General features: G+C 44.1%; 1 protein-coding gene across 1 annotated transcript; it reads right to left on the bottom strand.

Annotated features, from left to right (window-relative positions):
• Positions 1–16,212: 16,212 nt before the first annotated feature.
• On the bottom strand, positions 16,213–59,195 carry ZC4H2 (zinc finger C4H2-type containing). The gene is made up of 5 exons (XM_088478222.1): positions 58,966–59,195; positions 46,573–46,744; positions 27,425–27,597; positions 24,955–25,117; positions 16,213–16,811 (listed from the first exon to the last, which is right to left on the bottom strand). The coding sequence occupies exons 1-5, from the start codon at positions 59,163–59,165 to the stop codon at positions 16,698–16,700; spliced, it is 822 nt and encodes a 273-aa protein (XP_088334348.1). The 5' UTR covers positions 59,166–59,195; the 3' UTR covers positions 16,213–16,697.
• Between the last annotated feature and the right edge of the window lie 12,894 nt (positions 59,196–72,089).

The following is a 72,089-nucleotide window of genomic DNA, read 5'->3' as shown; positions in this document are numbered from 1 at the left end:
CGGCCAGCCTGTGTCTCCCATAGACTTCTATGGTGAGAAATCCCCATTGAAGTCTATGGTGGGAACCGCTACATCGTAGCCACAAGATTAATTGAGGTTAATCTTGTGGTTACATCAATGATACAATGTCGCGACATTGTATCATTGATGTAACCACAAGATATCAGTCTAGGCCTGGGGTGCCCTGGAGAGGGGTACCCCTTTATTGGGATCCCCGGCCTGGACTGACTAGCGGTCAGGGATAATGCTTTGGCCGGGGAAACCAGTGAAAGGTTTTCCCTGGCTGTGGCATTATCCCCCCGCTAGAAAGAGTTCGGTGCTGGTTCTGGAATTTTCAGGGGACCGCTACTCGTTTTGTCCCCTGATTTTCCAGAACCAGGACCAGCTCAACAAAGCCCTGTGCTGGTTCTTAATATACAGGAGACCCCTACGCATTTTGGCATCTGTAATTTTAGAACCAGAACAGGCTTTATAAAGCCCGGGGCTGGTTATGCTTTTGGGGAGGGGGTGCACATTTTTTTTTTTGTATTTTTTTACACACACACAGAAGCCATCACGGATCTCACTGATCTGTGATGGCTTCTCTAAAACTCGCACCTTTTAATACTACTCGCATTAAAAGGTGTAGGTTTACATAGGCCTAAACTCGCAAATGCAGTAGCCTCGAGCTGTAAACTCCGCAGGCTATTGAATTTGCGAGTTTCAGTACAAACTCGCACTTTTGAAAAGTGCGAGTTTGTACTGTTACTACTGTACTGTTACTGTTACATGAGAGAGAGAGAGAGAGAGAGAGAGAGAGAAAAAGAAAAACATGTTTGTTGCCCAGGGGTCCCCACAGACCTTAATCCGGCCCTGGTGGAGAGCACTATGAGGATTCCATTTGATCTAAGTTATCCAAAATAAGGGTGTCTGAGGCGGCTACAAGCTGGGATATCCGAAATGACTGCAGTTGCAGAGTATGAGTTTTACCTACAAATTAGGTCTCTAAGTGGTTCTGGAGAATTTTAGATATTGTGGAGTTTATGTATGAAGCAGTGAAAAGAGTGGAGAAGTGTGCCAGTGGAGAAGTTGCCCATGGCAACCAATCAGCTTTGAGGTTGCATTTACCAAGTACATTTTATAAGATGATAGGTAGAAGCTGATTGGTTGGCATGGGTAACTTCTCCACCCCTTTCACTGCTTCTCATACATCCGTTGTTTTTATTACGCATTTTTCATATTATTGGTTTTCTTTTTATTTTCACTTAGATTTATTATATGTATTGTCAATAGATTTGTGTATATTTTAAAGCAGGGATGGCCAACCCACGGTTCTTTTGTTTTTGAGACAGAGCTCACAGCTTGGCAGACCCCCACTGGCTAAAGAAGCCTATGATTGCTTCAGAGACAAGCGTTCCCAGTGATGCAGTGCGCGGGTGATGTTATGATGTCACCCGCGATGTGAGGAGCTTGCGTGCCTGTTGGATCTACAGCAGGAACCCTGACAGCGTGGACCCAATGGGCTTGGGCACAACTACAGCGGGCACTGCATATGGGGTACAACTACAGGGGGCACAACTACGGGGGGCCCTGCATAAGGTCATGCTCCTACAAATTTCATACCAAAGGTGTGCGCACATAACTGGGGCGTGGCTTTCTGACAGCTAAGCCATGCCCCATTTTTCCAGTGAGCAGCTGCTTGTTCAACCTCCTGGATGCCTACTTGGACTGAAGAGGACATGATCAACGCATAGGAGAGGCGAGTATAGATTTTTTTTTTTTTAGGTACCCGTGGATGCTACATGGAGTAGGGAACGTGATTGGCTACAGGGATACTAGGAGAGTATGTGTGATAGTGAGTGTGAATGTGTGCCTGTATGTTTAAATAAAATTGTACTCTCACGGTGTGTGTGTTTTCTTTTTTTTATATTTCTTTTGCAGTAGAACTACAGGTACCAGCAGGCCCGTAATGCCCGCATGCTGGTACTTGTGGTTCTGCAAGTCCAGCATGGGGGGGGAGGTTTGCTGGTACCTATAGTTATACTACAAAAGACAATATTTACACTTCTAACTTTTACACCACATTTACACTATCAAACCGTCACCACCTGGCCAAGGGGAGCCGGTGATAGTCTCGGGCTATCAGTCCAGGCCTGGGGTGCCCTGGAGAGGGAGACACCTTTATTGGGCTGACTAGCAGTCAGGGATAATGCTTTAGCCAGGGAACCTGGTGAAAGGGTTTTCCTGGCTGTGGCATTACCCCCCTGCTAGAAAGAGTCTGGTGCTGGTTATGGAAATTACAGGGGACCCCTATGCATTTTGGCCCCTGTATGTTTAGAACCAGGACAGGCTTCAAATAGCCCGGTGCTGGTCCTTAAAATACAGGGGGCCCCTACGCATTTTGGCCCCTGTATTTTAAAAACCAGCTCAGAGCCCAGGCTGGTTATGTTTCTGGGGAGAGGATGCACGTCTTTTTTTTTTTTTCAGAAAAATGCATGGATCTCACGGATATGTGCATGTTTCTGTGTTTCTCTGACCTGCTCAGGATAAACTCGCTATCCTGAAGCTGATCTATTGTTTTTGCAATTTCTCAGGCAGTAATATGTGCGAGTGAAGCACTTGCACTCTATTACTTACTTACATCTGGATGCGAGATGCTTTTTTGCAGTTACAGTAAAGCCTGAAGAATGCGAGTTTTACTAAAGTCACATCCTATTACATTTTCGAGTGAGTAAAAAAATGGCAGTTTAGCTCTAAACTCTTATTTTTACTTATTGATAGATAGATAGATTTTCACATACATACACACACAGCTGAATTAAGGGGGGGGGGAGGGCAGGGACAAGTGCCCCCCACCCCCCCCCCCACCCTCTTCCCTTCTCTGGGTCTCCAGAATATGAATACTTATAGCTGTGGTGCAGTAGAGCACAGCCAACTGTAGAAATTGAAAAGGACAAAGAGGGTGGAGCCCAAGCAGGAGGGGTGGGGCTACACTGCACTCTACAGTCAGTTAGGATGGACATCGGAAGCTTGGCAACAAGGAGGGGACAGCCTGGTCTGCTCTGCAGGGGGCTAGTGGAGGGAGGGTGTCTCGGCAAAGTGGCCGGTAGATATGATTATGCAATCACGTCATCGTGACCCTACCCGGCCCCACTACACAATGCCACAATTACTGCCATTGTGAAATAGGGGGCAAAGTATTCCACAAATCCGCGATTCAGTTTGTCATTTCTCTCTGGAAGAGGATGGGTAGGACGGGCTAGCTGGCTGAAAGAGACTCGCCCACTCTTAGCACCCGTGCGTGCCACCTGATATTCGGGACTCTGCCGGACATACTGAGAGAGTAGGCAAGTATGATGTATATATGTGTATATTTGTGTGACTGCATACAATATATGTATGTGTATATCACACATGCCTACCCTCCTGGAAGTCGCAGGAGACTCCCAATTTTTCTCGTAACCCCCCACACCCCCGATAGGGTAGGCCTTTCCCCTGTATTCTGTCCACTTCCTAGTGAAGTGGGCAGTATAAGGAGAATTGCGTGACCCAATGATGTAGTTCTATGAGAATTGCTGCATTTGGCCCCACCCCTTATTTAAATATGCGTTGTTCACGGCAAATTGCCACAAGGGGGCGGGGCTTAATGGCGTGACCCGTACGCGCCCAACACCTCCTACCTGCTTCTCCTCCCTGGGCTTCTCCTGGAGAGGAACACTCTCTGGTACAGCCCTGTTTTAAGGATACTATCCCACCTGTGGGCTCGAGGAAAGGTAGGGAGAGAACTCTCACATGCTGTACACGAGAATATGGGGGCAGTCCAGCAGCTGGGGAAGCAATGTGCACACCCGCAGCATGAAATGAAATGGGGGCATGATGTGTGACCATACCCCCTTTTTTCATGTTTGCACACAATGCTTATGCACAATGACCTAATTGCAGTATTCTTTAGGGCACCCCAAAGCCTTAATCCAGCTCTGTTCATAAAAATATACATAGGTACAGTATGTACAGAAATAGTACAGTACTGTTTCAATAACTCACATGCCTGCATCCTCTCACTGTTCTGTTCTATGTTATTCAATAAACAGTTAATGAATATAAATATGTTCTATAAATACCTTTTTACCATCACTTTTGCAATCCAGGAACTAATTTAACTGTGTGTTGAAAAATGCATGAAATAAAAAAAAAATGTATCAGAAAAATCTGGTAGTAGTGATAAATAATGTATGATCTCCACCTATAGCTAAACATGTGAACTGCATGCAAATCTAATCTTCGTCAGATGGAAGTTTTTCACTTGGACTGATGCAGAGGTGACAGCAAAATGAGTAGAATTAACAACTTTAAATGTTACAATAGCGCATTTCCACCCATATACAGAGTTCGAGGTGTGTTCTGATCGACAACAGTAGCTGGTTTTGCCAGGCACGTCATAGACGCTTGCATCCCATTTGTGCCCATGTTTAAAACCATTTTGTTTATGTAAAGCAAACACATTTCCTATTATCAATTAAACTACAACAACTGCCTGTCTCATGTACACAAAAAAACACTCACAAAAGCACAATCAATGCACAAGCAGCAATAAAAACTCCAATCAATATCAGCGCAGCATTTGCAAACAGGCAATCGAAAGCAGTAGCAAATGTTGGCAACCAGCATCATTATAATCTGCTATGTGCACCTGCACCACCCACAGATAATATGGCTTTCCCAGGTGTGCATCATTATAATCTGCTATGTGCACCTGCACCACCCACAGATAATATGGCTTTCCCAGGTGTGCATCATTATAATCTGCTATGTGCACCTGCACCACCCACAGATAATATGGCTTTCCCAGGTGTGCATCATTATAATCTGCTATGTGCACCTGCACCACCCACAGATAATATGGCTTTCCCAGGTGTGCATCATTATAATCTGCTATGTGCACCTGCACCTCCCACAGATAATATGGCTTTCCCAGGTGTGCATCATTATAATCTGCTATGTGCACCTGCACCACCCACAGATAATATGGCTTTCCCAGGTGTGCATCATTATAATCTGCTATGTGCACCTGCACCACCCACAGATAATATGGCTTTCCCAGGTGTGCATCATTATAATCTGCTATGTGCACCTGCACCTCCCACAGATAATATGGCTTTCCCAGGTGTGCATCATTATAATCTGCTATGTGCACCTGCACCACCCACAGATAATATGGCTTCCCCAGGTGTGCATCATTATAATCTGCTATGTGCACCTGCACCACCCACAGATAATATGGCTTTCCCAGGTGTGCATCATTATAATCTGCTATGTGCACCTGCACCACCCACAGATAATATGGCTTTCCCAGGTGTGCATCATTATAATCTGCTATGTGCACCTGCACCTCCCACAGATAATATGGCTTTCCCAGGTGTGCATCATTATAATCTGCTATGTGCACCTGCACCACCCACAGATAATATGGCTTTCCCAGGTGTGCATCATTATAATCTGCTATGTGCACCTGCACCACCCACAGATAATATGGCTTTCCCAGGTGTGCATCATTATAATCTGCTATGTGCACCTGCACCTCCCACAGATAATATGGCTTTCCCAGGTGTGCATCATTATAATCTGCTATGTGCACCTGCACCACCCACAGATAATATGGCTTTCCCAGGTGTGCATCATTATAATCTGCTATGTGCACCTGCACCACCCACAGATAATATGGCTTTCCCAGGTGTGCATCATTATAATCTGCTATGTGCACCTGCACCACCCACAGATAATATGGCTTTCCCAGGTGTGCATCATTATAATCTGCTATGTGCACCTGCACCACCCACAGATAATATGGCTTTCCCAGGTGTGCATCATTATAATCTGCTATGTGCACCTGCACCACCCACAGATAATATGGCTTTCCCAGGTGTGCATCATTATAATCTGCTATGTGCACCTGCACCACCCACAGATAATATGGCTTTCCCAGGTGTGCATCATTATAATCTGCTATGTGCACCTGCACCACCCACAGATAATATGGCTTTCCCAGGTGTGCATCATTATAATCTGCTATGTGCACCTGCACCACCCACAGATAATATGGCTTTCCCAGGTGTGCATCATTATAATCTGCTATGTGCACCTGCACCACCCACAGATAATATGGCTTTCTCAGGTGTGCATCATTATAATCTGCTATGTGCACCTGCACCACCCACAGATAATATGGCTTTCCCAGGTGTGCATCATTATAATCTGCTATGTGCACCTGCACCACCCACAGATAATATGGCTTTCCCAGGTGTGCATCATTATAATCTGCTATGTGCACCTGCACCTCCCACAGATAATATGGCTTTCCCAGGTGTGCATCATTATAATCTGCTATGTGCACCTGCACCACCCACAGATAATATGGCTTTCCCAGGTGTGCATCATTATAATCTGCTATGTGCACCTGCACCACCCACAGATAATATGGCTTTCCCAGGTGTGCATCATTATAATCTGCTATGTGCACCTGCACCACCCACAGATAATATGGCTTTCCCAGGTGTGCATCATTATAATCTGCTATGTGCACCTGCACCACCCACAGATAATATGGCTTTCCCAGGTGTGCATCATTATAATCTGCTATGTGCACCTGCACCACCCACAGATAATATGGCTTTCCCAGGTGTGCATCATTATAATCTGCTATGTGCACCTGCACCACCCACAGATAATATGGCTTTCCCAGGTGTGCATCATTTTCCTGGTCTGAATATGCTTGTAATTACACAAACACACCCCTACTGTACTAGGCCAATGATAGAACACCAATTATGAGTCACAATCAGAAGTAGTAGACTACTAGGAATCCTGGCACTGTTAGTATATATAAAAATGTATATATGTACCTGCTGCAGATAATTAATAGGGTCCAAAGATCAATATGATCTCAAAAACACTTAGCAATACAGAAATTACTGCGCTGGTACCAAAGTAAAGGTAAAGGTTGTGCTCTCTATTACAGACAAGGAGGCTTATTTAACATACAGGTTTATTAGCATACACATGAAAAAAATATAATAATACACATATAAAACAGAAATAAAAATAATGAATAAAAATCTGTTATAAGATTATAGCCCACAATACATATAACAATATCATCAATGGTTGCTAAACCAATCAATGAACCTGCAACCTAGTAATCATACCACAAATAGCATATATAGCAGCAATAATCTCATGTATATAAATACTGATATAAATCAAAATCTTGTGAGAGATGTGCAAAAAGAATTCTAACAGGTTACTAAGACAATGTATCACTTTGAATAGCTAGCATTTTGCAATCTGCAACAGTATATTTAGTGTAACTAGATGAGTATCCTATAGCAGTTATCAGCTATTCAAGTTCCATCAAGCAGATCCAGTGTGACGGTCAAGGTAAAGCAGCAAATTAAGAATATTCTGTGTCACTGGCGTCCCAGTGCACACAAATATATAACCGTCCAGTACAACTGATATTCAATTAATGTCCCTTATAGGTGATTAAATAATTTTTAATAGTCACCCATCAGCTGGTCAATAGCGTGGTCACACTGCGGAGGGTCCCGATAAGCAAAGGCTCCCATGCCTTTGGGTGCTTTGTAGCCGGGTGTGCTAGCGGCGGTGAATTGCAGCTCGACACCGTAGCGTGGTCATGCTGACGGGGGATCCCGGTGTCCGGAGTCTCGTACCTGCAGGTATTGGGTAGCCGGGCGTGATAGCGGGTATAAAGCTGTGTCTCAACACTGCCGCAATTTAGTATCAAACAACGGGTGGTGTACACAGTCTCCTCCCAAACAAGGAAAAAAAGAGAAACCAGATGCACCATACAACCATTAATAATTATGCATAATATGCGAGGTTTTTGGTATAAATTTGGCCAAAGTTATGGGCTTACCCACCGTCAAGGTAACCTCATCGGGTAAGTCCCTAACACTGTGTGTTAGGGACCCATAGTGTTAGGGACTTACCTGATAAGGTTACCTTAACGATGGTGGGTAAGCTCATAACTTTGGCCAAATTTATGCCAAAAACCTCGCATATTATGCATTAATATTAATGGTTGTATAGTGCATCTGGTTTCTCCTTTTCTATGTTGTAATAAGTCTCAGCTAGGTAGCACATCCCATTAGAAAGAGCTAGGGTGTGCAGTCCAGGCACCATTTCCTCCTCCCAAACAAAAAAGCTGCAAACCGGAATCTGCGTGAAGTGGAGGAATCAATCGATGTCTTACGCGTTATGTCCCGCAGAATGCCAGGACTTTTTCAAGACTAGGGATACCGGCATTGCTGCCTCCTTTTATTCCTCCATTTTCAAATTGCGTAATTGTTTAATCCTTAGTACCTGCATTCAATTGGTGTAATGTGTTTGATTTCTGTCTAGGAACTTCGTATAATAGATTTCAGTTTCAGCACATTTCTCTATCATAGAAATCAATCTGAACTAATTATAAATGCATATATACAGTCTAAAGTGACTATTCACTTTAGACTGTATACATGCATTTATAATTAGTTCAGATTGATCAAAAGTGATATACATAGGTCTTTTTGCAAGAAGATCTTTATGATCGAGTAATGTTCCAGTTGCCCAGAGACCCCCACCTTCCAACTCAAATCAGAACAATAATAGCAGTAGTATATAATATGATTTTAAAAGAGTTATGGCCACAGCATACAGTATAAGGGCCAGTGGCAGCAGCTTCTCCTGCTAAGTCTGTTGTGTGTGTGGATCTGAGCGCTCAGTCAGCACTCTGTACCAGAGACCAGTTGTCACCTGGGGCAAGACCATAATTTGGCATCCCCCCAAAAAAATACAACATAGAGGACGAAAAGGATGTGTGGTTTTGTGACACATTAATGCCCCTTATAACACATTATGTCACAGTAATGTCCCTCACAACACATTATGCCACCCAGTAATGTTCCTTATAACACATTATGCCACCCAGTAATGTTCCTTATAACACATTATGCCATAGTAATGTCCCTTATACATTTATGTCACAGTAATGCACCACATACATTATGCCACAGTAATGTCCCTTACACATTATGCCACAGTAATGCCCCATATACATTATGCCACAGTAAGGCCCATATACATTATGCCACAGTAAGGCCCCATATACATTATTCCACAGTAAGGCCCCCTTTACATTATGCCACAGTAAGGCCCCTTATACATTATGCCACAGTAAGGTCCCTTACACATTATGCCACAGTAATGCCCCATATTCATTATGCCACAGTAAGGCCCCATATACATTATGCCACAGTAAGGCCCCTTATACATTATGCCACAGTAAGGTCCCTTGCACATTATGCCACAGTAGTGCCCCATATACATTATGCCACAGTAATGCCCCTTACACATTATGCCACAGTAAGGCTTCTTTTACATTATGCCACAGTAAGGCTTCTTTTACATTAAGCCACAGTAGTGCCCCATCTCCCTTCTCTTACCTGCCAGGACCGTGCGATGGGTGAGCTCGGGCTGGCGAGAAACGGGGTTGCCACAAGCTGGGGAACTGTCAGTACTGCTGTCATTGTAATGTGGCGCCGCTCGCGAACCAATTGGAGCTCACAGACCGGCAGCCTCTGCTGATTGGCTGCCAGTCCACAAGCACTGATTGGCTTGCACTGGCTCCACATTAGACTGACGGTGTCTCTGTGGCATTCAAAGCTGGGATGCGGCTCCAAACCCACAAGAGCAGCAACCTAGCCTCCGGGCAGCCTCTCCCTGGCACCACCTCAAGTGCGGCTCCCGGGTCACGTGCCCCCTTAGCCCCCCCTCCCCAGTTGCAGCCCTGTCTATTGCAATGATGGGCAACAGGCGGCCCTGAGGCCTCATGTAGTTGTCACTTTCTCATTCCTGCTTTGTTGTCATATTTGTTTTTTGTAGCTTGTAAATATTATGTAAAAGGTCTGCTGATATAGTTGTCTTTTCATTGATTAAATGTACTAAATGTAACTTACTACTGAGATTAAGATAATTGGCCTGATCCAGAGTTGGTAATAAAGGCCACCCACACACGGTACAAATTTTAAACAATATGGAAGTTTCCGACCGATTAGAACAACATATCGTTTAAAAATGTGCCTCGTGTGGTGACGCTAACAATGCGATGTGCGGCCCCAATGCTTCTAGATAGAGAAACAGTGGTTGTCCATTCTATGACCCATTGTAGAAAAGAGAGATGGTCTCACAAAAAAAGGTTGTGAGATCTACGAGTGGAGCAGGGCCGGCTTTAGTGTCGGAGCACCGCGCCGCCTCTGTTTACAGCGACCAAAAATTACCTAATCACTATAGACCACACCCCCTAAGTGGCATTATTTGGAGGCGTGTCCACATGGCACGCCTCCAAATAATGTTAGGCTGGGGGTAAGCCCAGCACTTCGTCACCAGCTGGGCTTCCCTTAGCCCTCTCCGGGCACTAAATGGATGCCACGTGCATGCGCGCAGCATCCATTCAGCTACTCTGGGGTCCGGCACCGCCACACAGCTGCAACAGTGGGGAGCCCCAACCTCCTGATTTGACCACCCCGGCCCATGGGCCAAATTGGGATGTTGGGGAGGGGTACATCCTCTTTTGGGGTGGTGCCCCTGTTTGACCGCACTGGTCGAACACCCCAAGAGCCGGCCCTAGAGTGGAGTATTTATGTACAGTTTTAGAGTAACAATTCAAGCTCAAAACTTAAAATTATCCTAACTGATAACCACACTTGAAAAAAGGAGTACAACATTTTAATGTCATTTTAATATTATTTTCTTACTTCTTTTATAATATGAATGAAAGAAGATACTTTACTGTGTAACTGTGCACTGGTGTCAAGTGTCTGTAGTTTGTAATTGTGAAAGATGCCTTTCTCACTCTCCACTTTCACACACCAGTGGGAGACAAGTAAAAATAAAAAATATAATTAGTATTAATTAATTAGACAAATTGGTGTCATTTGATAAACTGAAATGACTGTGGGTTTCGGACAGGAGGGTTTTATTATACTGGTGGCTAAAAGTTACCTAATTCACTAAAGTACATGAAAAGCAATCTCAAACTTTCCCCACTGATACCTGCCCCCACCAATTTAAGTCCCCACTGATTCCTATCCCTACTGATACATGATCCCACTGATTCTTGTCCCCGCTGATTCTTGTCCCCACCAATTCCTGTCCCTACTGATACCTCATGCCACTGATTCCTGTCTCCACGGATACCTCATCCCACTTATTCCTGTCCCTACCAATACCTGTCACAACTGATTCCTTTCTCTACCGATTCCTGTCCCCACTGATACCTGATTCCACTGAATCCTGTCCCTACTGACACCTGGTCCCACTGATACATGATACCACTGATTAAAAAACACATGCTTGTATGTTAGTGTGCTGTCATTGAGCAAAACACACCTGGAACAGGCATTGTAAAATATTTTTGTTTTGCTACCCACCAATTAACCATCCCTCTGGCATGTCTCCTCCTTGGAACCTCATCCTACAGGCACGGCCGGCTCCAGGGGTTGGAGCACCCTGTGCCGGTACCTTAAAGGGCGCCCTTACATCTCGCACAGCCAAAAATGGGGGTGTGGCCTAATTACCATAGGCCACGCCCCATGTGTCATAATTTGGGGGACATGCCCGCATGGCACCCCTCTAAATAACGTCAGGCTGGGGGAAGCCTCAATAGCTGGGCTTCCCCCAGCCATCTCCCATCACTGAATGGATGCCGCGCACATGCGCGCAGCATCCATTCAGACTCTGGCACTGTTTTTTAACTCATGGGCTGGCTCCTGGCACTGACAGGCAGGCTCTATGTGGTGGGGTGCGGCACACCGGCACACACACAGCCTGCCCTGCCAGTGCCAGCAGCCAGCCTTGGTGATGCATTCACTTACCGTCTCTCCTTCGCACGGCCGCCCTCATCGCCTCGTCCACGACCGCCCAGTGCTGCTCAGCTTCAGGGTTGCTGATGGTGCTGAGTGAGCCCGACTCGTGACTCGTCATCCGGTTACTTGTCGTCTGGTCCAGTGGCTGGCTGGCTGGCCGCCCGTCCATGCTAGCTGTGAGCCCGGCATGACAGTGACAGCCAGGGCCGGGCCAGCCAGGAAAAATGCCGGGAGAAAATCGGCGCGCCCTCTGTAGGTGGCGCCCTCGTGCGGCCACTCAGGTGGAACATGCCTGGAGCCGGCCCTGCCCACAGGGAGGATATAGGCATCATGGCAAGACCCTGGGTAAACTGACAATACGCAGGTTAGCATCGCAGACCACCTGGACATTCAGGGAATGGTAGCCATGTCTATTTAAATAGACATACCCCCTCTAGTGCAGTGCTCATATCCCAATGTGGGTGCAATCTATGGTTCCCAGCACATTAGGGAAGGCTGAGAACCTATAGAAAGCTGCGTTCAAGTCCTGCCACTCTGACTCACAACTTGGTAATGAGATATTTGTACGCCACAGTTTCTTGATGGCACGTAACACTTGAGTTAAATGCCTTAAGAAAGTGGCTTGCGTAATCCAAAGCACCTCACAGGCTGAAATGAGCCTGTGACATAAAAGTGCAGGGCACACAATTTATGCAGCCCAGGCCCTGCATAGTTGCTACCAGCCAAAGGCTCCAAATCATCTTACTCATCTGTTCATATAAGTTATAGAGGTTTGTGCAGTTCAGCCTAAAAAGCCCAACAACCTCTTGACCTGAAAGGGAGTCCAGGTCCACCCTCACACGGTACATACGTGGAACACGGTACCGAATAGGGACCTGGTGCTGGTTCCGCCCCCTCCTCCAAACATGCCAAACCACCCACAGACCGCTCCAAACCTGACTGCACAAGCTCCATTGCAAACACCCCTCACAGGTGTCATTGATGAAGGTGATTATATATATATATATATATATGGTTGTAATTGGTGATTATGGGTTTCTCCTGTGTGATTTGGGTCAATTTCAGTATTTCTGACACTAAAATCACCTGTCTGAACCTGGTCTATTGTTCTGGTGATTTTTGGTAAGGTTTTGTGTGCGATGTGTAAAATGGGAAAACAACTGGATGCGATTTTAACCTTGCGATATTTAGTAGAGGCTGAAAACATGTGATTTGGACTGTACCCGCACACTATTACATTTGCGAGTTGTGCAAGACGTGAAATTTTGCCGTAAAAATCGCATGTTTTGCAAAATCATGAGCGATTACATCTGGCCCAAGGAGTTTCTTGGAGGACCCGATGTGTACAGTGTTTTAAAGATGAGTAAATTGTGAATGCTGATATTGTTTCTGCAGAATAACAGCTTAAACTGAGAAATGACTGCCAGGATTTTATAGTGGCTCTCACAACCCTCATTAAAATGAAGGATGGAGTGGGCTAAGGACAATCACATACTCGTGTGCCTGTTATGTATACTGTTTTCAGGCTTGTCATTTCTATGTAATTAATTATTTTATGCACTATAGAATCTCTAACACCATATAAACATACTACAGTATTATGATGAGATGCCCCACTCCTGCCCCATTGTACTTGTCCTACCCTACGTATGGTGTTGTAATAATGTTTCGCATTTATGCTATGTATATTTTCACACAGCAGCTGCATACAGGATGACAGCTGCAATAGCATACATCTCTATATCAGGCCCTAAGGGGTATATTAACTAAAGTGACCATTTTTAGAAGTGGAGATGTTGCCCATAGCAACCAATAAGATTCTAGCTATTATCTTCTAGAAGCTGCTAGTTAAATGTTAAGTAGAATCTGATTGGTTGCTATGGGCAACATCTCCATTTCTAAAACCTCTCACTTTAGTAAATATACCCCTAAGTCTCAGTCCAATAAAAGTGTAAGTTCTCCACTATACTGTATAAACCCTAATAATCAATGTGCTTCAGAGATCTCCATTATCCCGTCTAACAAAGCAAAAACCATAATTAGCCACAAGTACATGCTTTCCCCCTAAATCTGCCTGTAGTCCTGAGATCTTCTACATTTGAGCTCATCATCGACTCATCACGGAATCTAAAGGTAGACTTTCTGGTCTCCATAATTCAGCCAGTCAAGTCCAAGATACGGTGGAATTAACATCTGTAAATTAGTTTATACCTACCTGTAGCTATTTTTACATTCAAGCAGGATAACTCCACAAACACATTTTACATCATTGTAATAACAAAACAAAAAAATGAGCCAACTTGGGGATCCCTGTAGCAGCATAATAACCCCTCCTTATTAATTGAGATAATATCAACGTGGCTAAGTGGCAAGGAATTAACTAGACCTCTCTGTGCAGGTTTATTTTTTTGCAACATAGTAAGGAACTAATTCACATTATGCTACATTGTGTCCCTAGTTTATATGCCACATTGTAGTGCCCCCAGTTCACATTATTCTACAGTACCCCTAGTTTACGTTATGCCACACAGTGTCCAATTCATATTATGACCATTATAATGTCTCCAGTTCACAGTATGCCAGATTGCAGTGCCCCCAGTTCATAGCAGGCCCCATTGTAGTGCCCCTAATTTACGTTATGCCACAGTGCCCCCAGTTCACATTATGCAACAGTGCCCAGTTCAGAGTATGCCAGATTGCAGTGTCCCCAGTTCATAGCAGACCCCGTTGTATTGCCCCTAATTTACATTATGCCACAGTGCCCCAGTTCACTTTGGTGGTCCTCAGGTCTCAATCTCAGCTGCTTTCTTCTTCCCCCTGTGCACTGCATGCTGAATCTGCTGCACGCAATACACTGCGAGGCAGTGGGCGGGTAGAAAGGGACAGTCTACAAACTACTTGTCATGATTTAGTGCAGTGGTTCTGAAACTTGGTCCTTAGGACCCCACACAGGTCATGTTTTCCATGTCACCCAGCAGGTACACAGGTGTATTTATTACTCACTGACACATTTTAAAAGATCCACAGGTGGAGTTAATTATTTCAGTTGTGATTCTGTGAGGAGACCTGGAAAACATGCACTGTTTGGAGTCCTGAGGACCATGTTTGAGAACCTGTGATTTAGCGTATTCAATAAACTAGTATTGTGGCGAGTAGGTCGTAGATTGTCCCTTTCTGCAATCACTAGCTGTTCAGCACTTATGCTGATGGAAGCAGGGTTCCTAAGCCACCACCACATACCAATTGCACCTACTATAGTTATGTATCTGGCAAGAGGGTCTGTTTTTCATACCATTCTCATATTAAGCATTGGGAGTGGAGATAATACATTCCCATGCCGCTTTGGATGTCACCAGTAAAAGAAAACTACAGGAAGTATCTGCTAACAATAGAATATTACTGCTCCGCACTTGCACCCTGCCCTGATTGGCATCTGTCCATAACCTCTCTCCTTTGTAGTGCATTATGAAATGAATACTTTGCTGCTTTTCCTGCATCTGGAAATATTCTCAGTCCTGTAACTCTTGTTTTTCAACTATCATCTCAGCAAATACCAAATTAATTGAGCACCCGCAATACTTGTGCTGTAACCGCCTCTTACCCTGTCTACGCAAGACATTTTACAGTCAATTGGGGTGGTGGTGGTGGGTGTTACAAGAGGACCCCCAGTCATTTTAAAAAGTTGGTTTCAATGTTCAGTCTAACTTATAATATCCTAGTAATAAAATAGGAAATACAATATATGTTCTCTAAAATAAAACAGGTTGGCACGAATGCTTTCAGAATTCATGTGCTAGTAGATTCAGATGACGGAATCTGAATTAAATACTGACGGCTGAATAGCTGTCAGATCTCATACCAACGACGGAAGCCCGAAGGGAGGATATCCTGACAGCGGCCGGTAAGTACTCTAACCCTCCCTTCGGGGTGTCTAACCCTAAGTTCCTTCCCCGGTAGTGCGTAAACCTAACCCCCCCCCTTCCCGCACCCTAAACCTAACCCTCCCGGGGGGTTGCCTAACCCTAACCTCCCCCTGGGGGTGTCTTAACCTAACCCCCCCCACGCGCGTCTACAAGCTAACTAGTCCCGGCTTGCCTCGTTCTGGATTTCGGCATGGGGCTAAAGATAGTATTCCGATGGCCGGCATTCCGGGTGGCGGCACTTTAACCGCATTCCATCCTTACTCAACCCACTAAAGCTAATACAGGGCTGATCTGATATTTAATATTACAGAGCCTCTTACAGCAGTCACTGAGTCTTGTGTGGTTAGGCTTCTTAGATACACGAACAGACAATACATTTTCTATGAATGTTTTCCATTTTATTTAATCGATTATTTGCTTACAAGAGGCATGTAATTGAGGTTTTCAAATTATTATTTAGAGAGGTCTTCCAATCTTCAGTAATTGCACATCGCTATTATCATCATCATCATCTTCGGATAGCAATCTTTGTTCAAAGGGCAGGATGTGAACATAGCACCAAGACTTAAATATTTTCTCTTTTCCTTATTTTTGTAACAAAAAAATGACAACAAACACTGGGAATGTATGATTGTAGCAGAATTGCAGCAATAAACAGCTATGCTATTTGGCTATGTTTTACAGCTCACTTTTATGCTACAACTGCGCCACGGTAATGAAACAGGCCCCATTGTGCTTACAACACGTTAAATAGAAAAACACCACAAGATCAGTTCAAGATTGCACGGGATTCAGGGCGAGCATGGTTACATTGTTACTAGAGAGGATGTCAGGGAAAAGGGGTCTTTCAGGTTTATAAAGGGATTGGACTGTTCTATTCATCTTGTTTCCGTTTTGGCTTCTTTGGATTTCGAGATCGACTCTTTGCTTTGCAGAGCGGGCAGATGGGTGCATTGCGGTGGATCTGCTGGTGACAAGACAAGCAGGCCTAGGAAAGAAAAAACATGTTTGTGACTTTTTTTTTTACAGCAAAGTTTAATAAGTATCAAAAATATAGGCCCCCATTTACTAACGAGTTTTATCACCAAAACGAGTGATAAATTTCACTGTGTATGATAAATGGTGCTCCAGCCAATCAGCGCCCAACTGTAATTTTTCAGTTGACAGTTGGGAGCTGATTGGCTGGAGCACCATTTATCATACAAAGTGAAATTTATCACTTGTTTTGGTGATAAAACTCGTTAGTAAATGAGTCCCATAGTATGATTGAGTAATACAAATTATTATAAATTTACAATCCAGGGATGCCCAACGGTAGACATGTCCAGTCAGGTGTTAAGGACCCTGAATCAAACTTGTTTTACCATTAAACTATGGGCCTCATTTACAAACGATTTTTGTCACTAAAACGAGTGATAAATTTCACTGCGTATGATAAATGGTGCTCCAGCCAATCCTCCCAACTGTCAGAATAATGATAGTTGGGAGCGGATTGGCTGGAGCATCATTTATCATACACAGTGAAATGTAGCACTCGTTTTGGTGATAAAACTCGTTAGTAAATGGGGGCCTATAAATGTTATCTCTCAGGTACAATTCTATCAAGTTTACACAAGAACTGAAGCGTTATCAAAAAGAAAAGAAAAAAATATATATACTGTATATCTATATCTAATATATATATATATCTATATATATATATATATATATATATATATATTTTATTTTTTTTCCTTATGTTTTTTATATACAGCCATGGCTAAAAGTTTTGACAATTGGTTTTCACAAAGTTTGCTGCTTCAGTGTTTTTAGACCTTTTTGTCAGATGTTACTAATTACTGAAGTAAAATTACAAGCATTTCATAAGTGTCAAAGGCTTTTACTAACAATTACTTTAAGTTTATGCAAAGAGTCAATACTTGTAGTGTTGACCCTTCTTTTTCAAGACCTCTGCAATTCGCCCTGACATGCTGTGAATCAACTTCTGGGCCACATACTGACTGATGGCCGCCCATTCTTGCCTAATCAATGCTTGCAGTTTTTCAGAATTTGTGGGTCTTTGTTTGTCCATCCGCCTCTTGAGGATTGACCACAAGTTCTCAATGGGATTAAGGTCTGGGGAGTTTCCTGGCCATGCACTCAAAATTTTGATGTTTTGTTCCCCGAGCCACTTGGTAAACAGTAAAGCATCCTGAGACCGTTCATGTGTGGGGTTGCTTCTCAGCCAAGGGAGTTTTGTTCCCCCAAGCCACTTATCACTTTTGCCTTATGGCAAGGTGCTCCATCATGCAGGAAAAGGCATTGTTCATCACCAAACTGTTCTTGGATGGTTGGGAGAAGTTGCTCTTCGAGGATGTTTTCGTACCATTCTTTATTCATGGCTGTGTTGTGGTAAAATTGTGAGTGATCCCACTCCCTTGGCTGAGAAGCAACCCCACACATGAACGGTCTCAGGATGCTTTATAAAATAAGTATTGAACACATCAACATTTTCTCAGTAAATAGATTTGTAATCGGGCTATTGTAATGAAATTTTCACCAAAATGTCAGCAACAGCCCATGCAAAGAAATCAAACCATAGATGTCCATAAATTAATGTTATGTGTAATAATGTGAAATGACACAGGTAAAAAGTATGGAACACATGAAGAAAAGGAAGTGCAAAAAGGCATGGAAAGCCAAGACACCAGCTGAAATTAATCAGTAATTAGAAAGCAATTCTGCCCCTTGTCAGTGCAAATTAATATAAGCTGGTGCAGTACCAACTGATGGCCTATATAAAGGTGTCTCAAAACCAAGGTGTTACACAAGAAATATCTCATGATGGGTAAAAGCAAAGAGCTCTCCCAAGACCTTTGCAACATTATTGTTGCAAACATACTGATGGTATTGGTTACAGAAGGATTTCTAAACTTCAGAATGTTCCAGTGAGCACTGTTGGGGCCATAATCCGGAAGTGGAAAGAACATAATTTCACCATAAACCGGTCACAACCAGGTGCTCCTCGCAAGATTTCTGACAGTGAAAAGAATTATCAGAAGAGTTTTCCAAGAGCCAAGGACCACTTGTGGAGAGCTTCAGAATGACCTGGAATTAGCAGGTACAATTGTTTCAAAGAAAACAATAAGTAATGCACTCAACCGCCATGGCCTGTATGCACGCTCACCACCCAAGACTCCATTGCTGAAGAAAAAGCATGTTGAAGCTTGTTTAAAGTTTACTGCACAACATTTGGACAAGCCTGTGAGATACTGGGAGAATATAGTCTGGTCAGATGAAACCAAAATGTAACTCTTTGGATGCCATAATAAACACCATGTTTGGAGGAGAAATGGCACTGCACATCACCCCAAAAACACAATACCAACAGTGAAGTTTGTAGGTGGGAACATCATGGTGTGAGGCTGTTTTTCAGCATATGGTACTGGAATACTGTATTTGATTGAAGGAAGGATGAATGGAAAAATGTACAGATAAAATCTGCTGCCATCTACCAGGATGCTGAAGATGAAACGAGGGTGGACATTTCAACAAAACAATGATCCCAAACACACAGCCAATGACACTCTCAATTGGTTTCAGAAAAAGAAAATAAAGCTGCTAGAATGGCCCAGCCAATCACCTGACTTGAATCCAATCGAAAATCTATGGAAATAACTAAAAAGATTAGAGTTCATAGAAGAGGCCCACGGAACCTTCAAGATTTGAAGACTGTTTTGTAGAAGAATGTGTCAAAATCACACCTATGCAATGCATGTGACTAGTTTCTCCATACAGGAGGCATCTTGAAGCTGTCATTACCAACAAAGGCTTTTGTACGAAGTATTAAATAAATTTCAGTAAGCGTGTTCAATACTTTTTCCCAGTGTCATTTCACATTATTACACATAACTTAATTTATGGATATCCATGGTTTTATTTATTTGCATGTGTGGATTGCACGAGTTGTTGCTGACAATAGCCCCATTACAAATATAATTTACTGAGAAAAATGTTGATGTGTGCAATACTTAATCTTACCCGCTGTGTGTGTATATATGTATATATACACATACATATATATATATATGGAGGGAGGGAGGGAGGGAGGGAGGGGGAGGGGGGGAGAGAGAGAGAGAGAGAGAGAGAGAGAGAGAGTGAGAGTGTGTGTGAGAGTGTCAAAAGTTTGGACACACCTTCTCATTGAATGGTTTTTGTTTATTTAAATTATCTTAAACATAGTAGATTAATACCAAAGACATCAAAACTGTGCAAGAACACATATGGAATTATGTTGTAAACACAAAAGTGTTAAACAAATCAAAACATGTTTTATATTTTAAATTCCTCAAAGTAGCCCCCTTATGCTTGGATGACAGCTTTGCACACTCTTGGCATTCTCTCAATCAGCTTCATGAGGTAGTCTCCTGGAATGGTTTTGAATTAACAGGTGTGCCTTGTCAAGAGTCAGTCTGTGGAATTACTTGCCTTCTTAATGTGTTTGAGACCATTAGTTGTGTTGTGCAGATGTAGGGTTAGTACACAGTGGACACCACTATTTGACTACTGTTGTAATCCATATTATGGCACCAACCACTGAAATCAGTAAAGAGAAACGATAGTCCAGCATTACTTTAAGACATAAAGGTCAGTCGATATAGAAAATTTCAAGAACTTTGAATGTATCCTCAAGTGCAGTTGCAAAAACCATCAAACGCTATAATGAAACTGGCTCTCGTGATGGAAGATCAAGAGTTACCTCTGCTGTAGAGGATAAGTTCATTAGAGTTACCAGCCTCAGAAACCGCTACTTAACAGCACCTCAGATTAGAGACCACATAAAGTCTTCACAGAGTTCAAGTAGCAGACAAATCTCAAAGAGAATTGTTTGGGCCAAGAAACACAAGGAATGGACATTAGACCAGTGAAAATCTGTACTTTGGTCTGATGAGTTCAAATTTGAGATATTTGGTTCCAACCGCCGTGTATTTGTGAACGCATGGTTTCTGCATGTGTGATTCCCACTGTGAAGCAAGAAGGAGGAGGTGTGATGGTGTGGGGGGTGGTTTGCTGGTGACACTGTTGGTGATTTCTAAAAAATTTAAGGCACACTTACCCAGCATGGCTACCTGAGCATTCTGCAGCACCATGCCATCCCATCTGGTTTGCGCTTACTGGGACTATCATTTGTTTTTCAACAAGACAATAACCCCAAACACACCTCCAGGCTATGTGAGGGCTACTTGACCAAGAAGGCAAGTGATGGAGTGCTACGTCAGATGACCTGGCCTCCACAATCACCCGACCTAAACCCAATTGAGCTGGTTTGGGATGAATTGGACCGCAGAGTGAAGGCAGCCAACAAGTGCTCAGCACCTCTGGGAACCCCTTAAGACTGTTGGAAAACCATTCCAGAAGACTACCTCATGAAGCTGATTGAGAGAATGCCAAGAGTGTGCAAAGCTGTCATCCAAGCAAAAGGGGGCTACTTTGAGAAATCTAAAATATAAAAAACATATTTTGATTTGCTTAACACTTTTTTGTTTACAACATAATTCCATATTTGTTCTGTGATAGTTTTAATGTCTTCAGTGTTAATCTACTATGTTGAAAATAATTTAAATAAACAAATCCATTGAATGAGAAGGTGTGTCCAAACTTTTGACTGGTACTATATATATATATATATATATATATATATATATATATATAGAGAGAGAGAGAGAGTGAGAGAGAGAGAGAGAGAGTGAGAGAGAGAGAGAGTGAGAGAGAGAGTGAGAGAGAGAGTGAGAGAGAGAGTGAGAGAGAGAGTGAGAGAGAGTGTGAGAGAGAGAGTGAGAGAGAGAGAGTGAGAGAGAGAGTGAGAGAGAGAGTGTGAGAGAGAGAGAGAGAGAGAGAGAGTGAGAGAGAGAGTGAGAGAGAGAGTGAGAGAGAGAGTGTGTGTGAGAGAGAGAGAGAGAGAGAGAGAGAGAGAGAGAGAGAGAGAGAGAGAGAGAGAGAGAGAGAGAGAGAGAGAGATTTAATTTGAGGGTAATTACATCCAAATCAGGTGAACGGTGTAGGAATTACAACGGTTTCTATATGTGCCTCCCACTTTTTAAGGGGCCAAAAGTGATGGGAAAAACTAAACAATCCTAAATGTAACTTTCACTTTTTAATACTTTGTTGCAAATCCTTTGCAGGCAATTACAGCCTGAAGTCTGGAATGCATAGACATCACCAGACGCTGGGTTTTATCCCTGATGATGCTCTGCCAGGCCTCTACTGCAAATGTCTTCAGTTCCTGCTTATTCTTGGGGCATTTTCCCTTCAGTTTTGTCTTCATCAAGTGAAATGCATGCACAATCGGGTTCAGGTCAGGGGATTGACTTGGCCATTGCATAACATTCCACATTTTAGCCTTAAAAAACTCTTTGGTTGCTTTTGCAGTATGCTTCGGGTCATTGTCCATCAGCACTGTGAAGCACCATCCAATGAGTTCTGAAGCATTTGACTGAATATGAGAATATATAATTGCCCAAAACACTTCAGAATTCATTCTGCTGCTTTTGTCAGCAGTCACATCATCAATAAATACAAGGGAACCAGTTCCATTGGCAGCCATACATGCCCACGCCATGACACTACCACCACCATGCTTCACTGATGTTTTGGATCATGAGCAGTTCCTTTCCTTCTCCATACTCTTCTCTTTCCATCACTCTGGTACAAGTTGATCTTTGTCTCATCTGTCCATAGTATGTTGTTCCAGAACTGTAATGGCTTTTTTAGATGTTGTTTGGCAAACTCTAATCTGGTCTTCCTGTTTTTGTGGCTCACCAATGGTTTACATCTTGTGGTGAACCCTCTATATTCACTCTTGTGAAGTCTTCTCTTTATTGTTGACTTTGACACATATACACCTACCTGGTGGAGAGTGTTCTTGATTTGGCCAACTGTTGTGAAGGGGTTTTTCTTCACCAGGGAAAAAAATCTTTTGTCATCCACCACAGTTGTTTTCTGTGGTCTTCCGGGTCTTTTGGTGTTGCTGAGCTCTCCGATGCGTTCTTTCTAAGAGTGTTCCAAACAGTTGATTTGGCCACACCTAATGTTTTTGCTATCTCTCTGATGGGTTTGTTTTGATTTTTCAGCCTAATGATGGCTTGCTTCACTGATAGTGACAGCTCTTTGGATCTCATATTGAGAGTCGACAGCAACTGATTCCAAATGCAAATATCACACCTAGAATCAACTCCAGACCTTTTACCTGCTTAATTGATAATGAAATAACGAGGGAATAGCCCACACCTGTCCATGAAATAGCTTTTGAGTTGATAGTCCCATTACTTTTGGCCCCTTAAAAAGTGGGAGGCACATATAGAAACAGTTGTAATTCCTACACCGTTCACCTGATTTGGATGTAATTACCCTCAAATTAAATCTGAAAGTCTGCAGTTAAAGCATATCTTGTTTGTTTCATTTCAAACATTGTGGTGGTGAATAGAGGCCTAAATATGAAAATTCTGTCAATGTCCCAATATTTATGCACCTGACTGTGTGTATGTGTATGTGTATATATATATCTCCTATACCACACACAATACAGGATGGAGTAAGGGCAAAAATACAGCGTAGGTCCAAATAGGTCACCATGAATAGAAACGACATCAGCACATCACAAGGATACATGCTGAAGTTGTTTCTATTCATGGTGACCTATTTGGACATACGCTGTATTTTTGTCTTGGATTGCTGTACCTTGATAATTGTCTCTGTGTAGACCGAAACGTCGGTAACCTTTTTCTATCAAGCAACCCTGTATAATGAGCCATTGGCTGAATTAAATAAGTTGACCATCTCATATGTGGTGAGTGCCCTTACTCCATCCTTTATTGTGTGTGGTATAGGACTTTATGCATGTTCTGGTCTTGGACCTTAAAAGGAGCAGCCCTGATTCTTCACCTTCTAAGTTAATTGCAGATGTGAGTGCAGAACTATACAATATATTTTTTTTTTTTAATTGAAAATACACAAAAAGCTAATAAGAAAATACACATGTGCTTTCAATGTGTGGAAAAGGAGCCAAATTAACTCAATGGAATTCTCACTGCATGAAAACCGCCGGCCAACCAGTGGGTCATCAACTCCAGATTGAACAAATAAAAAAGTTTTTAAACATATGAAAATCTTACTCTTTTTTTTCCCCATATCTTTTTTTAGTATAATAACAATACAAGCTTAAGAAGAAAAAAACGAAAACACTTTGAAATAAATCAATTCACTTATTTTGGTAAAAAGAACCTTTAGTGAAATTTGCAACTTTTTACATTCTTTGCTTCTATCCAGATCTACCACCTTCCCTAATAAAATAACCAAACACAATATAAAATATGCGCAGTCTGAATTAAAAACAATTTTAAAAATATGCAAGTGTGATATTCACAAACATTTCCTTAAATATTTTTTTGCTTTTGTTCATTGTACTGTTGAGATCATAAAGGACCTGAGATGGTATAATTTTATTAATTTATTTTTCCATGATCAGAGAGGGTGGCCTACTCTCCTGCACTCTCCAAAATCGTAGGAATCGATATCTAGTCACTACAATCCCTCCATGGTTTGAAGATATGGTAAAATTAACAGCTGCATCCCACTGGATTCCTGTGGCTATACTTTCAAATGTGAGAGACAAGTGAGGAGGACGGGTCTTCCCTATTCTCTGTCAGGCTTTCCTCTGTGTTCCTAAGCTGGCTGGAAAATAATTCTGTATCTGGGTCATCTAGTTTCCAGACAATTTTTGGTGCACTAAACAAGGAAAGTTATCACTAAAATAAAATGTAAGGGCAGATCTTCATTAAGCCTTGTCAGGTCACTTAGCAATACACACTCCCAAATTAGTAATAATGGCAACAGTAAGGACAATTTTCTGAATGATGGTATTGCAAGCAGCATGAGGGTGATATGTATCAAACTTTCTAAAGAGGACAAGTGGATAAGTTGCTATCATTTATCATGTACATTCTGTGAAAAGAAAAACAAGCTTATTGGTTGCTATGGGTAACTTCCCCATCTGTCCTCTTTTGAAGGCTTGATACATCTCCCCCAGAATTTGGCATAGTGCAGATCAATGATGTGGCCGAATACACTAATTTATTACAATGCCAAAATGTTACCTTCATGGGAGGAGGTTGCTGCCGGAATGTGGCTGTCTGTCTGGTATCCTGCTTTCTGGCTACTTGTAGCTGTTGTGCTGCTGCTGCCGCTGCCGCCAGGGATTCTGGTATAGGTGGCTCCTGAGGTTCTGTTTGCCACTCCGCTTTCTGTTTTTCAAAGTAGCTGGAACAAAAGAAAATAATAAATGACCATGCAGTAATTAAATCTTTGCTAAACGCAAACTATGAAGAAGAAATTAATTATTGCCAGCCAGTGATGTGCGGCTGATGTATATGTGGAAATGAAAATCTGGTGAGTTGTTTCTGGGTATAGATATTCTGTGCAGTTGTCCACACTGTCCCAAAGGGATCTTAAAGAAGACCATGCTTTCCTAATCTCACCATTTGGTTAGGATGGTTACTACAATGTTATTCCATGAGGTCTATTAAGCCTCCGCATGTTGAATGAAGTCTACTAAAATAAGATTTCAAGTTTAATGATTTTTAATGACAAAACAGAGCTGTCCTGGAAAACTGGGCCACAGCGGAGACTTACATTTTATGCCCTGGATGTGGAACAACGTCTAGAGGACATGGCATGCAACCCAGTGTTACAGCAAAGTGACTTTCTGCCTTTACTTGACAAATAAGTGCTTCCATCTCACATTTTCAGTTTTTGGGAGTATATACATGATTGCTGTCACTTTATATTCCTGACTGACTAATATCCCATGAATCCTCCTCATAATAATCTACTGCTGTGAACTGCAGAGCACTCACCAATATTGACGTATGCTGGATTCAGTCACAGGGACCTTTGTGGAAAAAGGGTCAATCACCACAGAGAAAGAAGTGACCCCCACAATGCATTGCAGCACGTAATCTCATGCCCCCATGTGCTGGTGTGAAAGATTGCTTACAGGTTGTGTTATGATTCCTCTGTAAGGGACCGTTTTGTTTACCGTATATACTCTAGGGGTGAGCGATTATACTCGAGTATAAGCTGAGTTTTTCAGCACATTTTTTGTGCTGAAAAAGCACCCCCTCGGCTTATACTCGAGTCATGCCCGCATGGTAAGCAGCTGAGTAGCATACCATGCGGGCTGCGGTGCAGACTGTGTCTCTGTGACACAGCTGCACCGCGTGTGTAGCGCTGACCGGACGGAGTTCGGTCAGCACTACACACTGCCAGACACACAGCCACCGGAGCCGGCAGCTGTGTGTTTGTTGTAATGAGCAGCCGATGAGAGTCTGTCAGACTCTCATCGGCGGCTGCTGCTGCTCCCACTGCAGGAGCCATCTTCCGGCTCCCGCAGTGGGTAATGGGAGAGACGTCATTACGACGTCTCTCCCATAATGCAAAGCGGCCGGAGGAGCTGATAGCAGCGGTGGGACCAGGAGCGGGGTTTCAGGTAAGTTTTTATTTTTTTATTTTATTAGAACTACTGGGGGCACTACCAGGGGGGGATTACTTTTGGGGGCACTACCATGGGGAATTACTTCTGGGTGCACTACCAGGGGGAATTACTACTGGGAGCACTACCAGGGGGAAATACTTCTGGGGGCACTACCAGGGGGAAATACTTCTGGGGGCACTACCAGGGGGGATTAATACTGGGGGCACTACCAGCTGCTGCATTTCCCACCCTAGGCATATACTCGAGTCAATAAGTTTTCCCAGTTTTTGGGGGGAAAATTAGTTACCTCGGCTTATATTCGGGTCGACTTATAGGTTTTTTTTTATATAGATTATTTTCATTTTCAAAAGGCTGCTAAGGATAGACATTATTTACACAGAGGGTCCTATGTAAGCCAAGCCATCTGTTCTATGGCATGATTCTCATTTCAAGCACCCAACAAAATATTTTCTTTCAGCCATCTTATATTTAAAATTCATTGGTCTGTTTGTTTGTTGTGTGACGAAAACTTCACAGACTGGTAACATTGGTTCCCATAAGACATACAAGTGGACTGAGGTCCTGGTCAGACCTCCCGTTGGTGTACACTGGGCAAAACTTTGACCCAGGGAGCCTGTTCTGGGTCTTCCCCTGGATGGGTTTGGATGAAAACTTCACAGTGGGGTGGCAATTGGTATGGGATGCCTACTGGAGTTGGGGATCCGGTCACAACCTCACGGCAGAGTGCGCCGGGCAGAACGTTCCTCATGGGTGTGTTGGAAGTGCTGCTAAGATGCTAATTATTTTTAAAATGTTGACAGTTACATCCAACTCATTGATAACTTAATAACTTGAAGATTTAAACCCAGGCAACGCCGGGTACTTCAGCTAGTTGTTTCTAAATGGTGGAAACATTGTGATACATGGCTACCCAAGACATCTGAACACTGCAAAGCTAACGTGGAATGAGTGCTGCAGCTGGATAGGTGCACTATTCCTCACCATTTAGAAAGCCGTAAAAAAAAAAAAGGAGCCTGAAACAACAGAGGCATTAACATAAATACATGGTATTCATCAAAATATATCTAACTTACTCCAGGGATAGTTTTTCCTCCTCTTCACACAAGTCTGGCAGCCTCTGCAGTCCTAGGGTCATTCTCAAGGCATCGACATGCTCTTTCAGAGGCTTGTACTCCTCGTGCAGCCGACGTGTAGATTCCAGCAGTTTGTTCAAGTCATTCTCTGACTGTTTGATAGTGTTTTCCATCTGCAGAAGAGAAATAGTAAGGAATATTGCTGCGAGGTATACACCTTAGTAATGCACTAAGAAGTCTCAAACCACTATTATTTATTTGTATTCTTTACCTATATACAGAGCTTTAACTGGATGTAATTCTATGCGGAGTAGAAAATAAATCAAATATCTAGCCAAAGGGGACATTTTAAGACGAGCCAGCTATCAGTATGACCTGTCCAACTTCTGCCAACCATTATCTTATGTAGGTTGCCTATACACAGATATCTACTGTATGGTGACATTATGCTCAGAAAAGAGACCTGTATACCTCTACATGACCAAGGAGACACAAAGGGTCAGATCACCCATATCACAAATCCATAAATGCTAAATTATTGCATGAAAAAATAAAGCAGGAGAAAAAAGGGTGCAAAAATAAATATTTGAGAGTTACCGCCTGTAGTTTGTGTATGTTAATATATTAGTTCTCCACATAAGAGGTTTAAAGGACTGTTTACTAGATTCTATTACATTAAGTTAAATAAAAATACATATAATGGAAAGTTAAGGTTGCTAAATTTAATACGTGACTTTTCCCATCACTGTCTTTGCAGAAGTGGTATAATAAACAGAGCACTAGGGGTGAGTGAAAACTATATAGAGGAGGAGGAGATTCATTCATTGGTGTTTTATTATCAGTTTTATTAGGCAATCTATGAAAAACTGACAGCTTATATGAAAACAATTTATTACTCCATCTTCGACGTGGGCATATTTGTCAGGGTGGCTGGAAACAGCTTCTGAGAGACTATTTATAAGCTGGTCTTGGGCATCATGCTTGTGGAACAGGGTCAGAGCTGTGTCACGTAAATCACACACATAAATAATTTTTTTCTTTTTTAATATTTATGACGTGCAAGCACAGTAAATTTACAAGCCACTGTTTTCATCCATAGCTCCTGCTTTTATACATTACTAGCTGTTGCCCGTGGCTTCGCCCACAATGAAATAGCTTCTGACATTTTTTATTTGAGGTGTTCTAGTTGTATTGCTTTGCATAGGCGCCCTTTTGGAGGAGTGGGCCACATGACCAATAGCGCTATACAGACTGGTGGCAGCAAGGTCTTCACCCACCACTCACACCAGGGTTGCCGATATTCTGGCTGCCCATTTCCGGGAGAAAGCAGCCAGATCTACATTGCAGGGGGCGTGGCCGGAATAGGGGGCATGGCCGGAGATATATGTGGGAAGAGATCATCAGCATTGTGAAGCAGGGGGATGGGCCAAAATGACGCGATTCAGCATGAATTACGTCATCGGCTACCCCCGCTGAGGGGATTTCTCTTAAAACCGCGAGGGGGGGGGGGCAGAGGGGTCAGCAGCCAGGAGTCTTGCCTGCATTTCCAGGGGGGCTGGGAGCGGCACCGGATTTTTGGGAGGCTCCCGGCCGATACGGAGGGTAAGCAAGTATTGCTCACACCAATGTCACTCTAGACCAAAGCATCTCTCCCCCCATGCCTTACCGGCGGTGTGCATGGTGCCACACCCATAGTTGCCGACTTTCTGGCTGCTCCTTCCGGGAGGGAGCAGCCAGATCGGCAGGGCAGCGGGGGGGCGTGGCCGAAAAAGGGGGCGTGTCCGGACGGGTGCCTGCCGTTTGTAGGCATCACGGGGGCGGGGTAACGCGATCGCGTCATTTTGGCCCCGCCACACAATGCCGATAATACAGGCATTGTGAGGCAGGGGGCGGGGTCAAAATGACGTGAATCGCGTCACTGGCTGTCCTCAAAGCGGGGGTTAAGAGTAAGTTGCGGGGGATGTCGGGGGGATCGCCGGCTGCCGGGAGGCTTGCCTGCCTTTCCGGGGGGGCGGGAGCTGCACCCGATTATCGGGAGGCTCCCGCCCAAATCGGGAGGGTAGGTTACCCTGGCCACACCTATCTCTTGCATTGTTCATGTCAATACATTTTGACTTTGTTATTGCTCAGATTTAACAAAGTGCAGGTTATTTCTAGGAGATTCCACTACAAAATGATCCGAATTTTCATGAAAACTACTTCAGTCATTTTTGCATCAACTTGGAAGAAACAGACAGACATTTTTGTAATATTAGTATATAGATGAAATTTGAGCATACTTGGTCAAGAAGGTATTTTGCCAGAAATGGTAATTCATATTCCTTTAAAAGTTCCACATGTGAATCTCCTATCTGCTTTCCCGGCGCTATTCAACATCACATTTAATTGAATTCCCCCAAATATTAGCAACAGCTGTTTTTCTCTTTTACACCAAGGGACTTATGAAGACTCCATGAATGCAGAGTATGTAAGTCCCTCTTACTTCATAATCCGCTATCCCGAATATCAGTCTTTATTCAGGGGCTGATTCTGCACTGGACGCAGAGGAGATTCAGTTGCAAATGACCAATGTTTTATCTAGTGCACATGCGAAGTCACAGTGTGGGGTTAGCTGCAGCCGGATTGTCAGGCTGCAGGCATGTAGGGGCGGTTACGCCTCCGTTTTTTGAGGTGTGCCGAAGCCAGAGACTGTCTTCTGATGCAGATTATCTGGCCTCGCACCTTAGTTGCAGTAAGTCCAGGGAACCTTAGGGTTGCGCTGATGTCTGATTGTTGTCGCGAAGGTCACAATGTTGATCCGATGCTGCGCAGGCAGCGGATTAGAGAGACCGGATGTGGGCGTCTCATTAAACATGATGCCGCCTTCAGCATTACCATAACTTCTCTACTCTGCTGCGGCAAAGACTAAGTACTGAACCGAACTGCGTCCACCTGTAAATCAGGCCCACAGTGGAATAAAATGTCACTTAGACGCCTATGTACTTTTTGCTGTAAGGTTGCACTGTGCAGCACAGCATCAGCCAGTTAATGAAATATCATCCTTTCTGTTCTGTCAGTAACAGCTGGAAATAAGAAACTTCACAGGCCATAGGACTCACCGAAAACAGATTTCCGCAGGCGCAAGGCGATGAGAGTGGCAGTCTCAGTTTTAAAGAAATTGGCTACATAATTAGCATAAAACGCAGCTGCGGTTGAGGCAAAAGACACAGCTGCCACTCAATGCGTTTTTGTCAGAGGAGGAAATCCACAGCTGCGGGAAAATTCTATCACACCAGGAACAGATATGGACAGTTGTTCTATATGTCAAAATAGAACTTATAGAAAATCCTATATTACTGGCGTTACACTCCTAATAGACTGCGCAACAGATTTCCATCAGCCCCTGTCATTGTTGGCATAACTGTGGTGGAGAATGTACAATATAACACACCATATGGTCTTGTCAAGTCCAAGCCCAACTTTGGATGCCAATTTTGTCAGTTATTATTATCATCCTTTATTTATATGGCGCCACAAAGGGTCTGCAGCACCTTACAAAGTATATATAAGCAGAAACTGTAAGAACAAAACCATTTTGGTTTACATCCTTTGTGACTTACAGTACAGAACACTGCAGAACATGGACGTGGTATAAACATTGCTGCATCAGCAGTCATAACACGCAAATAAACAGACATTTCATCTTTAAATCCTTGGCACATACTTTTAAGACTGAGGGGGTGTAAATCTACATTTGTGGGATCCTTAGCAAGATTTTGGAAATGTCCCCTATGTACAACCAAAGAGTTAAAACAAACACATATACTGTACATATGGGGCTCCATCCAGCTCTATGGACAGTAGCAGCCCCACCCTCTGCCACTATGGTAGTTATGCCTTTGGGTCTGATTCAGAACGGATTGCGATCGCAGCTGCGTAATCGCACACAATGAAGCTGCGAAAATATGCTAATGCCTGCCATAGCTCAGCCAGCATAGAGATGCCCACTGCTGCTTTCTCACATTTGTAATACCTCGCAGTCCTGCGTATTCATCGGTAACATCGAAGCACATCGGCCAGTCACACAAAATTATAGCAGGTCCGACTCATCGTAGAAATTCACGTCGCACGCAGTGAGTACTCAAGCTATGTATGCAACTGCAGTGGCTAAAATTTGCACGCGTATGCAACTGCGTTCAAATGGACAGATATGTCTGCGCTTCTGCAACCACTCCACAGTCACCACCCCCAAATGCTCACGGCCTGTCACTCACTCTGCGATGGATTCCTATCTGCATGCGTAGGTCGCAGTGCGACTGCAGCGCGCATTCAGTGTTGAACAATCGGCCGATCTGCGTATGTAGTTGCAATTGTGTACGCTGCTGAATCAGGCCATTTGAACACAATTTTGTGTGGTCCATAGCGCATTATTTAGATTTAAAAATAACAGCAGCAAAAATTTCAATCATGCTGTGTGGGCCTTCTTCTAACTCAGGTGTTAAAAAAGAGGAGTTATGGTAAAACCTACCTTTGTTAACTGTCTTTCTTCGAAGTCCATAGGGTCCACCGGGAGACAATGGGGTGTAGGTGGGACCGGACACTAACAGCAAAGCTTTTCAATTCCAGGATGCTCCGGTCCTTCCCCCTATACCCTGCCCACTGTCTGAGGGCAACTCAGTTTTGTTAACAAGCCCAAGGCAGGAGAGGAGAGAAGAAAAACTAGCACACTGAAGAATCACACTCTCACACAGAGAAGGAAACAAGTAACCAAGAGAAGAAACCCATAGAAGCTAGGAGCATCAGGTCGGGTGCCCTGTGGACCCTATGGACTTCGAAGAAAGAGAGAGAGTTAACAAAAGGTAAGTTTTACCATAACTCTCCTTTTCTTCTTCAGGGTCCAGAGGGCTCCACAGGGAGACAATGGGGATGTCCCAAAGCAGTTGTTCAAGGGCGGGAATGCTCCTGAGCTGATAGGAGAACCCTACACCCGAAGAAAGCATCCTGAAAGGCAAATGTATCAAAGGCATAAAACCTAAGAAAGGCGTGGACAGACGACCAGGTGGCTGCCCTGCATAGCTGTTCAGCTGAGGCGCCACACTGGGCTGCCCGCTAGGGACCCACAGAGCGAGTAAAATGAGCAGATACTGTAGCTGGCACAGGAAGGCCAGACTGCGTATAAGCCTGTGAGATAGTCATACGAATTCAACTGGCCAGAGTCTGTTTGTTAGCTGGCCATCCCTTCTTGTGGAATCCATATAGGACAAAGAGGGAGTCAGATTTCCTGATGGAAGAAGTACGGCCCATGTAGATGTTTAGAGCATGGACCACATCCAAAGAGGCCTCAACTGATGAGAGGTCTGGTGATTGAAAGGCCGGAACCACAATTTCCTCATTTAGGTGGAACTGAGACACCTCCTTGGGAAGGAAGACTGGGCGTGTTCTTAGAACCGCCATGTCCCAATGAAAGACTAAAAATGGGGAGTGACATGAAAGCACCCCTAAATCAGATACCCTATAGCCAGAAGTAATAGAATATTCGCCGTAAGCAATTTGATATCCACTGATTCCAGGGGTTCGAATGGAGGTCCTTTAAGTGCTTGGAGCACCACTGCCACATTCCATGGAGCCACAGGAGGTACACGGTATCCACCTTGCAGGAAGGTATGAACATCTGGAAGAGGAGCCAGTCTGCAATGGAACCAGATGGATAAAGCAGAGATCTGCACTTTCAGAGATGCTAGGTGGAGGCCTAGATCCAATCCAGCCTGAAGAAAGGCAAAAATTCTAGACACCTTAAAAACTTGGGGGGGTGGTCATAGTTTCTTGGAGCACACCATTGGAAATATGTATGCCATATTTTGTGATAAATCCTGTCTGAGGCCGGTTTACGTGCTCTGAGCAAGGTCTGGAGCACAGAGCTGAAAAATCCCTTAGCCATTAGGAGGGATGTCTCAAGAGCCAAGCCCTTAAAGACAATCGGGCCAGGTCCAGATGTAGACATGGACCCTGAGACAACAGGTCTACCCGTAGAGGAAGTTGAAGAGAAATGTCTGAAGATCGGAGTACCAATGACGTCTGGGCCAAGCCAGAGCCATTAACAGAACTGTGCCCCTTCCTGCTTGAACTTCCAAAGAACTTGAGGAAGCAGGGCTATCGGGGGAAAGAGGTATGTCAAGTGGAAGGCCCATTTCACTGACAATGTGTCCACGAAGGCTGCGTCGGATTCCCTTGTCCTGGTTCCATAATTTGGAAGTTTGCTATTGTGTCTTGAGGCCATGAGATCTACATCCGGCAGATCCCATTTGTCCACCAGGAGCTAAAAGACTTCTGGATGTAGAGACCACTCCCCTGCATGCACATCGTGATGGCTGAGGAAATCTGCTTGGTAATTGAGAAATCCCGGGATGAATAATGCGGAGATGGCTGGGAGACAGCGTTCGGTCCAGAGAATGTGGGACACTTCTGCCAATCCTGTCTGACTTCGAGTGCCTCCTTGGTGATTGAGGTTGGAGGCTGCCGGGGCGTTGTCGGACTGTACTTGTACTGGCTTGCCCTGAAGAATATCCTGAGCCAGAGTGAGAGCTCTGTAGATGGCTCAAAGTTCCAAGACATTGATTGGTAACTTTGCCTCAACTGGGGTCCAGCAGCCCTGGAAGAAGTGCTGGCCGGTTACTGCGCCCCACCCTCGGAGGCTTACGTCCACGGAGAGGAGAGCCCAAGCCGGGATCCAAAAGGGGCGGGTCTAAATTGAATGTCTGTAGCCACCAGGCTAGGGGCAGGCAAAACTCCAGGGGGAGGCCAATCGTCAGGGATCAAAGTAGATGGGGTAGGCCGTTCCACCTGAAGAGGATCAGGTGTGGAAGGGGCCTGGAGTGAAACTGAGCGAACTCCACCATGTCGAAGGTGGACACCATTGATCCCAATGTCTGCATTGCAGCGTGAACTGACACTCGGCGACTGCGGAGCAGTCTGCACACTTGGTGTTGCATTAAGAAGATCTTGTCTATTGTTAGAAAGATTCTCTGAACCTGAGCATCTAAAAGGGCTCCTAAAATGTACCATTTTTGAGACAGTGTCAGAGAAGAATTTTTTCAGTTGATCAGCCACCCAATGTGTTTGTAGGAAGGCAATGGTCACCTGCAGATGGCAGTGATCAAGCTCTGGGAAGCTGGCCAACAGCAAGAGGACGTCTAATTACGAGAGCAGCCTGATCCCTTGACAACAAAGGGAGGCCGCCATAACTGCCATGATTTTGGTAAAGACCAGAGGGGCCATTGAAAGGACAAACGGTAGGGCCTGAAATTGGTAATGCTGCTGTAGGATAGCAAACCGGAGATATTGTTCATGAGAAGGCGCTATAGGTACATGTAGGCAAGCGTCCTGAATGTCCAGAGACACCATAAACTCCCCAGGCTCCATAGCCAGGATAAAAGAGCGGAGGGTTTCCATACAAAACCTGCACACCCTGATAAACTTGTTCAGAGATTTGAGATTGAGGATAGGCCGGTGAGACCAGTTGGGCTTTTGAACCAGGAAAAGGGTAGAATAATAGCCCTTGCCTCGTTGTGAGGAGGGAACCGGAATTATTACTGCTGAATTCAGTAAGGACTAAATGGCTTTTTGGAGCAGCAGGGCCTTGCTTGGGTCCGATGGAGGCCTTGTGCAAAAGAACTGCTGGGGGGGGGGTGTCACCTTAGGAAGTAGAGAACAAATCCGTGGGAGACCACTTCTATTATCCAGGCATCTGATGTGGTCTGATGCCAAAACTGGGTGAATTGAAGAAGTCGGCCTCCCACCCAGACTTGGCAGGTGGATGTCTAGTAACCCAGGCTTGTTTGGACTTAGGCTTGGAGGCCTTGGCTGATGCCTGCTGCAGTGGAAAGGACTTTTCCTTGAGGGCGAAAGGACCGAAAGGATAACGTCCGAGGCTTTGTATTAAATGTAAAGGGCAGGAACGCAGTCTTGGAAGCTGCCAAAGTAGTCACAATTTTATCTAATTCTGGACCAAATAGGATATATCCAGAATAAGGAAGGGACTCCAGAGCCCTGTTTGAACCAGAGTCTGCATTCCAGGAACGGAGCCAAACAATACGGCGAGGCACTACCGAAGTGGCAGATATCCTCGATGCCAGGAGAGTCGTATCCATAGCTGCTTCTCCCAAGTAGGAGGCTGCATCTTTAATATGAGATATGTAGGATAGTTGTTCCCTTGTAGTATCAGGGGGGAATGTCTCTCAATGGCTTTTGCCACCCAGGCCGTAGCCCTAGCAGGACGAGTAATAGCTCCAGTAAGGGGATCAGTATGAATGACTGGCGGACCTATGTCCGGTGGTTCAAATCCTGATGCTGGAAGACCGGCAGCAGCGAAGCTCCCGATAGGTAAGTGCACTAACTATACCTGACCCTCTCCCCCCCCAGTGCCTAACCCCTCCCGTAAGTGCCTAAACCTAACCCCCTTGTCCCCGCAGCCTAAACCTACCCCCCCTGTCCCCGCAGCCTAAACCTAACCCTCCCGGGGGGTGCCTAACCCTAACCTCCCCCCGGGGTGCCTAACCCTAACCCCCCCTTCCCCTAGCCTAGCCCTAACCCTCCCGGAGGGGTGCCTAACCCTAAGTCCCTCCCCAGGAGCCCCTAACCCCCCCCTGGCTGTCCGCACCCGCCACACCTTTGTGCGGTATGCCGGGCGTCGGGCTCCCGGCGTAGGGATAATGATAGGCATTGGGATTTTGACGCCTATCATTAGTCCCCTGTCGGGTTTGCACAGTTGGGAAGCCGGTGGTCAGCATTTCGACCGTCGGCTTCCTGACTGTATACCCCAGTAAGAGCATATGGATTTGTGACAAGCTTCTATACGCCTATCTGTAGTCTCCGTCAAGGAGGTTGTCGTATGGATGGGTAAGGTGGCATTCTTCACCAGACATGTTACCTGAAAATCTACTGCTGGGGGAACTTCCCATTTAGTGCAATCAGTAGCTGAAAGAGGGTAAAAGGAACTTAAACATTTTGAAATTTAAAACCTTTTACCGGGCATATTCCATGCTTCACTCATGTGATCAGATAGCTAATCAGAGTGAGGGAACAGTGGTAAAACTACCTTGTGTTGTCATTTAAAAAGTGGTTGTTTCTTCTTAGGAGCAGGTTCTTCCTATTTTTAAAATAGATTTTACAGCTCTCACACAAGCAGGTATATTTAATTTAGAGGGTGGCTCCTCGTCTCCTGAGACGGAGTCAGAGGGGCCTATTCATGATGCTAATTATCGGTAGCATCATGGATAATTAACATCCTAACTCACTGCGGCTGCCGGAGTAATTCATCATTGCTCCAGCGGGGTGACAGCTGATGTGAAATCCGCTGTCCCCGCGACTGGCTTCATTGCTCCTTTTCAGCTGTCGGGCGGTGGAGCGCTAAACCCCACAGATGACACGAGAGACAGTGTCTGGGGTAAGTGTGTGAATTCTACAGGCATTGCGCCTCAATATTATACGGCTCCCTGCAATGTTAACAATACAATTTCTTTAGCAAACTATATTACATTTGCACAGTGAAAGATCCATTTGCAGACTTCTATCTGGGAGTAAAAAGGACTGCCTTTTTTATATGGACCACCTATACGGACACTGGGCCTGATTCAGAGCCAGACGCTCTTTCAGAGCGCTCGCTCTGAATCAGTACCCTCCCACTCTTTTTTAGAGCGGCCTCCTGGCCGCTTGCATAGCTATAGCGAGCGGCCAAAAAGATGGTCGCGATGGTCAAGACCATCGCGACCATCGGGCTTACGACAAGACCCTTGTGGTAGGGACTCGTTGCCGCAAGCCCTGGAGTGCTTACGGCTCTATCAGAAAGCACTCCCACTGACATCACTTGTGATGATCACTTGTGATGTCAGTGGGGCCGGCCCCAGACGGTAGGCGTTCCCATGGGAACGCCTCCGTCTGGCCAGCCACGCCCCCAGCACGTCCACCAAAGTGGGCGTGCTGTCACTCAACATCGACAGCACGCCCCCTTTGTAGCGAGACCCATAGCGACGGCTTAGCTGTCGCTATGCGGGTCTCGCGCATGCGCACGATGGAGCCGGATCCCTCGTGCGCAAAGCGCATTTGGCCAACATCGACCCGCTTGCGAGCGGGTCTGAATTAGGCCCACAGTTCCAAGGTCAATAATAAATCCTTGCACTTTTCCAGTGCACAGGAAGAGAATACCTTGTATTGACATAAAGAGCTAGAAAGTTTTACTTTAAGCACTGAAATTGATATTTTATTACAATTTTTATTTGATCTGTTTATTAAATATATCTTATAGTATCATTTGTGTTTTCTTCACAAACTAGCGCTCCAACATATTTTTTCTGGTAGGATATAGAACTGTATAACCTGGCCTGTGGGAGATGTATACAGGGAGACTGGACCCAGCATTCCCAGAGACCTGTGCAGAAAATGGCTGTCGCGCGTCTCTGAGGGGGCGGAGTGTGAGGGAAGAGCAGCTCGGGAAGCAGCTAGACCGCAGTGGAATGGCGCCCTGAAGTGGGGGGAGGGGATGCAGGGAGAGCACCTTATCCCCCGTGCTGACATTAACCACTGGGTCCCCTGGCCTCTAAATATGCCTCTGCGCCAGTATATTAATGTCCCGGTGGACTAGTGGAGTCATAGGCACACCAGTGTCCACATCAGTGCCTCCGGTCCGTCTCCTGGGACCAGAGGCTAAACTGCGTAAAGATGCAGGCCCACCGCAAGCGGGGGTCCGTCTTACCTGTTCCCTGGATTCCGGGCTGCAGTCTGGGGAGCTTGCTAGCTAGTCCCCTCAAGAGTCCCGCCAGGAGTACCTAGCAGGGACTTGGCGTCACGGCACCGTAGAGGGGTGATGGAACAGCAGCGCAGACGTCCAAGGGACTGTCTTGTACTGCTGCTCAGTTTTAAAATACTAGAAATAAAAAATAAATCATAAAAAGAAGCTTGGGCTGCTTAAAGCAGCCCCACTGTTAATAATGGTGAACCAGCTCCTGCCATCCACCAACGAAATGGAGTTGCCCTCGGGCTGTGGGCGGGGTATAGGGGGAAGGACTGGAGCATCCTGGGATTGAAATGCTCTGCTGTTGGTGTCCGGTCCTCCAAGGTCCCACCTAAACCCCATTGTCTCCCTGTGGAGCCCTATGGACCCAGAAGAAGAAAGTTCAGTAAAAAGTGCTGAACTATAACAAAAACGCACAGCCGACATAACTGATAAGGTGGCACAATAAACTTTGGCCACCCTAGATGATTAATTGAGGAAAATGTAGCGTGCAATTTGATATAATGCAAATATAATGGCCAGCAAATTGGAGTGTTATCGTCAGGTTGTGCAGGATCGGGGATGAGGAAGGGTGCTGACACTGAACGATATATCGTTAAGTGTGGGCTCAATGTCCACTGCACAATATAATGAATGATAACGATATCATTATCGTTCATTATATCGTGTAGTGGATGCGCGGCATTACTCTGCAAGTGCGCAATATAATTGGTTCCTCGATCGGTAATAAGTTTATATTACCCCAATTAACACTTGACTGGCGTGTTCGCATGGGATGCGACTGAAACCAGCTGTGCTTCAGCTGACACGATCGCATCCCATGCAACCGCACCACCCCGCTGTGTCCCCTGGCTTTTATAGAGGAGATCCGTTCTACACTCCCCGGACCACCAGGCAGTGATGCAGCGATCCGTGACCTCCGGCATCACTGCTGGAATCGTGCCCCAGTATGCCATGAAAATGTATGCTCAGGGGACAAAAGTGCGTGGAAGGCAACTTTGTTATCCCCCTACCACTATTTGGCTGATCTCTGCAAGTGCAGAGATCATCATCAGCATCAGGGGGGACTGATCATCATCAATCTCTTTACTACTAAGGGAGTTTTGAGGAGGTAACGTTACTAGGGAGTTTTGAGGAGGTACTTTTAGAAGGATCTATGACACCGGGGGGGGTGTCTATTACAATGGGGGGGTGGGAGGCATTGGGACATGTGTGTGCAAGACACCTCCTGGGCATATGTTTTTTCAAGAAAATATTTAAAATGTATTTTTAAAAATAAATACTTTCTAAACTTATAGAAAATATAAATTCTGGCAGGTTTTGGGGAAAAAAGATCATCAGTTAAGTGGAATTAAAATATTACTACCAATACTAATTTAATAATTAAGCCGCATAAATATATTATTTGGACCCCTTAATTAAATGTAATTTAGTGACAATTAAATACATAGGTTTACCCACTTTGTTGATAAGAACTGGATTCTTCCCAGGCACTGCAGGAGTTAAAATTTTAAAAGATAATGATGAGCTTGATCACACCATCATGCTGGGCCTTATGAAGTCTCAACCCTTGCTGGATGCCCGGGCACTCACAGACACAGGGGTACTCTTGTGTATGTATACTATACATTTACTTACACACACATACACCATACATGCCGACATTCAGTTCCCTCCTTCCGGGAGGGAGCTGAATGACTGTGCACAGCAGGGGGCGTGGCCGGGTAATGACGTGGTTTTAGGGGCGGAGTTGGGGTGGAGCAACGCAATCGAATCATCGTGGCTCCGCCCCCTCTTCACAATGCCAAAAATATTGGCATTGTGAAGCAGGGGGCAGAGCCACGATGACACGATTCTGCGCGAATCGCGTCATCGAGCCCCCCGCTGCGGGGGTTTCTTGTAGTAGTTGGGGGGGGGGGTCAGGCTGCAGCCGGGAGGCTTGCCTGCCTTTCCGGGGGGTCGGGAGCGGCACCAGATATTCGAGAGGCTCCCAACCAAATCGAGAGGGTAGGCAAGCCTAACACACACACACACACACATATATATATATATATATATATATATATATATATACACACACACACATATACAGTAGTGTGCAAAAGTATTAGGCAGGTGTGAAAAAAATGCTGCAAAGTAAGAATGCTTTCAAAAATAGAAGTGTTAGTTTATTTTTAGCAATTAACAAAATACAATTAAGTAAATGAACAGAAGAGAAATCTAAATCAAATCAATATTTGGTGTGACCGCCCTTTACCTTCAAAACAGCATCAATTCTTCTTGGTACACTTGCACACAGTTTTTGAAGGAACTCGGCAGGGAGGTTGCTCCAAACACATCTTGGAGAACCACAGATCTTCTGTAGATGTAGGTTTGCTCAAATCCTTCTGTTTCTTCATGTGATCCCAGACAGACTCTATGTTGAGATCAGGGCTCTGTGGGGGCCATATCATCACTTCCAGGACTCCTTGTTCTTCTTTACTTGAAGATAGTTCTTAATGACATTGACTGTATATTTAGGGTCATTGTGCTGATGCAGAATAAATTTGGAGCCAATCAGACACATCCCTGATGGTATTACATGATGGATAAGTACCTGCCTGTATTTCTCAGCATTGAGGACACCATTAATCCTGACCAAATCGCCAAACTCCATTTGCTGAAATGCAGCCCCAAACTTGCAAGGAACCTCCACCATGCTTCACTGTTGCCTGCAGACACTCATTATTGTACCGTTCTCCAGCCCTTTGGCGAACAAACTGCCTTACGTTACAGCCAAATATTAAAAATGTTGACTCATCAGTCCAGAGCACCTGCTGCCATTTTTCTGCACCCTAGTTCCTATATTTTCGTGCATAGTCGAGTCGCTTGGCCTTGTTTCCACGTTGAAGGTATGGCTTTTTGGCTACAATTCTTCCATGAAGACGTCTGGCCAGACTTCTCCGAACAGTAGATTGGTATACCTGGGGGGGATCGGTATGAATGATCGGCGGACCTATGTCCGGCGGTTCAAATCCAGACGCCGCAAGACTGGCACCAGTGAAGATCCAGACTGCTCTAAAGGTAAGTATTTACTAACATAAACCGCCCCCCCCCAACCCTCCTTTAGGGGTGCCCAACCCTAACCTCCCTCCCCGCTGCCTAAACCTAACCCTCCCGGGCGGGGTGCCTAACCCTAACCCCCCCTTCCCCTAGCCTAACCCTCCCAGGGGGATGCCTAACCCTACGCCCCCCCCAGGAGCCCCTAACCTAACCCTCCCCCCCGCAGCTGTCCTTCGGTAAGTATGCCGGGCGTCGGGCTCCCGGCGTAGGTAAAATGACAGGCGTTGGGGCTTTGACGCCTGTCATTAGACCCCTGCTGGATTAGACAGTCGGGAAGCCAGCGGTCGGCATTACGACTGTCGGTTTCCTGACTGCATCCCATACCTGGGTCCCACTGGATTCTTTCATCTGATGCACTGTTTCCTTGGCCGACCACTGCGTCTAAGGTCCTCAAGGTTGCTTGTTTCACTGTACTTCTTCAAAAGAGCTTCAACAGCACATCTTGAAACCCCAGTCTGCTTTGAAATCTTTGCCTGAGACTTTGCTGATGATATATAACTACGTTGTGTCTTGTTGCTGTGCCATCCACAACCTCACCTTTGTAGCAGAGTTTGGCTGTTCCTCACCCTGTTTTAAGCTTCCTGCACAGCTGTTTCTGTTTCAGTTAATGACTGTTTCAACCTACATATGAAAATTATTATCATTATCACCTGTTTGGTATGATTAATCATACACCCGACTATAATCCTACAAAACCCCTGACTTTGTGCAAGTGTACCTAGAAAAATTTATGCTATTTTGAAGGCAAAGGGTGGTCACACCAAATATTGATTTGACATGAGAATGTCATAATGCCAACATGCCTGCAATGTCAACATATGCCACGTTGACATTGATTACATTTTGACCTAATTAGAATGTCAACAAACCACCCCTGGTGGTCTAGTGGTGACTTACCTGGTTTGGTGGTCAGCCGTTAAGAACTTCCAGCGGATCCAGCGGCGAGTATATCTAACCCCTAACCCCACCTCCAATAGCCTGACCCTCCGCTGCCGTTCCGTGCAGAATGTCAGCGTTTCACCTGTCAACATTCTGCACGTTGCAACATTTTTAATGTTGACATTTTGACTAGATCCCACATATACACACACACACAGCACAGCCCAAAAATCAGTCTGAACGTCCGCTCTGCACTCAGCCTAAGTGCAAATATAGAGGAAGGAGCAGGACTCGGAATGGTCTGTAGATGCATATGGAGCTTGCGCTGTGATTAAAAAAAAAAAATTGCAAGATTCACCGCCCAGCTTTGCCCATAATGTACTGATTATTTGTCTACGTCACTGCACTGTTCTTCTGGAGAGTATGGCATCTTTCTAAGCAACTTTTTCTTTAAATAGAATGTCAACATGTTGCATATAATTGCAATTTATACATATTCTCCCTTACAATCTAATTTTACAATTCCACTTTTTGCTTTATGATGATACAGTATGTGTGAATACTTATCCAGGCTTTATTACTATAGATTCTGTGAAAACGTTCTAAGGGCCTGATACAGCGATCACAAATGCAACTACGTACGCAGATTGAGCGATTGTTAGCCATTGCGCATGCATATAAGCCGCACTGTGCGTGGACTGTGATTGCACTGCGATTGCGCACGCATAGAGGAAGCCATCGCAGAGTGACCGTGTGAGCGGTTGGGAGTGGTGACGGGCGAGTTGTAGGAAAAGCGCAGACATGCCTGTCCGTTTGTACGCAGTTGCCTGGGCGTGCATAAATGATCCACTGCGATGGCATACGCAGCTTGAGAGCCCATTGCGTGTGCAGAGACTTGCAGTCTCTGCGGCAGGTCGGACCTGGTGTAAATGTTGCGTGAGTGGTCAATGTGCGTCGATGGTACCGATGGTTACGCAGAGGAGCGAGGTTGGACTGATATGAGAAGGCAGCAGTGGGCGTCTTTACGCCAGCTGTGCTTTGGCAGGCATTAGCATATTTTCGCAGCTGCATTGTGTTCAAAATCGCAGCTGCAATTGTTGCTGAATTAGGCCCTAAGTGCAGCACTTGTTTGGTTATGAAAGTAATTATCAGCTGTGACTGGCTACAGAAATCTCTTCTCTCTTCAGAAGATTGAATCAACATGTTAAATTACCAGCTGGCTATTGATCCAGGTCCTCATTACCATTGCTGGTATCAAAAGTATTTAAGCCTTTCCCCTGTGACTATATCTTCTAAGCTTATTTTATTGTTATTTTATCAGGCTGATCCTTCCCCTATGGTGACACTTATTATGATTAATAGGTCACAAGGTACAGTTCTCATTTACAAACAAAGCCTTTTAGTATAATGCATCTTTTAGCTCATTTTTAAATGGCGTAGGGCATGGCACTTTTAAAAGATAAGAATAAGTTTGTAGAATTATCTGTCATAACTATATCTTGTAATTTCTTTTACAACTTACAGATAACATTTTCTGGTTATGACCTATGATGGTTGGTGTTACATTTGCTATGTGTTGGCAGAGAATTATGATTAGACCTAAAAAATGTGTTAATAGACTATTAGAAACACATCATAAGTCTTTTTTTTCTCCAAACTATAGACAGATACTGAATTAATATTTTTGAACCAGATGGCCAAAGGAAAAAAAAAAAAAGATATATAAAAAAACATGAGGACACAAGATATGACTGCGGAATTAAAATCCCTGATCCAAGTGCTTTCAACACATAGTTTATTCCCCCCTGATGAAGTCATAAAGCCTATTACAGCCAGACAAAATGCGTAGGAAATTCTTACAGCATGAAATACCACTCTTATGGATCATTTTCATAGGACTTTCTGGTCTGGATACAAATGTCATGAAAGCACTTGAATAGCTAATTTTAAGTGAACTACAGATGTGCCCTCATACACTTAGCCATGCAGCGTGACATGCCTGGTGCGAGCGAGCTGCGCCAAGCAGTGCAGTGTCGCGTTTACTTAAGTGTGCGTCTAACTGGGCCCATACATCAACAATCACTTGGGGCAATTCTGCATTTCTCAGATGAAGGTGTAAAAAAAAAAAGAAAAAGATATCGGCAATGCATGGAGGTTACAGATTGCCGATTCCGACCAAAAAGTGATTGAAATCTGTAAATCAGGCTGTACAACATGTTGCATTACACAGACAAATCTGGGCTGGTAGTGTATGGTGCTGTAGATTGGTAGTGTATGGTACCGATCAGTCGTTTTACAGACTGTCACTAGTAAAACGATGAGCCTTTCACGATTGGCAGAACCGTTCTTTGGTAGAAATGATCTGAAAATCACTGAAATGTATGGGCGCATATTGGTGGATTGGAGAATCGTTAAATTGGGAGAAAAATTGCAAAATCTGTGAATTTGTTTTGTGAGTGCTGATGTATGGGCCCCATTAGTCGCAACGCAATGCGACACATCTGCTTCACGAAACGGCACTGATTAATTTGATATACGGCACTTGTATATCTGTGTGCAACCAAGTCTGAATCTGTACAATGGAACCTGGCGTGAAGCTGTGGACGCTGCATTGTGTAGCACTCCGTATACAGAGTCACACACAGATATACAAGTGTCACATATTAAAATAATCAGGGCAGTCTCGGTTTTGATGCACAATAGTGAAAATAAAGACGCAAGATAGACGCTCGACACAAGCAGAGTTGCATGGGACCCGGCACCTGAAGGGCTGTTTGGCGCGACTGCTGCAATAGTGTATGAGGACATATCTATATCTCATAAGATAATGTTAATATGTTAATATACAGGAAGGATACATATTCTTCTTAGTAATTGCCCCCTAGCATAAGGGATTGCACCTCAGATAAACAATGAAAATACCCAAAGAAATATAAAGATGAGCCTAATTTTTTATATATTTGGAACAATGCTAATTTTTTGATTTGAAACAATATTCATGTTAATTTATCTTATAAATTATGGAGCAAGAGGCATCATTGTCTGTCTGTGATGTCATAGGGCCGTATTCAATTAGAAGCAAAAAACTGAGATCCACGAAAAAGTATCGCCGATTGCGTCTTTTCGCCTGTCGGAAACTTATCTCTGTATTCAATTCCATCCGTTTTCGCGTATGAGGAAAGTCAATGTAATAGGCGAAAAAGATTCGCCTCTGCATAGGTGGAGAAAAGAAGTGCAACATTTTTGTTTTGGGGAGCAAAGGTGGGGAAACCACTCAGAACCCTTGGGACAACCCCCCAAAGGATAAGTGTGTCAAAATATTCCTGAAAAAAAACTAAAGAACATCCCAAAAAAATATTTTGAATTTGGGGGTGAAAAAGCACAAAATGGGGGGACAAATTCAAAAACTACTGAAATAAGGTTCTGAGGGTGCTCTAAGAAGGGGTCAAGTGTTTTTGGGGTTGCAGGTGTTTTTATGGAGGTGGAATTTCACTTTTAATAAAACTTCACTTTAGAGACATTAAAAGATGCTATCACCCATTTTCAGGTACCCCAAATTTGCCAGGAATACTTTTTTTCACCAAAAAATACTGCTTTATGCCATTCTTCACCACTTCTGCAAAGACGCTAATTAGAGGCTATTGTACCAACTTAAGAACCCCAAACAGTTTTATTAGATATATTCGGGCACTACTACATTGATCCCCAATGTTTCTGCATCTTTTTGGGGTGTTCAGGCTGATTCCCCCGATTCTGACACCATTTTCCGTCTGTTTTGACATCGCGTGTCGCTGTTTTCGCCTCTTTTGGAATTAAGGCGAATAGCGGGGACACGCACGATAATTTTCCGGTGCCAAAATACGCGACGCACAGTAGATGAAAAACCGGCACGCGAAACTTATTGAATACCGCCCCTAGTCCTTGTTAATCGATTCAATGCAGCTTCATGAATAATGGTCCAGTCCACAGAATGTCTCTTCTGGATGTATGCAGGTCTTATAGTCAGGCTTGCCTACCCTCCCGATTTGGCCGGGAGCCTCCCGATCTTCGGGTGCCGCTCCCGGCCCCCCGGAAAGGCAGGCAAGCCTCCCGGAAGCCTCCGACCCTCCCGTCCTCCCCCCTGAAAAGATTATATATCCCAACAGCGGGGGAGCCGGTGACGCGATTCGCGCTGAATCGCGTCATCGCGGCCCCGCCCCCTGCTTCACACTGCCGAAAATAACGACATTGTGAAGAGGGGCGGAGCCACGATGACGCGATCGTGAGGCTCCGCCCACGGCTCCACCCCCAATTGGCTGGCCCGCCCCCAATGACCGCCCCCGCCCCCCCACTGTTAGCCGACAATCAGCTCCCTCCCGGAAGACTGGAGCCGATTGTCGGCAAGTATGCTTATAGTACATACCACATTAATGTCAGCATGGATAAGTCTCAGCTCTTCCACATGGGCCATCTTCTCCTGAAGCAAAAGGTCCATTTCTTGTTTGTACTCCTTCAGGTGTCGTTCCTCAGACTCCAAGGAATCAAATTCTGCTTTCAGACGAGCCTTTATCTTCTCCATCTGAAGAGTCTTGTTCCTGGAGGAACCAAAATGGCCATAGTTATTACATAATACCACAGATCTTACAAAAAAAACAAACCAATAAATTGTACGCCAGCTTGAGATCAGGGCTTCTATGCTCCATATTCAGCAACTAAGCACATGAAATATATTTTCCTCCCTAACTGAGCCTGAATTCAGTCAGTATAAGTTGTACATTTGAACATATAAAACCAGACTCCCATTACTGCTGATGTAATATCCTCTTATTAATTTAGATGTTTCAAGCTGTCACTTAATATTTTTCTTAGTCAATTGATGGGAGAAATTCAGTACTACAGCTGCTAGAGAGCTCACAGTGAGCTATAACATCTAATTTGTCAGCTAAGCATTCTGGGAAACATTTCAGAACCAAAATGTAAATTATTATCCTGACAAATTCTCCAAAATGTTTGCATCATCATCAGCATATATTGATATCCTTCCTTAGAAAGGGCAGGAGCAGCTAAGCAGTAAAAGTTTAAGTAGGAAAAATTGAGTAACTAAATATATTTACAGCTGTCCAAACACACAGTTCCATCCTTGACCACACACACATTGTGCATACAAACTTAGTATTTGACAAATACTTTTGTGCTACCATGAATCCGGTGCCATTTTGCAAGGAACAGTATGTAATTCAGTAGACAATCTCTGAATACATGCCATCTGCAGCAAACACATTTAGGGCCATATTCAATTTGAAACGAAAAGTCAGTTATTGGTGATAATTTATCGCCGATGACATCATTTTCGCCATTTTCACTTATCCCCATATTCAATTTCAAAGACTTTTCGCAGGTGCGAAATGTCTTTGGAAAAAAACGGGGATAAGTTTTCACCACTGTTTAGGTGGCGAACAAAAGTGCAGAATTGGGGTTTAGGGGTGTAGAAAAAAAAAATTAGTCTGCACCCTATGAAATGTCAACTTAAAGTAAATTGTGTAAAAAAAAAAACTAGCAAAATCGATCCCGTGGTGGTTCCCAAGTATGCGGCAGGTGTTTTCTAGAATGCGGCAGGTGGATTTTTGAAGAATTTTTAAAAATCACTTTAGGGACTTAACAATATGCCTGCACCCATTTTCATGTACCCCAAATTTTACGGAACTAGTTATTCCCCCCCCCCAAAAAAAAAAACCTAAGTGCTATTCTTTAACACTTCTTTACAGGCGCATTTATGCACCTGCTGCGGCTATTTAAAAACTCCAATTACCTTCAGCAGGCCAGATCAGGGGGTACCCATAGTGATCCCTCATGTCAGACCATCTTTCGGGGGGTGACAGGCTGATTTCCCCTAAAGTGACAGGACTTAACGATACTTACCTTTCCGCCGGGTCCCGTTTTCACCAGATTTTAATTGAATAAGAGGTTAAGCGGGCACGCGCCCGATACTTTATCCCTGCAAAAACGGCGATGATGGCGAAAAGTCCGACCTCTGACTTTTCGCCTCAAATATGATATCGCCCTATGAGACAAAACTTGTGTTTGAAATAAGTTAGCTTTCAGAAGTCAATAATCTAGAAAAAAAAAGCTTTTAACATTTTCCCAAGGGGCAGGAAAGATATTCAGGCCTACAGTTATTTTTAATGAGTTTATTCTCATTGGGTTAATAGTCAATGTCACCAAAATAATATTTTAGGAAGCATACATTTTCTCACCCAGAGTAACATGACAATTGCAAAGTGATGTTTAAAATCGAAGATGGCAGCCTGTTGTGTTGTGAAGGTTTTGTTTATAAAAAAAAAATAATAATAATAATAATTTTGGAAGATAAATGAATAATTATGCAAATAAGTATTCGGCACTTTTGTAGATATCCCTCGCATTTAATGTATAAGACGGAATGGAAAAAATATATATTTTCTCCAATTCTACAATTTATTTTGCTCTTAGAATATTGCAAGACAAGTAAAATGAATTATTACCTCCACCAAAACTATTGCTGGCCTATAAAGTTACATAATATTTCAAAATAAGTATTTATTCCGCTATATATAGTTCTACAATATAAATTTTAATAAAAGTGTATTATGGTGCATACACATGGTCAGATTTTTCCTTCAGAATGAACGATAACGATAACGATGTAAAAATCGTTCAGTCGTTCATATCTGAAGGAAAATCTGACATACCTGAACGATGGACAATCAACGATGCGCGTTCCCGTTTGTCAGATAACGATATCTGACATCTGATGTGTTTGCAGTCAGACTTGGACGATTCCATTCATTTTAATGCAGTCAAAAATCGTTCAAAACTTTGGTAAAATCGTTCAAATCGTTCATCTGACAAGTCTGACAAATCTGACCGTGTGTATGCTCCATTAGTCAGATTTTGACCAAATTCAATTTGTGTACACATTAGACTTCTCTTTATAATGAGAGAAAGCGTGTCTGTCTGTCCTTTATGCACGGCCAGAGTCTTGGACCTAGCTCCACCAAATTTTCGCAGGGTGGTGTAGTTTGACCAGGAATGTTTTTGCCAAGGTATGAACTTCGTCAGGGCCACACACTGTCTACAACCCCTAAAAATCGCTACACTCTTAAGGCGCGTATCCACTACACAATTAAAATGAGCGATTGAATGATTATGACATTATTATCGTTCAATCGTTCATTAATCGTGCAGCAATTGTGTAGTACAGTGGTTCTCAAACTCGGTCCTCAGGACCCCACACAGGTCACATTTTCCAGGTCACCTAGCAGGTGCACAGGTGTATTCATTACTCACTGACACTTTTTAAGAGATCCACAGGTGGAGCTAATATTTCACTTGTGATTCTGTGAGGAGACCTGGAGAACATGCACTGTTTGGGGTCCTGAGGACCGAGTTTGAGAACCTGTGGTGTAGTAAAATGCCTGCAACAACCAGCTTCCGCTGGTCTCTGAAGGTACCTATTGTCGTCGTCCCTACATGCTGGTCAATTTTTCCAATATCATTGGTATATCGTCCATATATCGTACAGTCGATACACGTTGATCGATCAACGATCAAATGATAAGCCACTCCCCTGACACTCCCAAACCTCCATTTGTGATCATCCCTGCCGAAGCAGGACCACGCAGATCTTCATTTTCCAAAAAGGTAAGTGCAAAACCACTGTCCATATGAAGTCCAAAAGCCGAAGTTATGGTACTATGAACTGCTCCCCTTTGTTCTTGGGAAAGAACCAAAAGAGACGGTCGCAGTGCTCGCTGGAGCCAGAGGTGGTAGAGGACCTCGTTCCGGATTTGGAGAGTCAGGAACAGGTAAGCAATTAACAATTCTAAACATTAGTTTCGTTCTACTTTCAAAATTTCTCAACTGACTCCCACTTTTGACAGTTTTAAAATTTTTATTGTCTTCAAAGCCACTGTATGGTATTTTTTTATTTTACATAATAATATATATTTTTTCATCTTTCCAAGGTGGAAGATCTGGACGTGGATCCTGACCCTTAATCCCGAGAGCCCACAGAGGTAGTAGAGTCTGAAATTGAGAGGCTGTCCGCGCAAGCACCCGCCAAGAAGCGGAGGGCAGTTTCCAAGACTCCAGCCTCTGGACCATCAACGAGAGACACACTTTTTAAACATGCTGAGGAGGTTTTACAGAAGCCCCAGAGTGCAAATCAAGTTTTTGGCATGAATAAGGGCCACAAAATGGACAGCATGGCTCCAAACCAGCTACTTCATTTCAAACGCATAATATATAACTTTATAATACTTGCTCATCAAGGAAAATTGGATGAGCATAGTACTGTCGGGTCATATACTATAGCGCAACCCACCCCATTGTCCTCTAGCAATCCCCCCGTCCCACCTCATAGACCGGCATATCTCCCTATGCCAATTCTTCCTCTGTCACATTCCCTCACCTATCAAGCGATGGGCAGCCCACAAACACCATCTCCCTTTCCCAGCACATCCAGGAGTGATGTGCACTCAGCATGGATGAGTGCACAAACCACCCTACAGGCTGAAGGAGACTTTTATCATTTGTGATTTTTTTATTGTTCATTGTTTTCGTGTTTTATAAATATGTCACGCCTTTTTCTTTGTTTTTTTTTTCTGAAGAATGACCTTGAGTATGTACATAGTACCATGACTTTGGCAAATGGACTTCATTTGCACTTGTTTACTGGACATTGTGACTTATGTATACTTCTTGTGCTCTTACCATGAACACTGTTTCAAGATTCTGTTTCTTTGCCTTTACCTTGATTATGTTAGCATCACTGTAAATGGTCTCAACTGTATATTACAATTTATTTCAGTGCCTGATTCTTTGTATTTACTCAGGAGGCACTCATTGGTCTGGTATTAATCAATGAAGTCACATTAATATTATCATTTTTTTTTCCAAAGTTACATATCTTGTGTTGTGTTTTTCTTGGCATTATTTATTATATTTTTAAATGGTAGTGCTTTGAAGTTTTATAAGGGAAGGGGGTTGTGCTACTGTTTTACTTGATCCAGGGTCTAGATAGTTTTAGATGGTTATTAATTCTATATATAAAAAAAAAATCTTTTATCAATAGTAGACTTTTATCATCATAACTCCTGAGGTTCATTTTGTGTCATAAACAGTAAGTACACATCATGTGGAGTTTGGAGAGGGCTAGTGTGCAGACACTGGGCCTGATTCAGAGATGGACGAAATTGCACAGCCCCACACAAGCCGCTGTACAATTCTGTCTATTTGAAATGCAAATGCAAAAGGAGGTGTCACACATCTTGCTGCATCTGCGTGATCCCTGTGCTGCTATCAAGGTCGCAGCCATGGGCTCAACATTGAAACAATCGCGACCATCGCTCACGATAGTTGCTGATGTTCCATGGGCGAGGCTGCGGGAGCTGCACCCACGCAGACTCTAGCCTCTTCCCTGCCGGCAAACCACTGCCAGGTGCCGTATTTTATGTGTAGTGTCATTACATTTTTAAGGTTAACAAATAACATAACTTGTTAGATCCATATACTATTTTTTAAATTAAAAAAAAATTTTTTGCAAGATAAATGCAAGAATTTTTATTCAGGCTCCACCGTCAGAGGCCCGTCCATTTTTGTCGGCATCTAAATATATAAACTTATAGCTCGCATTTACTATAGCCGTCATGACTATACTAAAATAGCCCTTGTAGTTAACATGTTTCCCGTCGACTGCCCCTCCACAATTCGGGAAATTCCATTTCACCTCAAAATTCTTCAGCAACAGTTTACCATTCTTCAATGGAATATGGAAACTACAAAAAAAAATAAAAAATACACAAGATGGGCATTTTAGTTGATGATAATATACCATATAGTAGCATTAATATACATTTTTGGGGAATATACTATTTGAGAACATATTAAGATTTATAATAACTTTATATTTACTGTGCGGTTTACATTTGGGTCAAGCATAAGATATCATAAAGTCAGTTCAGAAAATATTCTTAAGGGGCGTACAGTGGGGTACAGCAGCGTCTATCATAAGGAGAGTTAGCATATAACAAGGGGTGTACAGTGGGGTGCAGCAGCATCTATCATAAAGACAGCTAACAAAATATACCTAAGGTGCATACGGTGGGGTGCAGCAGCGTATATTATTGACAGTGTATGCAAAATTTGTAATTACTGTACCTTAAAATACTGAGACTTCAGGACAGTAAATATGGCTCGGCATGTCTCTGGAATGATGTGTCCCAAAGTTTGAGACGAAATGAGGCTGCCAAACTTCAAATCAGCTTGTTATCTTCCAGTTGCAAGGTACCACAGGGTTGCGATGAGTCTCTCCTCAGGGGGTATGGACCTCCGCATCTTGGTATCCTGTCTCTGAATGTAGGGAGTCACCAGACTCAGCAACTCCCAAAAGGTGACATCATCCATCCGTAGAAAATTACGAAAGTTATCAGGGTTGTTCTCTCAGATTTCAGCAAGCAGTGGCATGTGCGAGAGAGAATCCCTCTGCAGCAGCCACTGCTTGGTCCAGCACAAGTGAACCCTTCTCCTCTTCACGGACCCCTCCCATCAGCCAACAGAACAACTCCAGCATATGCTGTCATCACACAATAGCGATAAGGATAAGGATCCATGATGAGCAAAAATAAGCGCAGTTTGTTTAAAGACAAGCCAAAAACAAACCAGAGCAAATTAGCAATGCAATAGCGTTCAGCAGGTATAATTCAAACCAAACTAGCCACAGAGCATAAATGCAATGAATAAAATGTCAACCACCTATATATTCCCTCATGAAAGCCCCACCCACCCATCAAGAAACATCAGCCCAGTATACACCCCTCAAGAAAAATCTGTCACTCAATTTGAAGTACACAATATCGATTAACGTTTACAAATCGTACAGGGTAAACGATCATATGTACAGGTAAATTTCAAGGGAAAATCATTTGACGATATGGTACTGGGAGCATATCGTGTAGTGGATATACACCTTTACATTACACACGTTCTGAGGCTGGCCCCAGTGGAAATTGGCAGTCTATCAAAAACCTGTGTGAAAGCTACAAAAGTATCCTTTTAACCTCAAGTGCCAAACTTTATGAATCATGCAAGTTCATATTAAATCCAGAGTTAGTCCTTTTTAAAGTGACCATATATATTAGTCAGCCTTCTGTGTTTGCAAGCAATGGCGTAACTAGAACTTTGGAGGCCACATAGCAAGATCTTAAAAGGGCCTCCCCAGAGTAAAAAAATATATATACATTTGTCCCCACACAGAGCCCATTTAGGCTATGACACACAGTAGTACCCCTTATACATTATACCACACAGTAATGCCCTTTACAGATTATGCCACATAGTAGTAGTGCCCCATATAACACATTATTCCACACAATAGTAGCACCCTTGCCCATTATGCCACACAGTAATGCCCCTTACACATTATGCCCCCCCAACTCACCTCCCAGTCTCCCTCTAGCAGCCTCTCGCCTCCTCCTGTGTGCCATCAGCAGCCAGCAGGTGTGGATTTGGGTCAGGCCACCAGCTAATTACAGCTGGCGCACCGGCAGACATGGACAGACAGTGCTGATGCAATTTGAAACTGGCGCCGATTGCGAGCCAATTGAAGCTCACAGACCGACAGTCAATCAGGAGCCGCCACTGCTGATTGCCTCGTGACCAGCGGCGCTGTCTCTCCATATCTGCCTGCCGGTGTGCCAGCTATAATCAGCTGGCGGGCTGGCAAAAAATCAACACAGCGGCCCTGACTGGACCAGCCAATCTTGTGTGCTCACTGGATGCAGGGGGAGCGGCGGGCCGCAGAGGCAGCTCGGGCGCCATACCAGCCGCACCCCTTGCACCCACGGTAGTTACGCCACTGTTTTCATGCATGCCAGCAAACAGTGGGGTCGTTTTCAGGATCAATGGAATGGGGGACAATCTAAACAAATAATGGCTGCAGGTGTACTTCTAGGTCCAGTCTTCCATCCGGGCAATGTCGGGTATCCCAGCTAGTTCACAATATTGCTGTACATGCTGTCACTTCAACGAAGTCCTTTATATTGTGAATACTTCTAGAGAAGAAACTAAGCGGTCTGTGGGCCTGATTCAGAGCTGAACGCTCTGACCAGAGCGCTCGCTTTGAATCAGGGCCCTCCTACCTTTTTTTGGAGCGTCCTCATGGACGCTCGCATAGCTGTGGGTTATCACCCACAGCTATAGCGAGCGTCCATGATGATGGTCGCGTTGGTCTTGACCATCGGGCTTGCGACGGAGACCCTACGGTAGGGTCTCGCTGCCACAAGCCCTGGAGTGATTTTGGCTCTATCAGAGCCAAAATCACTCCCACTGACATCACTAGTGATGTCAGTGGGGCTGGCTTGAGACGGTAGGCGTTCCCATGGGAACGGCTCCGTCTGGCAGGCACGCCCACCAAAGGGGGCGTGCTGTCAATCAACATCGACAGCATGCCCCCTTTGGTGCGAGACCCGGAGCGATGGAGAGCCCGTCGCTCGCCGGGTCTCGCGCATGCGCAGTGGGGGAACATTGACCCGCTTGCGAGCGTACTGCCGCTCGCGAGCGGGTCTGAATGACCCCCTATGTTCTAATAATAATGGCACAGTCACAATTATTATGTACCCATATTGCAGGGGATAATTTCATTTTTAATAAAATATCTCCGCTATGGACCAAGTGGAACTCACAGGGACAGAGTTGCGGTAACCGCTGTCCCTGCGAGTTATATCCCCGGCAAATTAAATCTTTCACGTTTGTGAAAGACGTCTCCTGTGGAAGCTAGCACTGTACATATGCACAGCGTCAGCTTCCGGAGCCGGATGAAGGTTGTGAGAGAGAGATCGAAAGATCTCTCTCCTTCTCTTGGAGCCTCCATAGGCTTAAAGCAGTTTAAACCATCTGAAGATTGTGTAAACTACCGAGGCCAAACTCCGAAAAGCTTAGTTTTTTGGAGTTTGGTACATAGGGGGTCAGATCGTAGTCCTCAATGATAATAATGGGGACTGCAATCTGCAGTGCTAATTAGCACTTTGCATGAGATTTATGTGACATCTCCTGCATTGTGCCATTAATACCATACATAAAATTATGCAGAAACTGCAGTTTCTGCATACATTTTTGTAAAAAAAACAGTTTAATACATAGGCCATAGGTTTCCAAACGCGGTCCTCAAGGCTCCCAACAGTTCAGGTTTTAGAGATATCCATAGGTGAGCACAGGTGACTTAATTAGTGCCTCAGTCAATAAGATTTAACCACCAGTGCTCAACCATGGATATCTCTAAAACCTGAATTGTTGGGGAGCCTTGATGACCATCTTTGGGAATCTCTGACATAGGCCCCTAAATAAGATAAGATAAGATAAGATAACGAAAACTAAATTACAAATGTGTAGATGTTTGCTGTAGGATGTGTCTGGGGCTGCCTCATGTCCTCTTGTTGTGCTATGTTGCTTTAAACAGCTGTGTATTATCAGACTCTATATCATGTAATTTGCACTATAATATTAATTACATTGCATTGAATATGTTACATGTACAGCATGTCTTGGTAGTCTACAAAATACATCAAGTTTAATTAAATTATTTAAATCAAATGCATGTTGCCAATTCAGGTTGTTGCAGAAATCACAACAGAAACTGTTGTCTAAAACACAGCTACACACTAATGGGAAGTTAGTTAAAAGCAAAAGATATCCAGTAAATTGTTACCATTTGCCAATTACACTCTAGTCTGAAAAGATTTTATCAGGGAGAGATTTTTTGGTTTAAAAATAATGCACCTAAAGACATCTCTAGTGCACATTTTCCCTGTAATTTCAGTCTGTAGAACCAGCTGACACAGGACTCCGGAGACGTAAGAATACTCATTATATGGGTGCAGAGTGTGCGCTGTGGGACCCCCTGGACCCAGGGGCTTGTATTCACCGCACGCCCTGCACCCATTAAAGATATGCCAGTGGTGGCTAGCTTTACATTGTAATTCAGTCATTTGGCTTGGAATTAGAATGACTAGTTCTATGCAATTCAGCCCTCCACACATTCATCTACATTCTTATCTGATCAGCACGATCAAGAACAACCAGATTTAATGTGTATAGTCAACTTTAAATGATTAACAACACACTTTGGGCATGATTCAATTAGGCACAAGGTTTACTGCGCAGGGAAAAGATCCGGGTTCCACGGCTGGAGCTATTCAATCACTCAGCATTTTCCCCGCACGGTAACCCATAGATTCCACGTAAAATGTGAGACCTATGTGTTTCCCCACACGTTAAATTGAGAATGGGGACTGCGGTTTAAAGGGCTAATTAGCCTTTTGTAGGATATTTCTGTGAAATCTCCTGCATTTAGCTATTGATATGTAGCAGTGAGGTCAATGGCTGGGTAGGCACACATGGAGATGGGTCTGAGTGCTGGGAGCCTGTCTCACCCCCTAATCATTGTATCTCTTCTCTCACTACACTAATCTTCAGTGTCCATTGATTCTCCTACCTGCATTACTGTCTTCTCTTGCTTCTGCTGACTGAACTCCGATCTCTATACGTTGCAGTTCACTTCCTGGTCACATGAAACATCCAAGATGTCCATCAGTGCTCAAGGCATGCCCCCCATACTCAGAGGCATGCCTCTATTAGCTCTCTTTTTGTGCAGCTTACTGCCCGTGGAGTGGCTTTGTCCCCAGCTCTGCAAGCAGTGTCTGCCTATACAGAAGCGGGGCTGAGCTGCTGCTGCCTCATCACTAGCCTCCCTTCAGTCCCATGGAGCTCCACAAAGCTGGTGAGTGTTAACTATAAAAATGATTACAATAAACAAAGAAGATGTTTAGAAGTTATAAATATCTTCTTTCTATTATTCTAATCATTTGTATATCAAATCTCAGAGGTATGACAGGGGAGGCTCTACCTCTCCTGCCCACTCTGACTGCATGTCCCTGATATGTAGCTGGGATACATAAAAGCTATGCAGAAACTCTAAGTCTTGCATCATTTTATGAAAAATTGCCTTAATAAATATGCCGATAAATAATTTTCTGCTCTAGGTATAAATTAAACAATACAACATTTAATGACAAAATGGTATGTTGTAGATTGCTTTACAATTGAAAAATCAATTTATATTTATTTTGTTTAATATTGAGAACAAAGTAAGATGAAAAGGGAGCTGGGTACCTAAAAAGATTGCAATTTGTACAAAGAACTGAAGGTATAACAGGTCAGGCTCATACACACAAGTACTGAAAAACAGAAAAACAATACTAGTCACATGCACAAACAAAAGTCACATGCACAAACAAAACCTTGTACTTTACAAAAAACTTGGCTTGATCCATCTCAAAGTTATCCTTCAGCACAGTGTACTATGTTTTTATTGAGCATTACCACATATATACTGTATCATTCTATTTTACCAAGCATTAATGCTTCTAAACCCTTCAGGTAATGCCAAAATGAACACAAAGTGAATGCTGGTCAGAAAGAGTGTACACACTACAGGGTCATTCACATTTGTGATTTCAAACTATCAATATCAATATTGATTCAATATAATTAATTAAAATTAATGTCTATGCTTATAAGGCAACAATATACATATAAATGAAAAAGTACAATTTCAAAGGATAGAAATACACTGTTAACAAGTCCAGCGTTAGATACAGATTGTATCCCTGGAAGCTTAAACTGGCCACAAACATAGCGATATTTTACCCGATCTGGCCGATTCTGACACATGGGAACGACAGATCGTGTAAATATGGCCAAATCCTGAGTAAATCGTGAGTCCCCACTCACGATCACGATGCGATGCGCGTCCCCGCTGGTCGCACATCGCATCATCACATGTGCCGTGCAGTAGGGCAGATCTGACAATCTAGGAGGCGATGCACTGTGAAAGTCTGACTGCAGGAGAGATCGTATGAAGATTGGACACCAAATCGTGTGCAGATCGTGTGGAGATTGTGTGCAGAGCTGCCGGGGAGAGTTTGAAGGGAAATCGTACACATCGGCTGATCGTGTGCAGATCGCTATGTGTGTGGGCAGCATAAGGGACAGGCATTTTTTCTAGTACAGGGTTCAGAGGTGACCTGAATTACCACAATAGATAAGTGGATGTTAGTAAGTTAAAGCAGATGCATTTAGTTCTACATACTCCCATTGTCCATAGATGCAGTAACACTTGAATCTCATAGGAAATGCTTCAAGCTATTGTGTACATACACAACAGTAGTCTAAATACTAGAGAATGGGATGATAATCACTTCACTGGCTACATTGTAACACCAGTGAGTGACTATACACCCCAACTGGTCTAACCATACTGGTGTAATTGGTATTATCTTCTTTAACTGGAGGATCATGCCACTACCAAGCCATTCCTGTACACAGCAAGCAATTGGGTATTACCCAGTATTATTGTACATGTTACATTAGGATAGAAAATATATATTATATATACACACACACTTTCATTGCTGAAAAACATTTTCCATAATCCCTAGGGCCATGCACAATCTCCGAGCAAACATATGTTATGGGGGATGGCTCCTAGACTGCACCAGCTCCACATCTATATGCTAGGGACATTCACTTGGCCATAAAAATCCTGCACTTCGTGTTGCCTCTATAATGGACTAAGAAATAGAATTCTTCTAATAACTGTACGGGAATAATGATGGTGCCTGTAGTCCTCTTTACAGGGTAACAATAGTCTTTGCAGAACAGAATGCATTCTACAGTAAGATACATTTATAGAACAACAATGCAGTTAGTTGAGTGCCCATACCTGATCTCTTTGATGCTCTCCAGCTTGCACATAATCTCCTGCTCATCACCCATACTCTGCACTCTGCAAACAAGCGTCCAGTGAAATGTGTGCAGAAAACAATACAATAGATATAAATGTATGCACACAGCTCCGATCCAGCAAAGTGACGCCCGCGCTGCCTGCTGGGAAATACAGTCCGCTGTGTAATGTCTCCTCATAGCCGAAGTAGCCAACAGAAACTATATCTCCCAGAAGGCAATGGGCGCCCCTCTGCCTGCACTTCCTGCAGCTCCACACACAATCTCACTCTCTCTCACAGCCCCAGCCAGCCTCTTGCAGAACAGCTCCACTGCTCCCAGTCTTAATCAATTTGCCAGAGCTAATGATGTGAGAGGCTGTCAGGGGAGGGAGGGCAGCGTTTTGTATCCAGATTAATGGTAGACAGAATATCATAATATATTACTCTTCCTAATGAGTATGTGTGGCCCTGCTGGGGAGGATGTTAATATGCTGGTCTTTGCCTGACTGCTTCTCCCATTCATCAATGGCTTATTAGTGTGAAGAATGAAATTTATGGGCTAGGACTATTAGTGGAATTGAGGTGTCTGTTTGATATCATTCAGCCATTGTTTCTGCATAAAACAAGACCTCTAATATAAAACATATCAAGTGACTGAATAGAGACTGAGGTGTACTGCACCCAAAGGATGAATAAGACATCAGCACCCAAAGGATGAATAAGACATCAGCACCCAAAAGATGAATAAGACATCAGCACCCAAAGGATGAATTTAGACATAAGCACCCAAAGGATGAATTAAGATATCAGCACCCAAAGGATGAATTAGGACATCACGGTTTCTAACATTTGAAAATATTTTCAAGAAATTCTCGGCGCACGCTCTTTTTCATATAAAAAGAATTAAATGGTTAAAAAAAATATTTCTTAATTAGCATGTTTTTACATAAACTTGATAGTTTGAGGTAATGTCATAGTTCGGATTGGTGTAAACAGGTGATATTTTCATGTTTTAAAATTAAAACGCAGAAGAATAATTTTATTCGATTTTTTATTAGGAATGCAATGCACCAAAAATAAAACAATACTTCTTTGGTTAAATGCAATTTTAGTTACTATTGAACAAATGGGATGCATGCATTGTGGGGAGAAGCTGTATAGATGTACAGCAAGAGGTAGCAATAAAAATGTGTAGATTGTAAGCTACAATGGGACTTGGGCTAATATTAATGATGCATATTATCTGTACACCTCTGTGCATAGGAGCCAGCGCTGTAGGTGAGCAGTGCACTCCCCAAGCTTGTGCTGTCACTCTTCATATCTATGCATATTTCAACCATATGGGGGGGCAGGCACAAACACTGGAAAGGTGGCTCCGATGACGCTGTGTAGTATGATTGGTGCTATATGAATAAATAATAATACTCAATCCAGGTCATTGTAAATTCTAATGTAGAACAATCCAGAGGAAGCAGGTGGTATTTCTTCAATCCAAAACACTGTGTAATTCACCTGTTTAATTCTGTAAAACCGAGCGGTGCCTACAGGTCATGTAAACAATATGATTACGGGTTTACAGCTACTACAAATCTATATGGATTCATGAGCATTAAAGACACAACCTCTCTCTCACTAACAAGAAATAGCCCAATGAAAAAATGAATTAATTCTGCTGCATATGACAATATGCAAATGACTTCCCAACTTTAATGTAAAAAAGAAATATAGTGGATAATAAAAAGCACACATTACACTATTTTATCTTCAACAATTGCATTTTATTACTTACAAATCTCAACATTCTCCAGCAATGAATAAAGTCTAATACAGTACACAATGCCCTGATTAGTGAGCTGGGAAGACTTGCCAGTTGGCTGTCCTTGAAAACTGAACTTGGACCACCCTGCTCTAATGACATGTGTAGAAGAGTTTCCTCCATTGATTGGATATTTTGTGTGTAACAAAAGCTAGTGAATTCAAGACCAATAGGAGTTCTCTGCACACAGTGGGAAGCATTCCATAGTCATCCTCAGCTTCCCCTTCAATTAGAAAAACAAAGCAAGTACAGGAAGTCACTAAAATGTGAAAAGGTCTGTACTTTACTTAGTCAAAATGCATATCTTCCAGGTGTACAGAATACTGTACCTTATTCTCAGATGGAAAGTGTCACATGACTACAACAAAGATAACTGTTTTCCGAATGTAATATATATTTAACATTCTTGCTTTTATTTATTCAGGTACATTGAGATAGATAGAAATATGTATCTCAAATATTCTGAATTACAGATGGTTCAATGTACACAAACTTTAAGGCACAAAATTATTCCAAATCTTCCGAAATCCAAATATTCCGAAATACAGATGGTTCAATGTACACAAACTTTGCTTAAGGCACAACATTTTTTTTTAAATAGTATGCAATAACCTTCAGGCTGTGTGTATAAGGTGCATATGAAACATACATGAATTTCATGTATGTACACAAACATTTTTTTGATGCATAAAATTATTAACATTTTTATTTTATACAGACAACCTGCAGACTGTGTGTATAAGGTGATAAAAATGTTTATATCTGCGCCTGTGACAACTAGAAAAATGTAACAAACATGGATAATTCACCGTATTTTAATAATAATAATAATAATAATAATAATGACAACAATACATAGAACTGCAATTCCTGAAATGAATATTAATTTTTGTCACATGACATGAAAGACTGTAACACAAATTAATAAAATATAGTATACCAATAAGACCATATATTAATCCCGACAGGGAAAGACTAATGTTACTAAAAAGAAAATAATTCAGCAAAAAAAGTCCCATAAGAATAATAAAGACTGTATAAAATCCAAAAATCAGAGAGATATTCCTTGCACAATTTTAGACACATAGTCTCTCTCCCAAAATATGGATTGCTGTGGGCCCCTAATACTGATAGGGCCACTCACCACTTGAAATTGGCCAGCCTTTAGGTAAATGGCAATGTCCCGAGAAATGAATGGAGCGTAGCTGTCTGTCCTATGCGAACCTGTGTGAGGCTCAACGATAGCTGACCGGGCATGATGAAAGCCAAGGTTAGACACAGCAGCCGCTTGTCCACGTAAGTACAGCACAATCACTGGACAAAAGTCTGCAGAAGGCGTATGGCCCGACATCCATCACGCTGCTTTAGCAATGATAGCGATGACTAGCCGGCAGGTATTCCATGCTCCGCACTCCGTACTCTAGATGATCACACCAGACAGAGGCAGCAGGAAATTCCTATGTAAAGGCTGTTCATTCAGGAAACATGAGCAGTCCAGTATAGACACTTTGACGCGTTTCTCCCCTTTAGCAGAGGTTCTTTCAAACTTTTGCCTTTTGAAAAAAACTCTGCTAAAGGGGAGAAACAAAACAATATTAAACTGTAATCCTGTGGGTTATATTAATTAGCTGCAGGGTTTACCCCACAGCTAATTGTCGGCACTGACCAATTCAATCAGCCGTCGATACCTCGCGTGTTAATTGCCAGAGGGTGCACTTTTCCTCGCAGCCTCAGCAAGGAAAAGTCTGCATAAAACTGCAACATTGGTCATTAATGCATGGAGAAAACCATTCTATTCCTTATATTACGAGGAATCATTTGGTTACCACACATTACCAAAAGCGTTAAACCATACTTGATGACATTTTAATTTTCCTCTTCGAGAGAAGCCTGGAAAGGAGATGCAGCTGACCATTTTGGGGGCGGGGCCAGGCTCTTTAGGTAACCAGGCCACGTCCCTGTCACAGCAAAATGCCGCAATGCGTGAGTCAGTGAGAAGGGTCGGGTCTAATGATGCAAATTGCATAATTTTTGCTACACCCTTTCTTACAATCTAGTGATTTCCAGTAATTATCTTCCCATTCTGCCCATTTCGCTAGGCAGTGGGCAGGATATGGGAGATCCACCCTCTCTCCCAGGAGTGCGGGGGACTATCTAAAAAAATATGGAGCTGTCCGCAACTTTTGGGAGAGTAGGTAAGCAAAGCTATTTTTGAGCCTTTACGCCGTTCTTGAAGCTCTTTTGAAAAATGGAGCCATCAGGAACCCATCTGCTAGCTCTGCAGTTATGCTCCGGGGATCCATCCAGCGACACTAATGGAATGAAGGGACACTGACAGCTGCTGTAGCCACAGCATATCGAATATGGAGCCGGCCGTGAGCCAATTACGCGCGCCATATTCAAAATGCCGTGGCCGCCACAGCTAGCCTGTTAGTATCTCTTCATGTCATTACTGAGTGTAAATGGATGGCTGCCCGGTCCACGACTGCAACTGTCTTGTGGACGCCGAGAATCCCCCTCCATCCCTTCCGTATTTTATTCATAGTCCTGTGGCCTCCCATAGTCCCAGCCCTCCCTGGCCTGTGCCCCCCCAGTCCAGCATTCCTTGCCATGTGCCCCCCCTAGTGCAGCATGCCCTGTCCTGTCCCCCCCCAGGTCCAGCCTTCCCTGCCCTGTGCCTCCCCAATCCAGCACTCCCTGCCTTGTGCCCCCCAATACAGCATTCCCTGCCCTGTCCCCCCCAGTTTGGCATTCCCTGCCTGGCATCTCCCACCCTGTGCTCCCCAGTTCAGTGTTCCATGCCATGTGCCCCCCTAGTCTCGCATTCCCTGCCCTTTGCCCCTTCACATTCAGCCTTGCGTTCCCTGTGCCCCATTAAGATCCAGCAATCCCTGTCCTGTCCCTCCCCCCCAACCATGTCTAGGCATCCATGTGCCCCGAATAGGTCCAGCCCACCCTGTCCTGCACTTTAGTTTAGCCTTCCCTGCCCTGCATACCCCTTGGTCCAGCCTTCCCTGACCTGCATCCCCCAGGTCCAGCCTTCCCTGACCTGCATCCCCCAGGTCGAGCCTTCCCTGTCCTGTGACAATTGCAGCCCTTCCATATCCAGACATCACTGGTTTCCCATATATTTTCCCCACCACCCACCCTTTCCCCTGTGGCCCAACACCCAGCTTTCTCTTGTGCCCCCATCACCCACTTTTTTTCCTGTGCCCCTCACAAACCACTTTCAAAGTAATTTATGTGGATCTGGCATTATCATTGTATTTTACATAGATCTGGCTTTTTCAATGTATTTTATGTGGATCTGGCTTTTTCTATATTAATCTGGATCTTGCTTTTCTTAAATATGTATTGTTGTAGCTTAATGTGACTTTCCCTATATATTTAGTATGGATTCTGGTTTTCTATGGGTGTGTGTGAATTTACAGCTGTTTTTTGCCCTATATTTCTGTATTTTTAGTTATATACACTTATATGATAGATTGACATGTTATAATAACGACGACCCCATAGCCAAACTTTGATAAGTTTGAAAAAAAAAAATTAGTTACTCACCAATTGATGCCTCACCCCCCACTGTAGTTCTGCCCCCCACCCCACCCAAGTGTTCTTGAACCTATTTTTCTATAAAAATAGCACTATAGGTAAGTATGTGTTAATCCCCTAGCTTGTCCTGCAAGGTAAAACTTGCCCCATATATTGATATACCCCTATGTCTGTGACCAGCATCTGTACAGGCTACTGAGTCCCCACAGAAGAAAAACTACTAAAAAGTAGAAACCTTTACAACCCTAGGTCACCTAAATATAATAATGACAAGATAAAATCAAAATGATTGGCTTTAAGAATTGTTAAATAAAAAGCACAATCTATTAAGAATAAAAATAGTAACACATCATTACATAGATCTGTAAAGTTAAAACAGTAATGATATATCCCTATAGAAGTGTATATAACATAAAAGCTCTACAACTGTACAAAACAACCAAGAGTTAACAAGAATCACTAGAATGCAATAAATGGTGAAAGTCAGTACAGGTATTTGGTTTTTAAAGGCCGATGTTCTTAATGCTTCCTGACGAACTTCACAGTGCAATGAATGTGTAGCACCATACAGCTGCTAGAATTTATTGTAATAAGTACATAAATAAGGTCTTATCCACGCTCTTATCGAACAGGAAAAGTGCTATGCATTAAACCGGCTATGTTTCAATGTTTATTTGTTGCAATCAAAAAAGAATACTTTATGTATCAGCACAACACCATTTCAGGGGCTGATTCATGCGTTGCATTCAAGCTCCGTTTTACTGATGGATATTGTCAATTTTTGCACTCCGTAGTCAAACATGTTACTAAGAACAACTACGGGCGAGTTGCATGCATATCCACTTGTGACTGAGTGGGTGTAACTGGGCGAAAGCTGAATGTTCGCACATAAGTGTTCTGGGGGTGTCTTGTAGCAATGAAGGCAGGAATTCAGGCTATTCAGAGTTGAGCGCTGCCAAAGATTTGTCTGATTTCAGACCAATCTCATGTACTGAGTATAGGGCTGGTGCAGATGCACACTGATAGTGATTATGGCTACTTTCACAAATGGATGGATAGGGTCGGTGCGTTCGCATAGATGAGACCAACTCTAATGTTGCCGATATTAGCGGGGTGAATAAGAAAACATGTACAAGGAATATACAGTTGTTTTGTTAGGGTCTGAACAGGGGCGTCTTAAGAGAGGAGGGGGCCTGTGTGCACTCCCTGTGCTGGGCCCCCTCTCTCCCCGGTGGCCGGCAGCCGACTGACATGGCTAGCCAGCCACCGGAGCCTTAGTAGACTCCGGGCACTAGAGCGGTGGCCATTTTCTGGTGTTCTGAGCAGCGCAGACACGCGACGTGGGACCACAAACAGGTAAGTCTAAAATAATATGGGTGCAGTGTGTGCGGTGCGGGGCCCCCCTGGGCCCGGGAGGCCCGTATGCCCCACACACACTGCACCCATTATAGATACGCCACTGGGTCTGAATTGCCAAACTGGTAATTTATTCATGAGCAATCAGTGCCATTATATTCTACTGGTAGTCTACAGCTGAGAACAGCAACAGTTGGAGCAGAGAACACCCATAAAATTACTAACCAGAGTAATTTTTGGGGGGTTCTACTCCTAGACTCTGGTGTCTTAGAGCACAGTGCAATAACATAGTTATATGCAACTACCTGGGATACCCCGCATTGCACGGGTTGAAGACTAGACCCAGAAGTAGACCTGCAGCCAATATTTGTTTAGATTGTCCTCGCCTATAACTCCATTCCTTTGATCCTGAAAACCACCCACTGTTTGCTGACATGCATGAAAACAGTGGCATAACTACCGTGGGTGCAGGGGTGCGGCTGCTATGGTGCTCGAGCTGTCTCTGTGGCCCACCGCTCCCCCTACACCCAGTGACACACACAAGGTGGGGCAGTCCAGTCAGGGCCGCCGAGGGGTGCCCGGATGGCAGTGGTGTTGATTTGGTGCAGGCTCGCCAGCTGATTACAGCTGGCGTACCAGCAGAAAGACATGGAGAGACAATGCCACCAGTCGCGAGGCAATCAGCAGTGGTGGCTCCTGATTGGCTGCCAGTCCGCGAGTTCCAATTAGCTCGCCACTGGCACCAGGTTCAAATTGCGCTGGCTGTGCATATCTGTCGCTGCTTGCCGGTGCATCAGCTGTAATTAGCTGGCGGCATGGCACTATATCCAGACCTGCTGGCTGCTGATGGCACACAGGGGGAGGTGAGAGGCTGCTGGAGAGACACAGGGAGGTGAGTTGCTGAGGGGAGACATAATGTGTAAGAGTCGATGCTATGTGGCATAATGATATAAATGGGCATTACTGTGTGGCAGAATGTGTAAGGGGCACTATTGTGTAGAAAAATGTGTTATAAGGGGCACTACTGCCTTGTGGAAGTATCTGTAAAGTGCATTACTGTGTGGTATAATGTGTAAGGTAATTACTTTGCAGTGTAAGGGGCATTACTGTGTTGACAGGGGCATCTTTATAATGGGTGCAAGGTGTGGGGCCAGGGAGGTAATTATACTTACGTTTCCGCAGATTCCGGTGTGCTGCTCAGCAAAAAATCACTGGGAAAATGGAGCAGATTACATTTTCCCGGAGACTCGCGCATGTATGGGAGATTCTGGCATGCAGCCATAATCTATTGTGCTCAGTGCGCTGACAGAGAGGGGTGGGCCCAAGTGTAGGCTGCACACAAGCCCCCTCCTCTCTTAAAATGCCCCTGGTGTTGCATAATGTATAAAGGTCACTACTACTGTGTGGCATAATGTGTATATGGAGTACTACTGTGTGACCTAACATGAATGGGCTCTGTGTATGTAACACAATGTATGTGTTTTTTTACCTCTGGCTGGGGCCTTTTAAGATCTTGTTATGTGGCCCACAAAGTTCTAATTATGCCCTTGTATGCAAACACAGAAGGCTGACTAATATGGGTTGGGTATGGGTTCCCAGTGGTCGGGATGCTGCTGGTCAGAATATAGACAGCGGCATTCCAACAGACAGAATCCCAACACCCGTAGGTAAGTATAGTAATACTAACCCTAACCCCTACCCTAACCCTACCTCCCCGGGGCCTAAACCTAACCTCCCCCCTAGGGCCTAAACCTAAACACACACTCCCCGCACACGCCGCTGGGTCCAGAAAAAAAACATGTTCGTGGTCCCAGTCAGTGTAGTGCACAGTAACAAACGCGCCGGATTGTACACTCGTACTACCCGGCAGTGGTGTATTTTGTTTTAGCAGCCAATGAGGCAGACTCTAATTGGCTGCCTCGCCCACTGCTGAAGCCGGGCTGGAGCTCACTCATGAGCTCTTCCTTCCGGCTCCCAGAAAGATGTCATGATGTCTCTCCCATAGTGCTGAGCGTGAGGACGGAGGAGAGGATGGCAGCAGGAGCGGGGATTCAGGTAAGTTTTGTGTTATTTGTTGTTGTCTGTGTGTAAGGGGCATTGCATAGGGGAAACCACTACTGGGGGTACTGTATAATGGGAACTGCATAAGGGGAACCACTACTGGGGGCACTGCATAAGGGGGACCACTACTGGGGGCACTGCATGGGGGGGACCACTACTGGGGGCACTGCATAGGGGGGACCACTACTGGGGGCACTGCATAGGGGGGACCACTACTGGGGGCACTGCATAAGAGGGACCTCTACTGGAGGCACTGCATAGGGGGGGACCATACTGGGGGTATGACCACAACGCCTACAAAACGGGGCGAGCTGTCAATCAACATCGACAGCTGCCCCGTTTGTAGCGAGCACCAAAGCGAGTGAATTTCTCACTCGCTACAGGGCTTGCGCACAGCACGCGCGGCACATGCGCAGTGCCCCACCATCAACCCGCTTGCGAGCGGATCTGAATGAGGTCCCTAGTCCACACACATACTTTTCAGAGTGCGCCAGATAGCTATTTATTATAGTACGAGTGTACTACCCGGCGCCGGCAACAATGTGTTTGTTACTGTGTAGTGCGGACCACACTTACAGTATGTGTGGTCCGCACAACACTTACTGAAACCACGGACATTTATTTTCTTTCCGGACCCAGCGGGGCCCCAGCTCAGAAGGTGCTCTAAAAAAATTAAGTGCTGTGTGAAAAAATAAAAATCACACACCCCATTGAATACCAAAATTTCATGCCTGCGGGAAAAACCCAGTGGCACGAGATTTTTGAAACTTTGCGAGCAAATGAAAAGGCCCCTTAGAGTTGTGAAACATCCATCAATGTATTCTATATGTGGTGTGGCTATTAAATAACAAAATTGTACTTCTAAAAAATAACCCATACTGAGTGAATTAAAAGGCAGTAGGCAAACATTGACCTTGGACTGTCCCAAAACATTTTTTTTCACCCCTCTCACACAGTGGGCCTGATTCAGAGCCAGACGCTCTTTGACAGCGCTGAATCAGGGCTTGCTAAGCTGTGGGTGACCGAGCGGCCAGGTGATGGTCGTGATGGTCATGACCATCGTGACCATCGGGGCTTGCGACGAGACCCTTGTGGTAGGGTCTCATTCCCGCAAGCCCCAGTGAACTTACGGCTCTAATAGAGCCGGAAGCTCACCCACTGACTTGCCTTCTTTTGGCCAGCCACCCCCACTGCCTGCCTCCAAAACGGGGCAAGCTGTCAATCACAATCGACAGCTGCCCCGCTTTGGTGCGAGACCCGTAGTGACGGAGCGCCCGTCGCTGGCTGGGTCTCGCGCATGCACAGTGGGGGACCACATCGACCCGCTTGCGAGCACTGTGCAATTGCAAGCGGGTCTGAATCAGGCCCAGTGTTCAACGAAGTTGCTTAGTTCAAATGTAGAGCAATGTACTTAAAATTCTTAGTTACATTGAACAAAACATCCACCAAATCTTCTGTATGCTAACCGAGGCTTACAGGGCAGATTGTATGTCACATGCACGTGTGTTTGAATGTCGAAGATAATGAATGACCCGGAAGGCCTTGCACATCAAAAACAAATGAAAATGTGCACAAATTTGAGAAAACTGTTAGAATTTACCATCGACTGATAGCAGAAATGGTAATCACCGACAAAGAAACTGTTAGACAAGATCTTAACATGCCTAAAGTTTGTGCTATGATGAGTCCAAGGCTTCTCACTGCCTAGCAGAAAGAAAATCGAAAGCGAATTTGTACAGACAATTTGAACAAATTCAAGCAGATTTGCATTTTATAGATAAAGTTATTACCTGAGACAAAACGCCAGTCCATGCACAGGAAAACACCATCATCACCAAGAATGAAGAAAGCATTACAAAGCAAATCCAAATTCAAAGCAATGTTAATTGTTTTCTTTCATATCAAGGTTGTTATTTTTGGGCCATTATCTTCCTTTAGGATGAACCCTTGAAACACTAGGTATAGACCAAAGATTATTGCATCGTGCTGTAAAATGCTTTGGTAGCCCTTTTCTCTCAGGTGCCAGTCACTCTGTGCGAGTAGCTGACTCGAAGTACAGCAAAAGAACCCCAGACTATCACACTTTCTGCCCCTGCTGGTGTCAAAGAGATTTATTTAATAAGCAGAGTCTTGTAAGAGCTGCTGCTTCCCGGCGTGTTTAAGCCTGAATTTTAAAAGGGCAATGCATTTAATAGCAAAAAATGTAAAAGGGCATATAAGTGCCGGAACAGGGGGGCAGATTTCCCCCCCAACAGTTGAGAGAGGTGCCAATCAGAGGCAGAACTAAAGCGGTGCAGCCGATACTCTGGGCTGTAATGTAAAGGGAGGAGGAGGCAGACCGGCTTGAACAGAGGAGGAGGGCGACCTTCCCCTCCTTCTCTCTGCCTCCTCTTTGAGGCAGTCCTCTTGCTGTTGCTGCCGGGCAAGGGTGGGCTGGGCCGGGGTCAGTGGGATAGAGGTGTTACAGCACACTGTATCAGTGTCAGGCTTTGTGTGACAGTGCATGGGTGGGGGTCTGATACTCACCCACACCTGGTGCCTGGCAGCTCAGCTCTCCCCAATACTGTATGGTGTATATAGCGTGAGATGTGACTTCTGCATCTGCACCGCAATGCTCTATCTGCGGGTTATTTCATCTGCGTCTGAGGGGGGGGGGGCATTTAGTAATTTAGAGGAGCCAAAATTAAATTATATCTTGAGCCCCCCCCCCAACTTAAAAATGAGGTGGCTCCCCTGGGTATAGGGATGTTGAGGAGTGCTGTAATGGAGCACTGGCTGGTGTTCTTTAGTAAATATTGATTAACTTTTATTATAATTATAAAATGAAAACAACATTTAAATAAACAGAAAGATATAGTAAACGCAATTAAAAGTACTGTATTAGCAGGCAAAATATTAGTTCTACAATAATATAAGAGTGATAATTATCAATAAATTTTGTAGCGATTGCAGTAATAAAAAGTTTGTCACTCAGTATAGCACAGCATCCATCGAAATATATTGTAAGATCCTAATGTGTTGCAGACTTCATAGAAATTCTGCATGTATTGTCCACAAGCAGTATATAGCATCAATACAGTAAGTATATTATGACCATATAAGTTATGGATATATTGTCACCAAGCAATATATAGCAATATATAGCATTAGCACAATAATTATATTAATATAATAGGGATTATTAGTCCTAATTGGGAATCTGCGCATGCACAGGACCCATTCTGCGAGTGTGCAGAATGAGTCCTGCATAGTCACACGCAGGCCCTTTAATGCCTTTGCCTGATTGATAGGCAAAGGCATTTAAAGGGCGGTGCGGGGGGAGGGGGGCGTTCCCGGAAACGGCGAGTGGCCTACCCAGGATCTGCATTCATCAATGCAGTGTCCTCGGCTCGAAAGCCGGGCAAGTCTGAGTAAGCTGAGGTTTACACAGCTGACCGGAGGCCCGGCGCCATCCACCATCGCTGCCATCGATTAACGCAATGGTGACCCAGCCTGCGATCTCCATCACACTGCTGGGATCGCAAATGCAGCAGGGGGTGTCATACTCCTCCTGCTGCATTTGCATATTAGCAAGGATCGCAATTGAAAAGCTGCCTGCGTGCATACATCATATCTCTATAGCCTGCGTGCAGCTTTGCAATCCTTACTGAATCATGCCCTCAATTCGGTATTTGTCTTATACTGAAATTTCACTGATACACAGTAAGTATTGCCAGCAATGTTCTAGGTAAAACACTGTAAACCACTGTGTGATCCCTAGTTTGTATATCACAAGTTAACAACAATGTTTCACATGTAGCAGTGACAGTATATTGAAATTAGTCAATAGTCAGTTGTATCCTTATCTAGAGCTTAAAGTGATACATCCCCTCAGAGATCAGATTGCAATAGCAGGTGATTATTACCCCTATAATATTAGTTAATTAGTAATATAGAATTAAATTATCTCCAGGCAGTGTAATTGTAATGAGTCAGCAGGTAATTGAGAAGAAAAAAGTAAATAATTACAGCTGTAAATCCCTTGTATAGTGAGCGTGCCTGTAATACACCCAGGGATATACATAAGTGCAGTTGGGCATTTGCTGTTGCCGCCTGATCCTAGTTGACGCTGTTGTAACCAGCACAGGGAACCTCAGGACCAGCCCTACAATGAGAGTACCCTGAGTCTGAAAGTAAGGAAAGTATAGATGTATAGGTGTAAGAGGGTGGGCGGTATCCCCCAGGGACAGGAGGGTGACCAACGGCTGCAGTGCAGGTGTACTCGGACACTTACCTCCTGACTTCCAGCCTCTCACCTTCAGGCCACCGAGGGCGCTCCCGCCGACAGTCCTGGAACACAGG

This window comes from Taudactylus pleione, unplaced genomic scaffold (genome assembly GCF_031769625.1).
Source record: "Taudactylus pleione unplaced genomic scaffold, aTauple2 ptg000211l, whole genome shotgun sequence".
NCBI classification, from domain to species: Eukaryota; Metazoa; Chordata; class Amphibia; order Anura; family Myobatrachidae; genus Taudactylus; species Taudactylus pleione.
The sequence above is the reverse complement of the archived record's forward strand: the minus strand, read 5'-3'. Positions and strand labels throughout refer to the sequence as shown.

Bases quoted from the DNA above. Each gene is read 5' to 3' on its own strand.
- ZC4H2 (XM_088478222.1), bottom strand. From the start codon at position 59,165: ATGAGGAGACATTACACAGCGGACTGTATTTCCCAGCAGGCAGCGCGG. The intron at 46,745-58,965 runs GTATGGGCACTC...TGGTTCCTCCAG, and splicing joins GAGAGCATCAAAGAGATCAG to GAACAAGACTCTTCAGATGG. The intron at 25,118-27,424 runs GTAAGTTAGATA...CTTTTGTTCCAG, and splicing joins GAGGAAAAACTATCCCTGGA to CTACTTTGAAAAACAGAAAG.